The sequence below is a fragment of the Glycine soja genome, chromosome 13 (genome assembly GCF_004193775.1).
Source record: "Glycine soja cultivar W05 chromosome 13, ASM419377v2, whole genome shotgun sequence".
NCBI lineage: Eukaryota > Viridiplantae > Streptophyta > Magnoliopsida > Fabales > Fabaceae > Glycine > Glycine soja.
In genome coordinates this window covers 19,448,627-19,520,715 of record NC_041014.1, presented here as the reverse complement: position 1 = coordinate 19,520,715, position 72,089 = coordinate 19,448,627, and the positions used below count along the sequence as shown (strand labels likewise).

At 31.8% G+C, this 72,089-nt stretch overlaps 4 protein-coding genes and 1 pseudogene across 11 annotated transcripts; 3 read left to right on the top strand and 2 right to left on the bottom strand.

Moving 5' to 3' along the window:
* The first annotated feature begins 2,851 nt into the window (after positions 1 to 2,851).
* LOC114381321 (beta-1,3-galactosyltransferase 7-like) lies at positions 2,852 to 7,085 on the top strand. Of its 2 annotated transcripts, none has more exons than XM_028340541.1 (11): positions 2,852 to 3,013; positions 3,238 to 3,334; positions 3,447 to 3,502; positions 3,602 to 3,828; positions 3,924 to 3,987; positions 5,339 to 5,411; positions 5,486 to 5,606; positions 5,730 to 5,817; positions 5,914 to 6,039; positions 6,366 to 6,475; positions 6,599 to 7,085. In XM_028340541.1, exons 1-11 carry the CDS (start codon positions 2,922 to 2,924, stop codon positions 6,745 to 6,747), a joined length of 1,203 nt encoding a protein of 400 aa, XP_028196342.1. In that variant the 5' UTR covers positions 2,852 to 2,921; the 3' UTR covers positions 6,748 to 7,085. The 2 variants fall into 2 exon arrangements, with proteins under 2 accessions (XP_028196342.1, XP_028196343.1); XM_028340542.1 differs by having other exon boundaries at positions 3,611 to 3,828; positions 6,599 to 6,747.
* A 10,181-nt stretch (positions 7,086 to 17,266) lies between these two features.
* On the top strand, positions 17,267 to 18,655 carry LOC114380905. Its single transcript, XM_028340022.1, has one exon. It carries the CDS (start codon positions 17,722 to 17,724, stop codon positions 18,349 to 18,351), a length of 630 nt encoding a protein of 209 aa, XP_028195823.1. The 5' UTR covers positions 17,267 to 17,721; the 3' UTR covers positions 18,352 to 18,655.
* Positions 18,656 to 31,063: 12,408 nt separating this feature from the next.
* On the bottom strand, positions 31,064 to 36,800 carry LOC114382099 (mediator of RNA polymerase II transcription subunit 1-like). 3 transcript variants are annotated; one of them, XM_028341335.1, is made up of 5 exons: positions 35,469 to 36,800; positions 34,446 to 35,197; positions 34,298 to 34,360; positions 32,059 to 32,832; positions 31,064 to 31,747 (listed from the first exon to the last, which is right to left on the bottom strand). In XM_028341335.1, exons 1-5 carry the CDS (start codon positions 35,575 to 35,577, stop codon positions 31,607 to 31,609), a joined length of 1,839 nt encoding a protein of 612 aa, XP_028197136.1. In that variant the 5' UTR covers positions 35,578 to 36,800; the 3' UTR covers positions 31,064 to 31,606. The 3 variants fall into 3 exon arrangements, with proteins under 3 accessions (XP_028197136.1, XP_028197135.1, XP_028197137.1); XM_028341334.1 differs by having other exon boundaries at positions 34,271 to 34,360; positions 35,469 to 36,799; XM_028341336.1 differs by lacking the exon at positions 34,298 to 34,360.
* Positions 36,801 to 52,193: 15,393 nt separating this feature from the next.
* Positions 52,194 to 53,244, bottom strand: LOC114381673 (annotated as a pseudogene).
* An 887-nt stretch (positions 53,245 to 54,131) lies between these two features.
* LOC114382080 (mitogen-activated protein kinase kinase kinase 1-like) lies at positions 54,132 to 63,603 on the top strand. 5 transcript variants are annotated; one of them, XM_028341313.1, is made up of 9 exons: positions 54,133 to 55,310; positions 56,487 to 56,571; positions 57,006 to 57,068; positions 57,920 to 58,077; positions 59,049 to 59,121; positions 59,236 to 59,295; positions 61,699 to 61,809; positions 62,248 to 62,490; positions 63,302 to 63,603. In XM_028341313.1, exons 1-8 carry the CDS (start codon positions 54,286 to 54,288, stop codon positions 62,455 to 62,457), a joined length of 1,785 nt encoding a protein of 594 aa, XP_028197114.1. In that variant the 5' UTR covers positions 54,133 to 54,285; the 3' UTR covers positions 62,458 to 62,490; positions 63,302 to 63,603. The 5 variants fall into 5 exon arrangements, 4 of the variants coding, with proteins under 4 accessions (XP_028197114.1, XP_028197117.1, XP_028197115.1 ...); XM_028341316.1 differs by having other exon boundaries at positions 63,299 to 63,603; XM_028341314.1 differs by having other exon boundaries at positions 63,081 to 63,603.
* The last annotated feature ends 8,486 nt before the right edge of the window (positions 63,604 to 72,089 follow it).

The window sequence follows — 72,089 nt, the reverse complement described above, 5'->3', positions numbered from 1 at the left end:
CAAATTTCAATAAAAAATAAATTGAAAAAAAACTAATTTCTAATTAAAATTAAAATAATTAAATATGATTAACTAATTTTTTTAGTTAGTTATATTTGACATAAGAGGGATTATATCGCTAAAGTTAGTAACATTGCATAAAATATTATTTTTTTAGTAATTTCCCGCCACTAAAAATTAACTCTTAAGTATCCAATTATAAAAATTACAGAAGATCAATGACCTAATTATAAATTTTGCTTAAAAAATTCACGAAAAATCCAGGGACATACTAATACTAATACTATATTAAATCTTTAATTAAAAATGTTTTCAAAACATTCTGTTCTTTAGTATTTCCAGCCACTATAAATTAACTCTAAGTACCTAAAGCCAATTATAAAAGTTACAGAAGATTGCCTCAATTTTTTCTTTTACAGAAGATAATGATATAATTAGATTTTTTTAGTTAAAAATTTAGGAAAAATCCAGGGGCATACTATTGCTATATTAAATCTTCTTTAATTAAAAATGTTTTGAAAACAAGTGGACTCTTGTAGGGGTGGCAAAGAGTGTCACCCTGTCTCGTTTTGACCCACCCCGTCAATAGCATGCTAAAACGGGTCGAGATAGGCTAATCAGCTTCTTAATGGTGGACTAAAAAAATTAATATAGGTTGGTGGGCCGAGTCGACCCGCTAAAAATGAAAAAAAAATTATTTCATAAAAATCACCAAAATGAATAAATTTAGTTTTTTTAAGGGAAAAATTTAATTTAAAAAAACATAAAATATATCAATTATTTATTTTAAATTTTATTTTAATATAAATTTTCCTATAAGCATTAGAAAAATTGAATTTATAAAATAATATAAAACAATAATAAATATGTATTTTGATTTTTCAACAACATTATAAATTTTTTATAAAAAATATAAAGTCTATTGGTATTTACATTATATATATATATGATGGGTGGATGTAGCGGTTATTGGACATTTCCTTCCCTGATTCGCAGGGTCTATATTTGGTCACATTACAGCCTTCCCCACAAATTAAAGTCTCCGACCAATTCCAAACTTCATTTATGATAGGGAATGACTAAACTAAACTGATTTAAATAATGTCTACTAACAACTAATCAAATTGATATTCCCTCTCTCCATTTCTTAATTAAAAATTGTAAAAAAAAAATCAGTCTTAACACGTTTTTTCTTCCATGAAGTCATGAACAAATCCTTTGTAATTTCTTTGTACCCGGCCTTATAAAAATTGCATAGGAAAACAAAACAAAGATTAGTGCAGCCAAAACACCCTTATAATAAGTTATAAACCTCTTTCATAACATCAATTTTAATGGAGACGCAATATGATTGAAGTTAAAACAAGTGAATGAATATTGGAGCTTTTGTTTCCATAACGAAACTTCTTTTTCTTCAACTGACAAAGTCCCTTCCACGACTACGAGGAGCAGCACACATCATCCACACTGAAGGCGTGATTGGCGAAAAAGAGACGCTATTTCTTACAAGTCCAATTCACAGGTCAACTTTACCTAACAATCTCAACGACTCGTGTTATGACTATTGACTCGTCAATTTCACAAAAATGTATGTTACAACGTGTTTTGGGTTTCGATGGGAGAATTTGGATGTTAAATTCTTTAATTGAATTTTTTTTATTTTTAAAATTTTGTATTTGAATAAAAAAAATTAAAATTGGAAGGGTGAAAAAAATGAATTCAAAGAAAAGAGAAAATATGATTAATGTATTTTTAAAGAGAAAAATATTGATGCGACATAAGGAGTTGTAGGAAGAAAATCGGGAAACAGCGACACTACATACAGCACCACACCCGACCTAGTCAACTGCATACAAACGTTTTGGAAGGTTCTTCTATTAATAAGAAAAGTTTAATTTCTCACCTTTTAGAAAGAAATTAAAATTTCACATCTTTAATTGTTTAAAATTTTAAAAATTTAAATTCATCATAAAAAAATTTAAACAATGAATTTTAAGTTAAAAAAAGTTAAATTCTCTTATAAATTATTTCTTCAGTTAAAATTCTCTATCCAAACGCATCCTTAAGGTATTATTAATGCACTATCTTAATTCTTAAATGCTTCTAATTATACAAACTAACTTATGAAAAATAAATAAAAAAATAGTAGATAAGATAATAATAATAATAATAATAATAATAAAATATAATATAATTTATAGGGTTAACACAATGATACATAATCTCATTCTTTTCACATGTAAAAAATATCTATTTAATAAAATAATTTATATTTAACTTTTTTATATATAAAATTCTCTTGAAGTGATAATCTCACAATACGAATAAAATTAATATATCATTTTATGTGTGAAATAACATTCATAATTAAGAAAAAAAAGTTGTATACTTAGTGTCAATCAATAAAAAATTAACATAATATTACAATTTTGTTAATTTTTATTATTACTATTTTTTAAAACTTTTGTTATAATTGTCTTAAAAGTTATTTGTAACTTGCTGAACGGATAACTACTTCAGCATCTAAGTAGTAAATCCACCCCAAGATGAGATTTATGAGTCATTAACAATGTAAATATTTTTTTTCTACTATTACTATATAAATTAAACTCTAAATAAATTAACTAACTTTTTGTGTGTGTGTGTGAAGAGATGGAACTAACAAGTTAATAATTGTAAAGACCGGTTTACATTAAAAAAAAAAAAAGCCTTTACGGTTTACACTATTATTTATTCAATTTTTTTACAGACACTATTATTTATTCATAAAGTATTAACATTCTGCAACATTCAAATTTCAAATAGTTTACTAATGTTATCCTAGTATAAATATCCACAAAACCACTCTGTTATCATTATTACAACAACATAGAACTGTGTTGTAAGTTGTAATAAATCATAGACAGACACAGAGGACCAATATGAAGATTCGTAGCTCTAAGAAGATCTCAGCAAAATGGGTTCCTGTTTTCTCTGTATTTTCCTTCCTTATTGGAATGCTCATAACAACCAGGTCTCTCTCTATCTCTATCTTTCTACATTTCCTCTCTCTCTTTTTTCTTATATGATTCATCTCAGTTCTGGATTCGTGTTCTGTCTACTTTTTTTAATTTTGTTCTAATGAAACTGAAGTTGGAAACTTGGGTCTGTGTGTTGGCACTTAGTTGTTCCAAGTTCAAATTTTTATGGCTTCTATTATGTTGATTACTGAACAACAACATCGTTGTTACTTCTCAGGATATGGGAACCACCTGAATCTAACGGGGTATTTCTGTCAAATCACCGACATGAGCAAGAACTGCAAGTGGTGTCAGGGGATTGTGCTCCTAAAAAGGTATGTTTTATTCATAGTAAATTTCTCAGTTCCATTTCCACATTTTAAAAAAAAAATTATGTTCTTTGATTTTGAAATCTATGGGGGGTGTTTTGGAATGTGTCACGTGCAGCCTGTGCAGGATAATGATGTAATGAATAAAGTGTACAAAACCCATGGAGCCATTCAGTGAGTGCTAACAGGAACATGTTCCCATTTTGGTTAGATTTGCTTGCATGTTGCAATTGAAGTGTTTGATGAATGATTGTTGTTTACTTTTCTTTGGAGGGGTGTCAGATCTCTAGACAAGCAAGTTTCCATGCTTCAGATGGAGCTGGCAGCAGCAAGGAGTACTCGAGAACACAAGATTTCGGATGGTTCAGCTAACACCTTGGCCTCGGGGGTCTCCACTGAAGGCCCTCCCAGGAAGAAGGTGTTTGTAGTGATTGGCATAAACACTGCTTTCAGTAGCAGGAAGCGGCGTGATTCGGTTAGAGAGACTTGGATGCCTCAAGGTATCTTATGTTTTGAATGGAAACTGTTTTAGTCTAATCTAAATGGGGATACTAATTTCTAACAAGTTGTGGTTTTGGCTCCCTTTCTTGATCAGGTGAACAGCTTCTTCAATTAGAACGCGAGAAAGGAATTGTCATCAGATTCATGATTGGTCACAGGTAATTTCTTGTAAGATTTTGATTATGTTAGTAATGTGAAATTATCATCAAAATAAAGTATGGTGTGTAAGTGTGAATCAGGAGAGAGTTACAAATTGACTTAAGTGGCTAGTGAATTTATGGCTTTAACCATAATTCCATACAATGTGAAGCCACTTGAAGTTTCGTTTGTTCTGTGAAACACAAGTATTTACTATTTGTTGTTAATATGATAACACAAAAGGATTGTTCCTGTTTGATATAACAAATTTATCTCTATTACGCTCTTTTCTAACTAGTAGATCCTAAAATGAGCCACAAAATTTGCCACATAGAACTTCATTTTTAATCCTTGCCTTGAAGAAGTTGTTGATGACAAAACTACCAATGCAACAGGATCCCTCTGTAATCTTTTACTTTTTCTACTTAAGTCAATCATGATCTCATGTTGAGATGAGATGGTGTACTTGTATCACATAATTTGAAATGATCAAGCTCATCAAAGATTCTTGACAGCATACCTGTTTGAAGATATCCCTTCCTTTGAAGTTTGATTGCTTATGCTCACCTTAAATATTAAGATCAATAATGTTAGGGATCATGATTTACAAATCTTGTATTAATTGGAAATCATTGGCAGAACTATGCTAGAATTGTTTCTCTGTTACACTATAATTTTCATGAAAGTTTTCCTAGGGGTTGACCTTGTTGACCATGGAGTATATGGAATATTGTTTGTGTTTATAATTCTGAGTGTGTAATGGTCCTATTCCGTGTATTATTACACTGATGCATGTTCAAAGTAACCAGAATCTAGGTTTCCATTTTTGCTCATCATCTTAGTAACTTGCATTTGAATCACATGCTCGATCAATTTTATTCTTAGAATGCAATATCAAGAGTTTGGTCTTGGGAATCTTAGATTTATTTACATCTTCACTATACAACACAAGTTGTGTCATGGTTGGGCTTATGCGATTTCAATTGTTAATAAATTCATGGAGAAACAAATTTCTTCTAGTTTAATCTTGACAGTTCTAAAAGAAGAAGCGTAGTAATTAGAAATTCAATTTCTTTAGCTTTGATAATAAACCCCCTTTGTGGTGTAGTTGTCTGTGCTGGCAGCAGAAGGGACTATTGTTACCTTTGCCAAGAAAAATCTTAAATGTATACAGAAGAGTAAATTCTGAAGTTACCATAGGGATGTTTTGATTCTTTTCTCCAAATCAACATTCTTAAGATCCCAACACAAAACGGTTTTATCATTATTACTCTAATTGAAAATAGATATATATATATATATATATTTAAATGGGATGCTGTTACTCTCTTATTGGAACTGACATGAATGATGTTGCTGTGGTTGTCTCAGTGCTACTTCTAACAGCATTCTAGATCGAGCTATTGATTCAGAAGAAGCCCAGCACAAAGACTTCCTTCGCCTGGTAATGTATATCATTTATACAAGATAAATCTGAATAATCTAGTAGGATTATGACATTGTTTATTCATTTTGTAGGAACATGTTGAAGGGTATCATGAATTGTCTGCAAAGACAAAAATATTCTTTTCCACAGCAGTTGCAAAATGGGATGCGGATTTCTATGTCAAAGTGGATGATGATGTCCATGTCAATTTAGGTATGTGCTGTCTCCATATTTCTTGACATTTTTCTTGTGTTTCCATGCCATTGTTTCCTTCACTACTTTCTTCCCCCATTCCCCTCACAAGTAAGGTTTCTTATAACAATTGCTGCCATATAGGTGTACTTGCAACAACCCTTGCTCGTCACCGTTCAAAACCAAGGATCTACATTGGATGTATGAAATCTGGACCTGTTCTTTCTCGAAGGTAATTCCATGGGACTTGTATTTTAGAATGAGGCCATTCCCTATCAGTTCTCTTCATTGTGACTTTGTAGTTATCTGATCTTGTTTCTTATTGTAGGGATGTCAAGTATCATGAACCTGAGTTTTGGAAATTTGGAGAAGAGGGGAACAAATACTTCCGACATGCAACTGGGCAGATATATGCAATCTCTAAGGATCTGGCCACCTACATTTCCATCAACCAGTATGGATACGCTTTTCCAATTAGTACTTAGCTTCCTATGGTTGAGAGTATCAGAGGGGCTAATGTTGACCCCATACAACTGTAGTGCATGATCAAGAATTGATTTAAGTTAAACAACTTTAATCATTCATGTATAGTTGTATGATCAAGATTAATTCTTCTTGCACACTCACTACATTCACCTTCATATTGGAAGAAACATTTTTTTGAAGTTAAATTAAGTCCATCCTAGACTTTATAGTGCTGCCAATAAAGAAAGTAAAATAAATTTTACGTTTAGTTATGGATGAGTCCTAGTTTCATGTGAATCCTAATTGTGACTGCAGGCCAATATTGCACAAATATGCCAATGAAGATGTGTCACTTGGTGCATGGTTCATAGGTCTGGAAGTTGAGCATATAGATGACCGCAGTATGTGCTGTGGGACTCCTCCAGGTATGGCATCTGAAAATTCTGAGAAATACAGAATCTATATTTATTTCAAGTACTACTACAAGTTCATCATGTATTTTGATGTCTTTCCATGAAACATTATACCTAACCAAAATGTTTGTGTAGATTGTGAGTGGAAGGCACAAGCAGGTAACATATGTGTTGCATCCTTTGACTGGAGCTGCAGTGGAATCTGCAAGTCAGTAGAGAAGATCAAATATGTGCACTCAAAGTGTGGTGAAGGGGATGGAGCTGTTTGGAGTGCCTTAGTTTAGGTTTGGTTGGTTCAACAGAATGCCAACTAATTCACACGTGTTGGCATGCATACCTCCCTGTCTTTGTTTTTGGGTGTGGGAGGATATGATGATATATTTTTGGTTCAACTATAGTCTATACTTGGTATTATGTAACATAGGCCTCTTTTGTTACATGTATATTTGTATACTTTTGTTCCTTAGACCCTTTTGCACAATGCCTTTGGAGGTAGTTGTGCTAGTGCAGGGTCATTTTTCAGTGTAGCATGCTGAAGAGCAATGAAGTGATAGTGTTGTTGATTCGTTCAGTGATAATATGAATAATAAATTACATAAATCTCTCCAAAGGTTTAAAGAAATTACATAGTCTCTTCTCCTTTTCTAAAACCTACACAAACCTCCTCTAAGGATTAAGGAAATTACACATGGTTTTCTTCAATTTTTAAAATCTATACATATTCTTTATATGTCATCCAAGCATTTAACTATAATAAATCATGTGTGTTGCACGTGACATTTCAAAAAATGTCTATGTTTTCTGCTTTCAAGTATGAGATAATTTTGATAAAAAAAAAATAGGTTGTAAAAAATTCAATCAAGTTGTCATAAAATTCAATCAAATTGTTATATCAATAAACTTATAAACCAAATGAACACCATAACGAGCTTTGGAACCATTGAACAATCTCATTCCAACAGACTCATAAGCCAAATGAAAAATTATAGGTTTCATAAACCAAATGAAATTACTCCAATCAAGCAATTAATGATCTAACGCACAAAATCACCTAAACAAACTTCATATATGTAATGATAACATTAAATCTAAATATATTTTTAAAAAGGAGGGGAGGTGTGTATAATTTTCTTAAATCTTAAGGAATTTTTGTGTAGGTTAAAAAAAAAGAAAAAAAATGTATATAATTTCTTTAAACTTCAGAAGTGATTTGTGTAATTACTCTAATGTGAATTATGAAATCACTTTCTTTTTTTTCAAAAATAAGTAATATTTAGATTAAATTTAATTGCTTAAGTTATTTAAAAATAATTAAATAAGTTTATGTATTTAAAAGTAATTGATTCTTTAAATTATGAATCAATTTGTAATTGGGTTTCTTAAGCAATGCTCCGTGGCTGTAAAAAAAAAAAAGAAGCAAGGCTCCATAGATGGAATATTTTCTTAACCATTGTAGGTAATAAATCATATGCATACTTAGGATTTGAATTCGATATCAACCTCTGGTCAAGAGTTGGAAGCCTCAAACTATCCCACACCAATTAATTCAAGCACTCGGTGGTTAGCATTTATATAATTTATACATACAAAGACTTTTTTTAAAAATAAAAATAAAATTCTTCAGTAGTTTCTATTTACATTTTACACTATTATTTTAGTCCTATTTAAATAAGATGAGAATGCCATTGTTTCTTCTGAAATTTTAATTTTAAAAGAGTATTTAATACATTCTTAAATTTAATTTAGAAAGGATATTTAAACAGTTATGAAATTTTAATTTCGAAACATATTAAATACTCTCTTAATTAAGTTTTTGAAATTCAAAAATAAATTTCTAGAAACAATTTGAATATTACTTGGGGGGAGGAGCGGGTGCGTGGGTCCATTTAGGGCTGCACTAGGTAAGTTGGGCTTTGAGGATGTCTGTTTTTTTGTTCCTAGCCAGATCCAACCCAATTTTAAATCAAAATGAAGTCATGCATTCAAGAAAGGAAAGAGTAATGGGTGTTGCTAGGTGCACCCAGCATTTAAGGTGAAATGACAAAAATATCTTTGATCCGTAAGTCATTTAAATTGATCCATAAAAGTCTTATGGATCAAGTTGATCCGTAAGACTTGTATGGATCAAGTTGATCCGTATTGTTCCGTAAAAGATTTACGGATCAAGTTGATCCGAATCAACCTTATGGATCAAGTTGATCCATACGATTTACAGACCACCCTCACACACACCCATCACAAATGCGAAAAAAATATAGAGATAATTTTGGTATTTTAATAAAATGTTGGGTGCACCAACAATAATGCTGGGTGTACCTAGCAACACCCAAGAGTAATATAATGTTGGATTTAATTATTAGATAGTACTTTAAGAAATTAATTTCTCCCGATTAAAAAAATGACAAACTTCTAAGAAATAAATTAATCAATCAATCTCAATTATTAATGAAGAAATTAACTATTTACATCTCATATTCATTTATATAACAAATTATGAATATGCAAAAAAAAAAATAGTTAACTTTTTTCGTGAACCACTGAAATTATTTTGCTTATTGTTACTCACTTCAAACAAGTCAAATACAATATCTTTGGATGAAAAGAAACGATGCATATCCCGTTCAAACTGTTAACTTTCTCCGAGTTGTTTCTTTTTCATGTTGTAACTCAATGGAACGTGTGGTTGATATGGATTTGTTAAATCTTACCCACCACATCAAGAAAATAGCTCTTGCTTCTTTGGCATGGGTTGTTACTGGATGGCACCACCGTCTTGTCTCCTATATATCATAGTTTTATTCCCTTAATAATGCAAGTTATGGAGCATCACTATTCAGTAGTCATCACCCACCCAACCACATATATTAACTATAATATTTATGTTCGAACGATAAGATTTTGGTATAATATTTATTTGATTAAAATAAGTTTTTGTCCCTTATTTACATTTTAGGTTACAGTTTGGTCATTTAAGAAACTAAAATTTAACTTTTTTTATGCATAGGAATTAAATATGGTAATAGGAATTTATAGTATACATGCATCTTGCTCAACCAAATAAGTTATATTCTTTGAATATAAAAACAAAATTTAAACTTGAAAAATCAAACTAGAACCTAAAATATAAATAATGACCAAAGTTTTATTTTTTCACTATCAATGAGGAAGCAGTGACTGGGCATAATTAACAACCTGCACGTAAGCTTCATGTTATGCTTACAACCTGCCACAGAGATAGTATATCTTAAGCATTGGATCAATCAATTGAATTGGGTAACTTGAATAGCTTATAAAGTACGTGTGGCCTAGTAAATCATACATGGACCTCGTTCATAGAAAAGCATGTCCTCTGGTTTGACGACAATCTTTGGAAATGGCTATGCTTACTAGGACTTTCACTTTCACTAGTCTCATCCCATCCCTGTTTTAGTTTGCTAATGTGCTTTATCAATAAATGTTAATCATCTGTTTTGCCACTTTCCATTTCCCTCGATGATGCTTCATTTTCTCTTGGAAATGACTGTCATTCTTTTTTTTTTTCCTTGTCTATCTCTTTTCTTTATATTGTGTGAGTTTGTTTACTAAATTAATATAATTTACTTTTAAAATGATTAAAATAGTGTAATTTAAAGAAGAAGAAAAATACTAATATGACTTAGTAAATTCAAAAGGTTGTGGTAACAACGTAAGATTACCTAGTGTTCATAGGAGTAAAAATAATTTATTTAATAAAAAAATTATATTTAATTTTTATTGTGTAAAATTTTCTTAATTCAATAACAATATAAAGTGAAATTAAATTCTAACCCAATGAATTAAAGATATCAATAATTTCTTACCAATAAAAAAATATGATATTAGTAGGACTTGGCGAATATTACTTCTAAGTTTGTAGCAGTGTTCAACAACAACAAAAAAAAAAAATTATACCCACATAAAAATACTAATATGACATTAGTAAGTCATATTTATGAAGTACTATAAATTTATGACATAAGAAAGTGTGTGAAACATGACATGACCTTGTTTTAAAAACTTTATGAGCACGGGCCCCACAAATGTGTCAATTTGATTGAGTTGCCAAATGATTTTACATACCTTGAAATTAATTCTCATTATGTGAGTGAAATCCGGCTCCACTCCATAATATATCATCAACCGAGTGAGAATTTTTGTTTAGATGACATGGTATTTTTAAATAATTACAATTACAATTCTTACTTTTTCATAAACTAATTAGGATATCCCCGGCCATATGTTATAGAAAGTGTCCAAATTCATTGCTCATAAGTCATATCGATAGCTTGTTCTTTTCAACAACAAAAACAACAACTTGTTAAATTAGAAAATTTAGTAAAATTCTTTAATCAAAATTTAAAAAAATAGTTTATTTTTTCTTAAATAAGTAAACGAATAGTAACTAAAAGCATTTACTAGTATATATTTCCCCTATCAAAGATTAATACTCCCTCCCGTCTCTTTTATAATAATAAAAAAAATGTCATCTCACTTATTAAAGAATTAATTTATTTCATTAAATTATGTTAATTCCAAAACAAAAATAAAACTTTTATCCTAAATTATCCTTCATTAAAATTTGATATCAAACATACAAAAAGTCTTTATCCTTATTAAATATAAAATTTTGAAGATAATCTAATGAAATAAGACAAAATTAATCAACTTTTTTGAGATCAAAATTAAGACTTTCTTTTTTGCTTATAAAAGAGACTGGAGGGAGCATATATATGTTACAAGGTATATTTTAATTACTTTATTAACAACTAATGTCCTTTGATTTCTATTTGTTAAAAAAATTAGAAAAAAATAACTACAAAATATTAAAAATGATTTTAAAAAGGATAAATATGATAAAAAATAGTAAAATAGAGATAAAATAAAAAATTATACTGAAAAAGCTAAAATTATTTTTTAAAAAGAATATCAAGTGAGAATCTGCTCTAACATTTTTTTATTATATATGGATTTAATATGCTAATCATATAATTTTTTTTTCATATATTAAAAAATAACTTAAATATGTTTTTTCATGGTAAAATTTCATTATAATTCAATAATTTTTTATTTTTTTATTTTCAATAATTTTATTAGTTTTTATTTTCATAAATTTTTATATTATGTATCCATATTCTATACGTGTCACATGAATAATTATTGTATGACATGTGATACGATAAATTTAAGTATATGTTATATCAATAAGGAGTGTAGATCATCTTTATTAGTGAAAATTCTAGTAGGAGAAAGAAATAGATTAACTGACAAGAAAAAAATATCATACTTATCATCCTCTTTGTGTGTATCCATTGAAATTTTAAGAAAAATACACACATCAATAAGTGATGATAGAAATTATTTAAAAAAATAAAATGAAATTCAAGAAATTTAAAACCTATAAAAAATTAGAAGACTAAGATCAAATTTAATCATGTTTACAAATATTAAAAATATTTCACATTATAAATTTTTACAAGTTAAATTTTGTTAAATTGCTACTCTCAATAGAATGAATTTATCTACAAGTCATCTACACTAATATATGTTTCATAAGAATACTTTATATGCAAATCAAAGATCTCAATCAAAATTAAGAGGACTAATTCACTTTGTTAACAAGGTGTGTGAGTGTAGTAAATCTTTTGATATTGTGTTCAATTCATACAAATCAAATGTAAAAATTAAGAGCCTTTTCAAATTAGAATCAATTTAGTTCATTTGAATACTTTTGTTATATTACATCGGACTTATATACTTTTTCTACAAAAATGGAAATATTGTAACTTTTGGTACTATTTTTAAAAATCAATTGTAGGTGGTGAAAATTCAAACTTAAGTTGTAATATAATGTTTTCTGCCCCCCAAACCATGCTCAATGGCCAAGAGAGGTGAGGTGACACAGTCTAAAATGAATCTGAAATAAAAGAAAAATACACTTCATATAAGCCAATTACAAGATACCAAATTTGTCCGATCACGTGCCTCCCACATGAAGACAAAGATGGCGTGTCGGCTGCAAACATATCGTTCCTGTTTCTCTATTTCCTAATCCGTCTATTTTCTTTACATTTCATACGTGATTTGCATGTGATTGGTTCCCCGTTTTGGTTTTACCAAATCATTTTTTCTTTTTTAGGAAAAGTATATTTTCCAAAGTTTCTAAGATAGTGTATCTCATGGTGAAAAATTAAATATACATCAAACCCACATGGCTTTGTGCAGATTTAAAAATTTAAACAAATAAGTTTCATTGGTGACAAATATTTAGGAAAAAAAATGGTACCCCAATCTAAGATAGGAAAAACTTAACTTACGGTACATACAAAGTATCTATATTTATCTAGCTCCAAGAACACAAGTGATGGTGTGAACCTATTATATGTCGGGGTTAAGACTATGTCTTGCTTCACTTAGGATTCCAACAAAAATCTTTAATTAATAAAAAGTAAAAATATGTTTTTGTCTTTATATTTTTCGTCAAATATGGTCAACATTCTTCTGTATACTTTTATATCGATGAATTTAATCATCAAACTTTAAAAGTATGTAAATTATGTTATTTTTTTATATAAATTTATCATGTTTTTTAAAGTTAAAAAGAATCAAATTTACATGTTTTTTAAAGTTTGAGACTAATCAATGAAAATATAAGGAATTTAACTACGTTTGACTAAAAGTATAAAATCTAAAAACGTTTTTTTTCTTGAAAATTTATTCAAATTATGTTGTTTTTTCTTTGCATGTACTTGAAATTTTTTGAAAAATATTATTGTTCATACATGAAGCACTGCTGGGTTTTGGTAATGTTCAGGAGGTCATAAGTTTTATCTTCGTTGTAGCCTCTACAAAAAGCCAAAAAAAGAAACAGAACTGAGCTTATTCAAGTAACAGTATACCATAAGTTTAATTAAAATTATTTCGATACAAATTTATAAATAATATTAAATACATTGAAATTGAAATTAACCTAACTTTTAATATCAACCCTTAAAAAAACTAACTTTCAAATATTGAAGTTTATATCCATTTTATTAAAAATCAGCAAATACTTATATATATAAATATGAAAATGAAAATGATAAAAATAGGTTAAGTAACAAATACTTATCCATTTTATAACATAATGGTACCAGAGGTACTCAATAACAAATATGAAAATGATACAATGAATCAAAAAGGTAATATGAAAATGAATATTCAGAAATTATTGAACACTAATAGGTTAAGTAATGTAAAACAATGAAATGTTGCTGCAACTCGTGCATAGGAGATATACCTCGTCCCATTTCCTTTTGACAATGCAAGAACAATATTTGAGATTCGATTACTTTTTTTATTTTAAAAAGTGATAAAAATACGAAGAAACCTTAATATTACCAAATAAAACATCGATGAAATACTGGGTTTACCAATAAAAATCCACTTAAAAATTATTATATTTTTTTTTGTCACAAGTCAAAGATCATTCATGTCTTTCAACAACCTAAGTGATTAGTTTTATTTACTGTACATGATTATTGTTGGCCTAAAAAATTGTTATACATAAAAAGAAACTATATCAATCCGATGTGTTTACAAAATTATTGTATAAACACAAATTAAAAAAAAAATGTGTATACAATAATGACAATAAAAATTGAACTTAAAATCCTACATATCTACTTAGCTCTCCACTGCTAGGCTAGCCCTAGTAGATGCTACAAACAGTTTTAACTTACCATTATCAAGAATTCTCATATGTTTTATGGAGGACTTAACTTTATAATAATAAACCAGTTATGGAGTAACTCACGTCATGTAATTGCAATATAGCTGGCTTTATATAATGGAACTTCAAAGTCTAATTTCAATTTCTTTTTCTTTTTGAGTGACACAAATTGGTAGGTTAAGGTGTTCTTATTCAGAACAAAGAGAGAATTGAGGTTTTTAGAAGGCTTTGCCGACATAATCTCTCTCTGATTACCCACTACACGACCCTGCGCTCTCGACAGCAGAACTAAAACACCGATGGACTCTGCGTTCATCAAATTCATTTTTCATATTCTAATTCTTAATCTCTCAAAATTAAATTTTTAATCCCTTAGTTCAGATTATATAAAAATAAAGGATTAAAGATAGACAAACCAATGACTAATCTTAAATAATAAAAATAAATAAGAGACTAAAATGGATAAAAAAAATTAAGAGACTAAAAATACTGATAAAACTTTAACAAAAGAGTAAATTTATTAAAAACTTTTAAAGAATTAAAAATTGAAATTTGAAAAAGTTAAACAACTAAAAAATTAATTAATCCTTATTTTTTTATATATTTTGGTCCACCTTTAAATTCAATATGCTTAATTAAACATGATGGGTCCTTCTCACAAAGCACAGAGAGTCAGATTATCACACTTTAACTGTGCAACTACAAGTCAAATATATGCATACAAGCATTTCTATAATTTTTACAACGATATTCATGGTTTAGGTAGTATTTGAATAATTTTTTTCATAAATACTATTAGAAAAAAATTGTTTTTTTTCTATAAGTTAAAATTAGTTTATATAAAAATTAAAATCAGTTTTTTAAGAAGTTAAAATCATTTATCTTCTTCAAACATGAACCTATATTAATTAATTATAATTCACAAAAATGTTTATTTTATTTCTAATTTCTTCTCCTATAAATATTTGTGAAAAAAAATGTATTAAAAAAATCTTAATGTTAGACATATATTATATCAAAGTTTTTTAAAAAATAGTCTAATTCATATATTTTTTTTGTCTAAAGACAATTATTTAAGCCGCAACATCAATTTTTTTTAATCAATGTGACTGTAAGTATACCCCATTGACGTAAAAAAAATTATACCCCATCAATCATATTTATCCGCATTTAGTTACAATGTTAAAAACCACGATAAACTGCCACCCCAATTCAAAATGTTTATGGTAGGAAAAAGAGGCAAAACAAAAGTTGCTTTTCAATCCAAAGATTAAAGTTATATTTGGACTAAAATTTGTAAAGTATTTTTGCAAATTGCAATGTACCGAATGAAAAAGGAAAAAAAATGTTACTTTTAGAATAAAAGTATTTTGAGACTCTCAATTGTAATCTAAATATGCAATAAGTAATCTCTTAAAAAACATGTTATTACTGAAATTCCAACTCGTGAATAATGTCTGGTAGACAAATTTGAGTGCGCATCAACTCAACCTGCGTGTCGATTTCCAATAATTTTAGTGAGATAGAGTTACAATCGTGCGTGTAGGCGTGACATAGAGAAAATGTTTGTATTCGTCAATTTTCTCTCAATTAATTTAAGCCCTCAAATGATATAAAATTATTTCATCTTAATCAATAAAGATCTTATCCAATTTTAAATCTTAAATAAATAATTACATTAAATATTTAAAAAAATAACTTTAATTACCTATAATGATATTATCCAGTTTAAATAACATTATCTCTAATACAAGACACTTGCGGTCTAAATCAAACAATTCAGGATGATGTTAAGGAGATCAGTAAACGTGTATAACCATGTTTAATAAAAATGGTATTAGCATACAATTTTGATTTAATATTTTTCACAAACATTTAAACCTCTTATTTCATCTAACGGTTTTCCCTTATGTGAACTTCGTTCTATTTGGGACATGACTTGTAGAAGTTTTAAATGGACTATTTTGTGTTTAACATAATTAATATACGAAGGAATCATTTTTCCTTGATTAAATATATGCTAAATAAAGAAGAGTTGGACATATGGACAAACACAGTAACCATCATTAATCATAGTTTAGGAAACATCACTTGATGCAATGTGCAAAGACCTGCCCTAAAATATTGGCTTCTTGGGTGAACGTGGCTCTACCTCATAATATATGTTCGCCACTATTGAGATTAATTGTTTGAGGAATGCTAGCGACAATTGTTTTGACCATTTAACTCACAAAATCTAATTTCAAAAATTTTATTGCAAACACCGATAATCATAATTAATTATTAGTCTTGAGTTTAGTTCAATAGAAAAACTTCACCAGTTATGGACCCAAAAAAAATGCACGAGTAACACGACTAATTTTTATTTTTTTTGAAATGTTCCACGAGAGTAGAGATTCAGGGAATGAAGTATAGGAAGCATGCACATTTCTATGGAATGGCGTGTTAATGTGTCTGATATTTTTAAGACATGATATGTTTTAGATATGTGTCAAATACTACTTTATTATGTTGTAATTAAAAAATATTTTTGACTTGGACTCTTCTCTACACGACTTGAACGCAAGTCAAGAAAGTAAAGGAATGCCTACTCTTAACGAAGCACTTCTCAAACATTCTTTCCATAAAAAAGTTTAAAAAATTAAGAAAAAACAAATTTAACTAGTTATTTTAATGTGTTTGTGCACTTTTTTTAGACTTATTTTCATAAGACTTAACTAGTTATTTTAATGTGTGTGTGATCTTCCTGTGTCCTTTTGAACATTAATCATGTCTTTTGTATTTGTGCCTGTACCGTATCCGGTGTATGTAGGAGTCGGTATTTCATAGATAATACTTAATTTGAATTTCATTGCACAAATTTTCAATGATGATAGTAAAATTATTTAAGATTACTCACTCTTCAAAATAATATATGTTAAAGTGGAAAATAGGCAAAATTAAGTAATTAACTAAAGTGGACCCTTTGGGGGACAAGGGGTTGTTCAACCTATGATTTAACCACTAGTAGCGTGTATACTTTAGCATGATCAAATTGGTTAGGATTTTGATCTCTCCAGAGAATCACATACCCAGACACACACACAAGGATGCAAGTCAAACTCATTAGTCCTTTTCCTCTCCTAAATTTGTATTAAAGAGCTTAATCACATAAACAAATCCTGATCTGCCTTAAACCCCAGATAAAATCAAAACAATGGTCCATAATTGTCCTGGTTCTCTTCGTTTGTTGTGTTTACCTGTCTTCGATGAGGCTCCTTCTCTGCAATGATTTCTTCTATTCCACTTTGTCATCTTGCTAATTGTTATTTATTTCTTTACTCTAGAGGACCAAGTAAAAAGGGTCACAAAATTACACACATGATCATCTTCTTGTATATTTGGCAAGCTCAAAGTCACAAGTTAAACCACACATGATCATCTTCTTGTATATTTGGCAAGCACAAAATTACACACACTTAGCAAATCCATTCACATCTTAGCAAAATTCATTCACGTCTTTGGTGTACCCCATATCATCATCTTGAGAAACATGAGCAGTGAAAATCATCACCATCCCCATCATTACTTTTACCATCAGAACCTGCATATCCATCACAGAAGCACATTCCTGCCAATGCTATGTTCAAGGCCATCAATCAAAGATGTGAGTCTTCCACAGTGGAGAGACCCACCAGGATCCTTCTCCAATGACCCTTTGTCCCCAAGAATTGGTTGCATGGGTCAGGTGAAGAGGCACAACAAAATAGTTGGACTACTCACCACCAAAAGTAACACCGCCAACAACATCTCCATTTCCCCTAGTGTTAAGTATTCCAAGCTCAAAAAACTCTTCTCGGGGAAAAACTTAGGCACAAGCACCATCAATGCTGCTACTGCTCCTACTGCCTCCAGCTGTGGAAGTAGGCCGCGAGGGACGGTGAATAGCACAAATGTGCCAAGGAACCACAAGCACAGGAGTAGTAGAAATGAGAATGTTGTTCCCATAAGCATTGAAAATATGGATCCTCCTCTACCTGTGATCAAGAGAGTGCAGAAGCCAGAGGAAGAAAGACAAGTGGATAATCTTTGGAAAAGAAGATCAGGTGGGGCTGCATTGAAGAGTTTGCAGCTTCAACAGATTCACCATTCAAGACATCATCCTCAGCTTACAAGTGTTTGAGGGGTGATCAGATAAGAAGAAGCAAAACTCTTCTTTTTTTTCTCTGTCACTTGAAAATTTTATATCAGATATGATCTAAATGGCATGTTTTTAGTTTTCGTGCTGTTTGATTTCCTGTAGCATCTCAAAAGGAGATGGTGCAGAATATTCTAGTTATATTGTATACAATATATCAGAGAATAGTTTATAGATCCATGCTTGTATGTGTTCCAAAATTAACCAAAAGAACCTACAATTGAGGTTTCTTTGTAAAAGTGGCAGGATTTGTGCTAAGAAATTGGCAAAATTGGTTTTGGTTTCTTCACATTCAAATTGTGATCTAGAAAATACCATGAGTGGCAAAACATATCAGCAACATGATGCAGACAATTGATCACATTACGAGCATCAGTGTCTCACAAAGGAAAGCCCTAGTTCATTAATGAAATTAATGATTTATTATGATGGATAAAGTGGTAAGAGCAATATTTAATGTAGAAAGGTCAACCATGGAAACGTCATTTGGCAACAAAATGCTACTGAATTGAATTTTAGTCTTCAGGAACAAAAACCAACTATGTCAAGCAAGGAATTAATTTCTCAATGTTCACTTCCAAAAGCAACTCATCACAATATTGTTTCTTAAGAATTTGGGCTTAGGATCTAACTCAATCCCACAAAACATCTGTATAGTGAGGACTGTCCAAGCCTTATCAACATCCGTCATATCTCTAGTCAATGTAAATTCTCAAGATTGTTCAAAGAAACATGAAATTCATCAATGAAAATTGTGGACTTGTATTTTCAATTCAGGTTCTGAAGCTGATGCAGGGGCAAGGCAGAACATAATGATGGCACTTAAATACAATTTTTATCAGTGAACAAACCAGTAGCTCCTGTTGCTAGGTAATAGGTAAGCTATAAAATGCAGAAAATGTTAATTAATTACCATCAAATTATGCGGAAGTGCGTGTTGAATCAGTCCAAGGCTATGGCCAATATGGAGTTCAACTTCAACAGGTGGCATACCAACCTCAATCCGTGACATACAACCACCAATCTCATGAGTAACCTTTCTATATATTGGTTTTACAAAGCATATGGCATTTATTATTTATTAGCAATAAAGAAAGAAGTACATGTTGGGAATTTGTAATAAACCTTATAAAATATCAAATGAGCACCAAAACACATTACGTCAGATTATCAAAAGATTTTAAAGAATACCTGAATTCATAAAGAGCTTGATCAACACGCAGCGAAATCTGACAATAGTCACGAACAATTGGTTTAATGACCTTCTTCAACCAAATCACCTTCTTCCTTTGGGACCTTCGTGTTCTCTTCAGATGGGAGAGGAAAAATTGTTTATTGATTTGGTGTATTGGGGACCATGACCATGCCCAATGTTTTAAACCTATTAGGGTTCCCATTATCCCTTAATGGGCCAAACTGGTTTCCGCTCATTAAGCCCATATCAATTTTATGTTGTCAGTCTAATGGTCACTTAAATAGATCATGAACTCATTTAAATGTAAATAACTAATATAAATGTTATAATATAATATGTAGCCCATATTAATTAATTAGGAATTATAAAATTCCTAACAGTACACACACAAATTTGTCATTCAATTTAAGCAATTACATGCAAAAGAAGCTTTGATACTGAAAAGAAGATTTGAGTGATATTGAAAATGCAGTATAACAACGAAAAATATAAAATGTGGAAGATGGCATGTTACAGAATTTGTATGCTTAGTGAATCTGATGTTGTGTACAATTTCTTCAGAATATATATGCCATATCACAACATATACATCAGCTTTATAAAAATAGGTGATACCATATTTTCCCTTCAATAGTTGCAACTTACAACACGGAATGCCTTAATTCCATTTCTCCAAGAGTGTTAACAAACCGGATTGCAAATTGTAATAATCAAGTAAATGCAAGAAAACTCTATTCCCATTGTATAGTTTACTCTCACAACAAATGTACAATTATCAATGCTAGCAAAGAATTCCTTCCATCACACAACAGAAAGCAACTTTCTGCCACAACAGAGACCAGAGCCATTTCTCCAGAAACATCTTGCATTCTACATGAATGTCCATATAAGACAACTCGAGCAAAAGGGCACCAGATATCGCAAATATCAACTCAATGTGAGCAAATAAAACCAATTTGTGATTCAACAACCTACCAATTATGTTCCACTTTTCATGTACATCCAGTTTAGACTGCTTGTCATTTGACAGGCACTCAGGAGGAACAAATGCACATCCTTTAGGTAAAATGTAATTTTTCATAGATGCTTCATCCAATGTCATAACAAACTCTTTTCCTATTGTCTCTGCAAGATGAAATTGCAAATAAATCAAGGGCACTTGGCAACACAATCCATGATTCACCTCCACACACACTAGCTGTAAATTTCAACGAATACACATTGAGTTTCTTGAAGACAATCATCCAATTTAGAGTCAGTGTCAATCTTTGGATTGCTTCACTACTTACAGCTGATTCTCAACTACCATCAGCTAGGATGAAAAAGCTATGAACTAGTAAAGACATAACAAAATACTAAACAAACAAGAACTTACACTAAATTTCATAAGCAATTCCATCCACATGATCAAACAATGCACATGAGTGTCAAGACATTATTAGTTTTTCTCTTCTCTTAATCATTCTCACATCAGCTTTTCGAGTTTGGATTCATGGCAGAACAAGTTAAAGATTCTAGTCAAGATCCCTCTCACCCACTATTTCTACACCATTCGAATGGACCAGGACTCATCCTCACCTCCCAGCCTACAAGAACTACACCACATGGAGCCGCGCAATGATGGTAGCTCTTTTGATGAAGAACAAGGTGGCCTTCATAGATGGTTCCCTCCCGATGCCAACCACAACAGATCCTACATATGCTGCATGGACTCGTGGTAACAATGTTGTCATTTCTTGGCTTTATAATTCTGTTTCTAAAGATATCATTACTAACATCCTGTTTGCAAATACAACTAAGGAAATTTGGGACGATTTGAAAATAAGATTTTCTAGAAAGAATGGCCCAAGAATTTTCCAATTGAGAAGGCAACTAATGTCATTACAACAAGGAAATGATGATGTTAGTACCTATTACACCAAATTAAAATCTGTTTGGGAAGAACTCTCAGGCTATAAACCAACCTTCCAATGCAAATATGGAGGGTTACAAACTCTGCAAGATTACAATGAATCTGAATATGTCATGTCTTTTTTAATGGGTTTAAACGATAGTTTTGCTCAAATCTGGGGTCAAATTCTCCTCTTTGATTCTCTTCCCCCCATTGGTAATGTCTTTTCTCTTGTTATTCAAGAAGAAGCACAAAGAGAAATTGTTGTCAATCACACACCTTCTCTAAACTCTAACAATATGGCCTTTGCTATCAATTCTACAACCAAGAACACTATTAATGGTAAGAGTAGAAATTCCAAGAAAGAGAGACCTCAATGTGCTCATTGCAACATGTTGGGTCATACAAAAGACAAGTGTTACAAACTTGTTGGCTATCCTCCAAATTACTTCAAGAACAAGCCTCAACATACTGTAAATCAGGTAACTGATTATGCTGAGTCCTCAAATCAAGGTGCCAACAATAATCTATCTACTGCTCAATGTCAAAAGTTGATTAGCTTCTTGACAAATCAATTGAAAACTGAGAACAATGTTGATACTCTTGCCACAAATGTTTTAGGTATATGCATGAATACTAATTTTGATTTCAATGAATCTTATCATTATTGGATTATTGACTCGGGAGCAACCTCGCATATATGTTGTTCAAAAGAACAATTTAATTCTTTTAAATGTTTACATGATTCTCATGTATTATTACCTAATTCCACCAAGGTAAAAGTTGAAGGGATAGGAAGCATAAAACTAAATGATGACATGTTCCGCACAATGTGTTGTTTATTCTAATATTTAGATTTAACTTGTTGTCCCTTCTGTCTTTGATAAATGACAATTCTTTCCAGTTTACTATGCAACCTAACAGTTTTGTTCTTCAGGACCTCAAGACATTGAGGAGGATTGGCACCGCTAGACAACATCAAGGACTACTTCTTTTCGATTTCCCTAAGTATTCTTTTCATAATACTAGTATACAATCATGTAATGTTGTTAAATATGAAACTTGGCACCATAGATTGGGTCACATACCTATACATGTGTACAAATTGATTTGCAATAAAGTTCCTTTATCCTTTATTGATTCCAAATTTCATTATAAAGTGTGCCTCATTGCTAAACAAAACAGATTAGCTTTCACTAACCAAAACAATTTTAGTGCTGAGTTGTTTGATTTAATACACACTAACATCTGGGGACCCTTTAGGGAAGTTACCTTTAATGGATTCAAATATTTTTTAACATTAGTAGATGATAAAAGTAGGTTAACCTGGATATACCTTCTCAAAAATAATTTTGATTGTCTCTTTACTATACCATAAATTTTCTCATATGTGGAAAACCAATTTAAAACCACTATCAAAAGGTTCAGATCTAACAATGCAAAAGAGCTTGCCTTTTCAAATTTATTTTTAAAGAAAGGTGTCTTGCACCAATTTTCCTGTGTAGAACGTCCACAGCAAAATAGTATTGTAGAAAGGAAACACCTTCATATTTTAAATATTGCTCGTGCCTTCATGTTTCAATCCAATGTACCATTAAAATTTTGGGATGAATGTGTCAAAACTGCAGTTTTCTTGATGAACAGGACCCCTAGTCCTATTCTGAAAGTCAAGTCACCATTTGAGATTTTATATGCAAAACTTCCTAACTATGCTGACTTCAGGACATTTGGAACATTATGCTATGCCTCCACTCTGATATCCAGCAAACACAAATTTTCACCTAGAGTTGTTGCAGCTGTGTTCCTTGGCTACTCTCAAGGATATAAAGGTTACAAACTTTTCAATCTATCCACTAAACAAATCTTTATATCCAGAGATGTGAAATTCTTTGAGAATATATTCCCTTTCAAAAATCAGCAATCCAACAACAGTGACAGAGAGTTGTTTGACCCCTATGTTGTAACATCCCATTTTTTTCGTAAATAAATTTAAAAAGCTTTTTAGTAAAAATAAATAAATAAAAAATATAGAGTAAATAATAGGCTGAGTACCCTAGGTATAAATAGCTATGTTAAGTCAGGTGCCTCCTCTTCGCCTCATTTTCGTTTTTCTCTTTTCTCCCCTCAAAACCCTTTCTTTTTTCCCGCAGACCACCAAACCTGTCTCAGAAAAATAACGATCTCAGATTCATTTACCGTTGGATCATCGTGAAATTTAAGCACCAGATTTAAAAACCAATTCCGAGCATTCTCACCGTTGGGAATTTTTGATATCATGTTTGAGCTGAGAGAAATTCCTTTCGCATTGTAACTTTTTCCTTTCCCGCAGAAACCCAAAACGGTCTCATTAAAACTATGATCCCGGTTTCGTTAACCGTTGGATTTTCATGAAAGTTTGATATGTGGTTCTTGATTCAGTTCCGCACACCTTTACCATTTGGATTTGCAATGAGATTTGTGAGATAATATTCACGGAGAGAGAAAAAGGAATTGTATGAAAACAGTACAAGTGGAGGCTTCAATCCCTTCTCTATCTCTGTGACGTTTGAGAACTCTATCAGAGCAGTCAGAGGAAAAAAACTGGAGGAATCTCATGGAACCGCTAGAGGTGCTGCTATCGCTGTCTCAAGACACGTGAGTCCGCTTAGAGGTAAGGGATGAGTTATTCACAATTGGGGATTAATGAGAACATGTGTTGGGATCTTTAGAGTATCAATTGGAATGAGTTTTGGGGTGTTTCTGTCATTTTTTATTATATCCTTATAATTATAATTGTGAATTATATATGTTTGACAAATCAATTGTTGTGAAATTGATATGCTATTGTGTTGAGTGTGAACTTTATAAATCGAGCATTTTTCTAATTAGTATGAATTGATGAAATAAAGTAAGGAGAAATTTAGAGTGAGATATTGATTTTGTATTTTCTCTTTTTTCATGCTTTTTAGTTTTTTTTATATAGTTTACAATTAATATCATAATTGAAATTGACCAAAGTGTTCATATAATTATTTAGAATTTGTGCATTGAAAGCTTACTTTGAAATTTGTGATCCAATATGATGTATGCTAGTTTATATATATAGAATTAGTTATATATTTATTTATATTAATATTTTATATAAATAATATTGTAGAGTTGTTATAGTATGATTCCAAAAATTATTAAGTGTTGGAGTTTGAGAATATTATGATTAGATTTGATGAACATGTGTATGTTGTACCTTGTGAATATCATTAAGAATGTTATGAGATGTTAAATTGTGGGTGTGATATTTGGTTGTGAATAAGTGGATGTGTTTAACACTTGATGTTACAATAATGGTATTGTGAGTTGTGAATTATACAATAACCCGACCAGTGTTTATGCGTAGTGTTAAAGAAAAAGTGTAGGTTTCTAGTTAGGAACCAGTGTTAAATTGTAGCGTAATGTGTTAAACGTGTTTGAAACATAAGTGTGAGGTAAGGTATTGTGTAATTCATGAGCAGTGTTTATAAATGGAATATGTGATGAATTGTGAAATAACATGTTGCTTTGAGATTATAATATTGTTATTGAGATTGAGTAGAAGGTAAAGTTGAACATGTGTTAATTTGTGAGATACGTGTAAACATGTGATGGTAGATAGTGACACTATGAGATGTGAAATTGTGAATGAGTTTTGGTTGTGGATAAGTGTGTAGTTAACACTTGATGTGACATTACTTGTGTTGTAAGCTATGAATCGTACAATAACCCGACCAGTGTTATCTTGAGAAAAGTGTTGATGCACAGTGTTAAAGTGAAAGTGTAGGTTCTTAATTATGAACCAGTGTTAAAAAGAAAGTGTAGGTTTCCTCTTTTAGAAGAAATATTCATGAACATTCCACAAGGCTACAAACACAGTGGACCTAATGCACCATTGGTTTGCAAGCTGAATAGATCTATATATGGACTGAAGCAGGCTTCAAGAACTTGGTTCAATGCTTTTAGCAATACCTTACTCAGAAATGGATTCAAACAATCTAAGTATGATTACTTATTGTTTACTAAAGGAGAAGGAGATAATTTCATAGCAATTTTAGTTTATGTTGATGACATTATCCTAGCTAGCCCAAGTCAAGAAATCATCTTCAAAGCTAAGACAATTCTAAAAAAGCACTTCAAACTGAAAGACCTGGGAGATCTAAAAATTTTCCTAGGCTTGGAGCTATCTAGATCAAAAGAAGGCATTTTCATGTGTCATGGACATTACACATTATCTATCCTAGAAGATTGTGGAATGCTTTCCTGCAAACCATCTTTGATTCCTATGGAAGAAAATAAAAAATTGACAGCTAACTCAAGAACTAAGCTTGTTGATCCAGGATCTTACACACGACTCGTTGGCAGGCTTTTGTACATAACTATATCTAGACCAGATATATGTTACTGTGTGCACAAATTAAGTCAGTTTGTCTCCAACCCCTATACAAACCACATGCATGTTGCAAACATGTTACTTCGGTACCTTAAGCACACTAGTGGTCAAGGTATTCTTTTTAGAGCCAACTCAGACACAAAATTACATGCATATGTGGATGCAAATTGGGGATCATGTACTGAAAGTAGAAGATCAACCATTGACTTTTGTATCTTCTTAGGAAATTCCTTGGTTTCCTGGAAAGCCAAAAGACAAAAGATAGTAAGCAGGTCCTCGGCAGAAGCAGAATACAGGTCCTTGGCTTCTGTCTCTAGTAAAATTACATGGATTCAAAATTTTCTTATTGATTTCAATATCAGAACTCCTTTTGCTTATGTCTATTGTGATAACCAAGCAACAATTCATATTGCTTCAAACCCCATTTTTCATGAGAGGACCAAACACTTAGAGATTGATCTACATTTTGTCAGGGAAAAGGTTTCTCAAGGGATTCTGAAGTTCATACATGTCAGAAAGTACCACCAACTTGCAGATATTTTCACCAAAGCCTTGCCCCGAAATACTTTTCTTAGCATCATTCCTAAGATGGACATTGACAACATCTTCCTTCCATCTTGACAGTGGGGTATTGGACCAAGACTTCTAACAAAACATTTATCATTCTTTTATTTTTAAATACTTTCCATATATATGTAAGTTTGTTAGGTTGTTATTTTGTTAGGTAGTTATTTTGTTTCCTTTTCTGTTTATTTCCTTCTTTTAGTTTGTCTTTCTCCTTTTATACATACATAGTTGATAATTATTAGTCAGACACTTATAATCTTCTTGTTGTTGATCAATACAAATTCTAAGGCTTTTCCAGTATCTTTTCTTCCTTTCTTCATGTACTTTCTTTTCAAGTTATCACAAGATTAATAACTTCAATAGTATGCCCTATTATCAATGAGAAAAATGTCACTATAGTCTATTATCAAGCCCATGTCCTTCGAGAAGAAAAACATAATTAAATTACATTCTTAAACATCAGTGTAGCAATAAGAAAAGTGGGATAAAATATGGGGAAGGATGTGAGAAAATGATGGAAGGGAAGCCTTAACTTGTCTAATGTTTATCACTAGTCCAATCCAATTGAACCAGTCAATTCAACCAGTCCAATTGAGAACTAGTCGGGTGATCAATTTAAAAACTCCAAAAAAATTGAGACATCTTGATATCAACAGTCCAAAGTTGGTGTAGAAAATTGATCTTTTCAATTTTTTATTTTTCAAATTTCTTTAATTTAATGTTAAATATTTTTAACATAAATAAAAATACATATTTAAATATTTCACATAAATATTAATTATTTTCCAACTATTACTAATTTTTATCTTATAAAACATATAATTTAATCATTTATATTAACTTATAATTTTTTATCCTAATTTTAGATAATTTTATATTATTTGATTGCTTAAAATATTATATGATATTAAAAATTATAAAACCGATTCAACTAGAGTTAGATCATTAAACTTGAAATCAGTGTCTTTATCGTTCCTATCACATATCCGATTTTAAAAACATTGGTATAAGCATATGTAGAGTTCTTAAAGAAGTTTTATAGTTGAAATACCAATAGATCTTGTGTTATAAAACAATTTTCCATTCATGACATTATGTTGAATCTAACTTACAAATATTTTATACTTAATACAATTTGCAAAAAAAAAAAGTATTGTTTAAATAAATTAAAAAATTAAAAATATATTTCTATTGAATAATTAAATATTGAAAAAATTAATATCAATTTGAATTATATTAATTATAACATTATAAATCCTGTCATGTACACAATTTGGTCATTTAACTTTTATTTATATCTTTAGAACAAAATTTTAAAATAATTTATCATTTAAGATGTATCACGTTATTTGACACAAAATATTATTATTTTAAAATTAATATCCAATTTAAATTTTTAATTATTTTTCTAATAAAAAATTAATTTAAACTAATTTAAATTTAGTTATAATACTTAATTTAAATTATTATATAGTCATTATTGCAGTCAATTTAATATATTAATTAATTATACAATTAAGATGTATCTTATTTTTAAAATTTATTTAGACGATACCTAAATATTTTGCAAATAATATTAATATAAAAATGTTTATAAGTTAGCATTAGAATAAGTTGTTACTAATGCAAAATTATCTTAAAAAAGAACACAAGATTTGTTGGTATTTGCACAAACTCTGCATACAATAGTTGTCATTTTAATACTAAATACACTAGGTTGAATATGGGTTTTATTGCTTAGGCTATTAGTTCAATTCTAAGAATTAACTTGTTGCATTTTCTAAACGTTTGATGTCAAGTTAGTATAATAATTAAAAATTGAAACTTGCATTAGCACTGCCATTGTGGGATTTGAAACTTTTCACTATATGCAGCACCGACAATCTAGAAGGAAAGGATCTATGGCTTTCAAGTTGGATATGGCTAAAGCGTTCGATAGAATTTAGTGGAGGTTCCTTGAATGTATCTTGGTCAAGACGAGATTCCCGATTCATTGGTGTGATCTCATCCTAAAGTGTGTCACCAGAGTTTCATTTGTAGTCCTCATCAATGGAGCCCCTTCCAAGTTGTTTAAAGCGGTTTGAGGTGTTAGGTAATCAAAGTTTCTTCAAATAAAATTATTCATATTCACAAAAGATTACGAGAACATAACAAATATTACATAGTAGGAAAAAATAATAACGAATATAACAATTTAGCGTGGTTCAACACCTCATATTTATATTTATCAAACTTTCTCAAAAGTATTTCACTATAAAAAAATGATTACAAGATTATAATCCACCATAAATTGTGTATTATTCTACGAACTCGAGTACTTCACCCAATGATTACAAGAAATGATAAAAATTCTGACACAAAGACACTTTTCTCTCAATAAAGTAACTTTGTTTTCCAATATTTCTTCTTAGACACTCTCTTTGTGTATATCTTCTCCACGAATTCTCTTATCTATTTATAGTGAAAATTACCATCAACTATAATAAATAAGTTCTCTTAAAAATTGAAACAAAATAACTTTTAATGCATCCATTCAAATAGACTTTATATAGTAAAATGAAATCTTTTACTTTACATTTAAACTTTAATGATAAAAATTCAATTTTCACTATACATTAAATATACATTATAAATTATCTTTTGACTTGAAATTCTATATAAGGTAAGGAGATCCCTTTACTCCGTTATTCTTTGCGCCAAAGTCTTTTATGCCCATATTTCTAGAATCGTCAACAACAACTTACTGCATGGTGTAAAGGTTTTCCCTTAAGCTCCCTTTATCTCCCATCTTTTTTTCCTTAATGATAGTATTATATTTGCTAGAGCATCTGTTCAGGAAGCTCTACAAATTATGAACATCATTGAAGCATATGAAGAAGCCTCATATAAAAAGATTAATGGGAATTAAGGCAGTCAAGAACTGTGCCTACATCCAGAATCAATGAGCTAGAGATGTTGATGGGAATTAAGGCAGTCAAGAAACATTACAGATACTTGGGGCTTCCACGCCTAATTGGGATATCAAAGAGTCAAATTTTCCAATTTGTGCGAAACAGGGTGTGGAAAAAAGTTAAAGGGTGGAAGGAGAAGGTGCTCTCAAAATCTGGATGAGAGACTTTTATCAAGGCAGTGGTCTAATCTATTCTGACTTATTTCATGAGCTACTTCAAGCTCCCTATCTCCCTTTGCAAGCAAATTGAAAGCATGATTGCCAAGTTCTTTTGGGGTGGAGAACCAGACATGAGGAAGTTACATTGGCTGAAATGGGAATTATTGATCGAATCAAAGTTGAATGGTGGTCTCGGTTTCATACGTATGCAGGAGTTTAATGAGTCACGCCTTGCAAAGCATGATAACCAAAATATGAAATGAGACTCAAAAAGCGCAGAATCTAATACCCCCTCCAGCCCAACAAGGAATCCTCAAAATCCCTCTCAGTTATAACCCATCCCCGGACTGCCAATGTAGCAGAAGCTTGCGCGTTGAGGTGGGCTATTGAAACAGTGATGCAGTTGTCCTTTTCTTAGATAGTGAACCAATGGTGTGATAGGAGTAACACCAATAGGAGTTTTTGCTGGAATGGTAAATGACTTTGTACAACCTTCTTCACAATTACAGTTTAGCAAGCTTACTTTTACACACAAATCCGCCAATAGGGTGGCGCATGAATTAGCTAGATTAGCATTTTTTGTAAAGCAAGTTTATTGGGCTGAGGAGGTACCTCCCCAGATAGAACACTTTGCAATGGATTATGTAAGACATTTGGTCCTTTTGTCTTGACGGAAATCATCCCTCTCTTAAAAAAAAAATATAAACTTTTAATTCCCACATTGATACATCCTCAGCATCCTCTTTATTGTTTTTCGTCTTCAGGACTAGCTCTCATCAAATAAATGATGTTCAAATTGTAGCTATTACGCACGTCATTTGGCATATTTGGTTTGCCTGTAACAAACATCTCTTTGATAATCATTTTGTGGGGCTGCAAGCTGTGTGTCTCCATCACAACAGATGTCAAGCTCTCGGGTGACTCCTCCACAGGCTCAAAGTTCTCAACGACTGATGATCTCGCAACCTTACAGGCTTTTAGTGTGACATGCCACGCGAGGAAAAATCATAAGATCATTCAAGTCAATCGGTACCCACCACTTTATGGATGGGTTACATGTAATACAGACAACTCTGCCAAAGGGTGTCCCGGTCGTGCTGGTTGTGGGGGGGTTTATAGAGATCGTAGAGCTAAATTTCTAGGCTGTTTAGCTTTTCATCTGGGCACCAATTGGCCTATGTTGTGGGTTGCATGAGATTTCAAGCTTGTTTTGGAGGCTTTTAAAAATGATAGCATAATTCCTTGGACATTAGGAGCAGATGGCACAACTACATTCACATCTCTCAGCCTACGAACTTTCTCTTAGGGCACATCTTTGGAGAGGGGAACCCTTGTGCAAACACTCTAGCCTCTGACGTTCGTTCTTTCAGTGGTTTCTTTTGGTGGGACTCTTATCCTACTTTGATACAAAGATCTTTTGTAAAGGATAAACAGACTTTTCCTAGTTTTAGATTTGCATAGATCCACCCTCTTTTGTTTCCATGGGTTTGGTTCTGCCAACGCCTTTAAATGCAAAAGAAAAATTGGATACAAAACAATTAAAAGAGTGAAGTTCTATTATTTTTTGTATATCGATAACATTTGATTGATGTGATTTTTAACAGTGCTGCGGGAACCGCAACCAGACTGTGAACCAGCTCATCCCCAAAAAAATACAGACTTCTAAAAATAATCATATCAACATGCTCTAAAATTAAAAATAAACTTTAAATTTCCCTTTTTTTTGTAAAATTGACCAAAAACAGCATAAACTTTATCAAGTAGAATCAAACCCTCATGAAAGAAAAGAAACGGATCAAAATACCCCAAAAGATGCAATGGCCCAGCACCTTAAAATAGCCCCTACCCTACCAACCCTATAACCAAAAAACAAAAAAGGAAAAAAAAATTCCCTGTAAACCAGGCAGGATTGAGGCACCTGTAACTTATTGCAATATTTGCAAAATGCAGGGTTCCAATCAAACCCACCCCTCTTCTTTCACTCTCAAATCATTGGCCTTCAGAACAAAAGGAATGGAACTAGTCATCTGCCATCAAAATTTGAAGCTTGGATCTAACTATGATTAAAGAAACAGTACATCAAGCTTCAGATCCGGGATCAGAAGAGCTCAACTCAGCAGAAGATTCACGCAAGTTAGATGCATAAGATTCAAACAACTTGGACAGCTTTGGCTGCATTCCCTGGCTTAGCTTGAATGCAGTTGGGTCCAATTTCTTGCACTGGAAAACAAAAACCAAGAAAAAGTAAGTAGACAAACCCCATATGATCACAGCAAGTTGCATTAAAATGTAATTTGGTTCGGCAAGAAAAATCGCAGTTTAGCAAAAGAGTTCAGTCAAGCATGCAATTTCGACAAATCACAACATGAAATTTGAACCCATTTCGTTAAAAAACACAAGGCATTTTAACTACACAAGGGTCAAAATTTACACAATACATCACATCAATGCATGAATAAACTATGTGAAGTTTAAATTGTAATTATCATAATCACTACAAGACAAGATATATCAAGATAAGAGATTATCACCTCTTGATAGAAAGCATTGATTTCCTCCTCTGTAAGGCCTTCATCCTCATCTGAGTTCTCCTCCCAGCCAAGAGAACGAAGGAAAGCAGCTTCTTCCTCCTCGGGATATATTGTAACACTGGGATTTGATTCTTTCTCCTCATTATCAGAAATTCTGTGAATCACTTCATGAGCATGGGTACCATTGCTGGTGAGTTCAGTACCATTTCCAAGAGGCTGGGGACTTGCAGAAGGGTTAACTATTTCCCTATTTACTTCACCAGATTTCTCCATCGCAGGAGATGAAACCATCGGGCCAGAATCTGGAAGAACTGCAGAGCAGTTCATCAATGTTTTCTTCTTAATGAGATTGAAGAAATCATTCCGGCTCTGCACTTGAGAGATGGAATGTTTCTTCTCCAAATTGGAACCTAATTTCAAATCCATAGAAGATGGCTTCCGCTCCGTAGGGGATTTTAGGTTATTTGGGTTCCTCAATGGTGCAGAGGCAGCTCCTGAAGCAACAGCATGTTGATTTCCTGGTTTGCTGTTAGAATAATTTGTTGGATTTGATACATCCTTAGAGGTAGGGGAAGCACCATTTTCCCACACTACTGATTTGAGATCAGTAAACTTCCCAGATGTCTTTGGAGTATCAACTTTGGCATTAACACTGCGAACAGATTGGCTTGCAATGTGCAATGCAGACGGTTGCTGTGGCACAGTCTTGGTAACTACATTCATATCAGCATTTCTGATAGCTGTTTTGGGCTTCGATTTCTCAGAATTATGAACCTGAAAAGAAAATTACAATAAATCATCATCAAAGACTTTAACAGAAAAGAAAATAACACATAAATTTATCTTTTTATTGAACACAACAAAGTAATACACACATGATGCTATAGACAATACAAACTTCCCAAAGTTTTGGAAGTATGCCTAGAATCCACTTTTGATATCATTGACAGATTGAAAACAAAAAATGCATCCTATACATAATCCTTACTCCTCCACAGATTTCCATATTTACATGAAAACAAATGGAGTATTGTACAATCAAAATCACTTTTAATGAAACATTAAGACCAAACCTGACAGTTCACAGAATCAATTATCCTCTAAATAAATCACAAATTCATGTATAATAGAGACATCCATAAAAACCAGAGTAAGCATGGAAAAACAATTTAAGATTGCAGGAATTCAAAGGTAGCAAAAGAAGTGAACAAATGTTGGATTATATTAAAAGGGACATTGAAATACTTATAAGCTAACAAAGCATGCAAACGTCTGTTGTCAGCTTATCATGACATAAATTGACCGTACAAGGTTATAGTTATACATAAAAATATGTCTCCTGCATTTCTTTGCTAAGCTTTTACAATAATTTTATTTTAAAAAATGATGACTGTTATGCCCACCATAAGAAATTGAAAGGAATTTTCCTAAGCAATTGAATATCAAATCATGTTAGATTGTTTTTCCAAGTAACCACATCATCCCAGCACATGAATAAGCCACATAAGAGATGCTGAAGAGATAGATAATCCAGACTACACGAACAGGGAAATACTTGGATACAAATTGGTGAACCACTAGACCCAGACTTGTACACTAGATCAAAGTAAACATGTTTATAGAATAGACAGTTGATGACATTTTCAGATTTAGGTCCCAGCATGTAGTATTTGTAAAATGAAATATTTGTCATGTCCCTCCAGTGTGCAAGTTGCATACAAATATGACTAATAAGAAACCACTTGAAGATATAAATGATATGCTTCATGACTCAAAGAACAAAAGAAAAAATAAAGGTAACATACTCATGTCATCTACCAATTTCATCAATATTTACTTCTTAATCCCGAGTTCAACTAAGTTCAAACAGTTTTTAACCATCAAAAGCATTCCAGGCCATTCAAAACACTTTTCAAATTGTCAACCTCAACTAAGTTGTTTACCTCTAAATAGCACTCCAATGCAAACAAAATAAAATAAAGGGCCAAAGTACAAGTCTAACTCAACATGTTAGAGTACAAGCTAGTTATACATTTATACTAATTAAGTTACCACCAACATAAAATTTAACATACAAAATATTAACTAAAAGATGATCTACATATGGATATAGATTAACTATAAGAAATAAAATTCAGCTATGCAATCTAAAACAGAATAAAGTTTGCAAAAAACAAATTATAAACAGTATTTCAGCAGGTAATTCTCTAACCGAAGCTTTAGGCATTGAGGGTGTTACTGGAATCAACTGTCTTGACTGCTTGATAGCCAGTTCCTCAAGCCTTTGGGTTTTGACTAGCACCTACAGTTGATTGGGGCATTATCATTATTAATTGAAAGAATAATAATATAAAGAAGCTAGTGACAGAGGCAACTAGCTCAACTACCTGGGGAGCAGAGCGAGCTCGGGATGGAGTCTGTGCCAATGCCTCAGCCATATTAAGACCAGCTGTTGTACTTGGTGCTACAGACCCAGATGTTGTATTAACAGTTTGTTGAACTGATAAAGATCCCGTACTGCTACTCCCAATTATAGCGGGTACCTCGGCCAGTGCAGATGTCCATCCCTCCCCTCCAATCAAAGCTGAACTACCAACAGGTAGACTCTGACTGGCAGCGGCACCCAAACCAGGAGATGAAACCCTCACCACTTCAGCTATTCCCTGCTTCTCTTCAGTACTAAGTGACGGAAAATCCTTGTCAAACACAGCTTTCTGAATGCTGCTACTAACATTACTCCCAGAAAGTATTCCATTGCTATTGTTCTGATGGCTGCCACCAGATTTAGTATCAACAGCAACTCTACGAGGTATAACTTCACTCTGTTTCCTAGAAACCATTGAATGAGAACGCCGCAATGTATCCCTCTCCATCCTTCCAGGAAAGAGGTTGGCCAATGGGTCAGAACCATCACAGTCCCAGTGATCTCCAAAACTGGATCTATCTTTCTCTCTGTCACGGTCCTTGTCACGATGACTTCTGTTGAAACTACTGTAGGCATGCTTGGCAGAACCATTTATAGAACTCCTCCGGGAATTTGATGAGGATGTCCGTTCAAGAAACACAGAACGAGCACTATCAAAATCACTACCATTCTTAGAAGATCTATTCCTTGAGTGATGAGCTACGGAAAGAGAATCTACACAACAATGTCAAGACAGTTATTATTTTCCTCCCTTTTGAATGGATAAAACACTTAATAGCTAAGGTTTTAAATTGCATAAGTTGCACAGAAATTCAGCCGAAATTGCGGTCAGGGAGAATCAAAAAAACAATGACGTTACGGATTGCAAACCGTTTTTCAAAACCTTGTTGTGCGTGTGCATCTTAAATGAGATGCGATGTTCTAAATTAAATCAAACAAAAGCATTAAAACATGCAAATAATACAAAAAAGAACATTGAAATTACCAGTATGACCAGATGAGGAGGCAAACTGTTGGGCTGAACTGCCAGCCCCGGCAACACTTCCAGCACTTCTCAACCATTCTGGAACTAATGCAGGTTCACTTCTTTCCATAACTAACACTGAACATCATCAGAAACACCAAGAAAAATCACGTCCACCTCTTCACCAACTCCACCCACAAGTAGTAGCACTATCACACTTGTTACTTGTTAGTATCGTGTACAAATCTCCCTTCTCTACCTTGCTCCACTTATCACTCTTCTACAACCCAAACCTAATCAATTAAAACCCGCCAAGCACAAAACCACTCCGATCAGAACGGAATAGCAGTACTTACACGGCGAAATTCAATTACTCCACAACTCACTATCCTCCAACGGTTATTAAAAAATATCCAACCTTCCCAACCAAACAACCTGCTATTCAATCTACAAAGCCCATAACAAATTCAACAACTGCTCCAACACAAACCCTATTTTCCCCTAACAAGAAACCTGTGTCTTGAAACACAAGACAATGTTGGGAAGGGAAAGCTTCTCTAAGCTACGCCTCCATCGTTAAACCAAAACACCGATTTCCACAATAAACCCCTCACAGATTTTCCATCTCTCCAAGAAAAATTGAACAAACCAAGAATCGGGAAAATCAAAGCACAACTATGGCAACAATGGTAGAAGAACTCAACACATTGCAAACCCATCCATGTCACCAAAATTGAAAAAAAAAAATAATAATAACAAATAAAGCCCTAAAAAGGGCAACGATGTATTCAGGGTAGAACCAGGAGAGAATAGGTAATGGAAAACCACAAAACCCGAGAGAAAATAAACCACACGTGATTAAATTGAGGGGTGTGAAAGAAAGAAAAAAAAAAAAAAAAGCTCCTCCGGAACCTAGGGTTACAGAGGAGAAACGTCGACGTTTGATTGCGAGAGCGAAAAGAGGAACACGGAAAAAAAGGAACGAACTAACCCTAGAGGCGAGGCAGTGATTGATGATGATGATAAGAACCGAAACGTCGACGTTTGAATAATAACCGCCAAGGCCTTATCGCCGAATGCGAAAAGGGAGAGAAGAAGAAAGAAAGAAAGAAAAGAGGAGTGTTGGTTAGTGTTTGGTTCGGAGTTGGAGAGCGAAAGGGAATGAGGAGAAGAAAGAGCGAGAGAGAGTGTGTTGTGATGTGTTGTGTGTGTGAAATAGGAAATAGGGTTTTGTTTTTGTGTTTTGTGTAGTGAAATTGAGACGAGGCGAGAGAGACGAGGTATAATTTTTCTGTTAGTTTTTGGATACTCAGAAGCAAACGTGAGTTATGACGAACACTCTCTCTTTCAGTTTTTTTTTTTTTTTTCAAGAGACTTTGGGTGTCTTTTTAATCCAATAGATAAGAAATTAATCACACTTATTGTATCTGATTTAATAAAATTTTACATCACTTCATCGTTCCTTTAGTTTTTTAGTTATTTCTTTTAAATAGTAATAAAATCAAATTAATATTTTTGTGTGTGTGCCCATTTTCTCTCCATGTGTTTTGTTTTGGTTACTTACGTTTCATTTCTCGGCCTCTCGAATGTATGTGTGTAGTGTAGCCCATACTGTTACGACTTTATTATTCAAATTAAAAAAAAAATTGTGCAATTCAAGCCTGGATCTTCTTGGAACCGTAGAGTTTTTTATTTTTGTCATTTTTTGGTTACTTTTTTTATATTTTATATTTGTGATATTTTTTTCCACTATTGATTCTTAACCATAACCACTGGCGTGCGTGGCATCAAAGTCTGGCGGTTCACCTCCGCATTACTATATTTTACATGGATGGGAAAAAGATTTCCGCAACGAGATTGTCGAGATTGTGATATGTTGTTTTATCAAATTGATTGTGACAGTATAGTTTTATTTGTTCAAATTTCAAGTAAATTTATTCAAACGAAATAATTTTAGTGGGTTGTGTAGATAAACTAAACTGATATTAAAATGATTTAACTCAGTTGGTTAATTATAATGTTTAAATATTATAAATTTTATGGTATTATTTTTAATTTTTAACGATAAAAAAAAATAAACTAAACGGATTATTCAACACTGGTTGGGAAATTTGTTACTTTGTTAGGTCAAGCTGGAGAGTTTCGATAACACACTAAGATTCAGGTTGGTGAATAGAGTTCTTCGTTATGAGCAGAAATGTGACTTGACCGGGTAAATATGCAAACATAAAATGAAATGAAAAATACCTTTTGCCCCACTTTTTCTTCTAAGAGTAAAACACAAAATATTGTATACGTCAGCTATGATTGCTCGATGTTTTTGTATGGTTATAAATTTTTTTAAGGATAAATAATTATTTTTATCTCTAAATGTATAAATCATTGATAAATTTATCCTCGAAAGATAAAAATTTAATTTTTAGTTCCCGAATGTATAAAAAATGCGGTAAATTCATTCATCCGTTAACTTTCATCATGTGTTACCGTTAATGAGAAAGCCTACGTAGTACAGATGAACGAAATTGTCATAAAATTGATTGTTAATATAATTGTTGAATAGATTGAACGATAATATTAATAAGTTACCATTATTATACCTAAATGTCAATAATTTTCTGTTGAACAAAAATATCATTAATTTTTTTATCAAGATGTCGGTAGGTTTCCACAAGACCAAAATGTCAAGTCATCGTTATTAGACCAAAATGTCAGTCATTTTTCATTTTAGCAAAATAGGAACGAAAATATCACAAAATTGATTGTCGACATGACGGCTGAATAGATTGAACGAAAATGTCAATAAATTATCATTATTGAATAAATTTGTAATGATTGATACATTATTAGGTGCTTATTTTGGTACATTATTAGAATGTGTATTTTGGATAATTTCTATTGTGATAGACAAATTATGGTTGCTAACCAATATTATGGTTATTATTATGTTTGTCTTAAATTATGTTTGTTTTCCTATTTTTTAAAGTGATTATTATAATGTTATACTTGCAACAATGATAAAAGGGAGGACAAATTTACCCTAAAATTATATTTTATTAACAAAATTTGGGGTCAAACAAATTAGTTCAATAAAAGCATATTGATATTTTAGTCCAATAAAAAATTACTGACATTTATATCCAATCAAAATTACTGACATTTTGATACAAAAAATATTATTGACATTTTGATCTAACAATGATAACTTCGGAACATTTGGTAATTTTGATACAAAAAAAATTACTGACATTCTAGTCTAAAAAAAATTTACTAACATTTAGGTCTAATAATGGCAATTTATTAACATTTTTGTCCAATCTATTCAACACTCATGTTGGCAATCAGTTTTGTGATATTTTCGTTCTTATATGCCTCATAAGCTCTTTCATTAACACTAACAGATGAAAGTTAACAAATAAATGAATTTATAACACTTTTTACACTTTCAATAACTAAAAATTGAATTTTCATCTTTTAGAAATGAATTTGTCAACAATTTACACATTTAGATATTAAAATGACTATTTACCCATTTTTTAATCATATCATTTTTATAATTATTTGTTGAATTATGTTTTCTTAAAAGTATGTGACCTAATTTGATTATTTGCATGTTTTATTTCATCAATTCAATGTAAATACAAAAATATGTCATACTTTTTAAGATAATAAGTTATTAAAAATAAAATTTAAATATTAAATATATCATTTTATGTTATTTGACATTTATAAGTTAACTTATGAGTTAGTATTATCAAACATTTTTATTAAATCAACTGCCTTATAAGTTTTTAGGTAACTTATAGCTTACTAGTTTTTAGACTCATGCAATACACAAGTTATTTTTAAAAATATTTATATAAAGCTTTTTTATGTATTAATATATGAGAAATAATTATGACTAAAAAAATTTCATAGAAAAAATAAGGTCATGTTGCCATTTAGAAAGATGGCCATCATATTTGAAGAATTAAACCAAATTATTAATATATATATATATATATATATATATATATATATATATATATAACTTAAATTTGTGTAGGTAAAGAAAAATATTCAATATTTTATACAAATAAGAAGATAATAAACAATGATTTGCCAAAAAAATTGGTTTAAAAACTAATATAATTCACACTTTTTTATGTTAGACAAAATAAAATATTCAATAAATTTACCTTAAATTCATTGCAACAATAAATTTACCTTAAATTCATTGCAACAATAAATTTAAAAACACTAAAGTAATAAGAAAACATAATTTTTCCTCAAATAAAAAATGACATAACATTCACTCTGAAAATTAGATGTTACTGTGATTTCAGGAAAAAAAAAATGTTCATTCTCATGAGTTAATTTTAAATTTTCTTACTTGATTTCATAAAAAAAAATGTTCATGTAGATATTAATATATTTTTTTAAATATAGTTTTTATATTAATAAATTTACTTACGGATATTAGTATATAAAAAGAACTCAAATTTATGTAGGTAAAGAAAAGGAATATAAAATAAATCAAATTTTACATAAATGGGAAAATAATAAATAAAAAAAGGAATACAAAGTAATTTCCCTAAAAATTGATTTAGAAACCAATTCTCACAGTTTTTATATTCGATAAATAAAATATTCGATAACAAAAAAAAAATTAAAGAATCACTTTTCCTAAGTAATTCAATTGAGTAAATTTAAGGTAAATTATTCATCCTATAAATTATTTTTTTAGTAATCATTTTACGTGTAGATTTTAACCTATAAAAATAAGAAAAGAATAATAATTTATCTACAATTTCTTAAGATTTTAAATATCATATGAAGGCATTAAAACAAATTGAGCTATAGCAGCAGTCACTCTGTGAATTTGTAATAACAAAAAGGAATAACATAAGTTACAAAGATGAATATGAATACAGACAATTCTCTTATTTCAAAGAATTAAAACTAAATAAAATTCATTCACATTTTGCTATCACCTCCACCTTTGTCAGGGTCTATATTTATAGGATCCAATTTAGTTGTGACATCCATGATATTTCTAATCAAAGTCTGTAAACTAGCAACATTGAGAAAAAGTGAAATCCATAGCCCAGGAAGCTCTAACAAAAAATAACATATTGCAAGTAATCAAATGGAACCGTTGTTTTAACTTGTGGCTTAACAACATAACAAACTTCCACAATTTCAAACTTCGCATCATTTTCTTCACTATGAATATGGGGAAACTCATTATGAATAAACAATAGCAATGTAAAAGGCAATCCATGGGTTGAAATGAACAACCTTAAAACTCTCTCATCCTTTGTTTTTTTTTTCTCGACAAAAGAATCATATATTATAAATATTGGAGTATCAGAGGTATCCAAGAGGAATACAATAATAAGATATAGTTAGCTCCTAATGTGTTTGGTTAGCTATATTTATACTCACAATGAAGATCGAGAATAAATACCAACTAACCAAAACAATAAAAAACTTAGCATCCCTTGATAGCATAACATCTATGTCCAATCCTTCCCAAGTATTCCAAAATAATTACAAATCACATATGTTTTAACCATCAATTAAATGTAGTAGCAAGTAAATTAACATTTCGTTGGCAATAATGAAGTTACGTATACTCCCAGTGATACCATCCATTGAGTGAAGGAATAATTAAAGTTTTTGTTTTTCCAACTAATTAAGTCAAGACCATGTTGTGAAGACTATTCTCTGCATTAAGCTTTGAGCTTCAAATACTCCCCTTTGAATATGAAATGTGAACATGTTTAGTCTTCTTATTCAAAATTAGCCCTCATATAATAGTTGAAAAATGCTTGTGTATCAGAAAAACATCATTTTTCTTTTCACGCAAAATAGTATAAAAAGTGATACAAAAGAGCAAAATCACCCGTCCATATCTTAGCATGAGTTTAATGACGAAAAAGGGAGTAGAAAAAACTTCAACAACTAGCTTCAACGGTGGTCTTTGGGCTTCCTTTAAGTGTGAAAATTATTATTTGACAAGGGAGGTGATTTAGAGGAGTTATCGAGTTAGATTATGTTTCATAAAATATTTTATTTAATTATTAAATAAATAGTTTATTTGAATTATTTGAATGAATAAGTTTTTTTTAATAATATTTAGTGTTTTTTGAAATATTACTTAAAGTAATATTTTTTTAAACGTTAAATTTCAATTTTTTATATTTTATTCTCTTTTTATCATTAATATATTTATTATAAAAATTTATTATTCTTTTAAAATGAATCATGGTTTTATTAATCTATTACTATTTAATACTTTTTAACTACTTTAAAAACTAATTTTATCATATATTTATAATTTAATAGATTAATTTTTTAATTTATAACTAATAGTTTTTAACTTCTCATTAGTTTTTTAGTCAATTTTGTATGAAACTGAGTCTGGTTGAGTGATTAAAATGATATTGAATGATTGTACTTGTTAGTAGAATTAAGAATGATCTAATATAACACTTTCCTAATAACTTCCTATTATATTAATAATTAATAATCTATTTAAATTATTTGTTAATGATAACTTATTTAAATTATAGTTCTAAATACTTTTTTAGTCTTTATAATTTAATGTTTTTTGTTTTTTGTCCTTTTAAAATTAATTTTTTATTTTTAATCCTTATAAATTTGGTTGTTTTGTTTTTCAATGATTAAAAAATAATTTAAGCTTAAATTACAAAGAATAATTTACAAGAATTAAAATAAACATTTACACGGATGAAAAAAAAACTAAATTATAAAGATTAAAAAATATTTAAAGCTTAAATTCTAAAACTGTTGTAAGCAACTAGGCTTCGGGATTCTGTTCTCTGCTGGTCCAGCCCACAATGTGCAGACCAGCCCAGGTAATAAGGTTTTTGTCCAAATTACATCTATTAATTACAACTTAGCTATTAATTAATAATATTTTTGCCACAATAATTAAATTATATAATTTTTGTGTATAATCTTACGTGGAAAAAAATTCTTAAGAAATATTTATTATTTTAAAAATTTTAAAATAAGTCTTCACACTTTCTATATTTTATAAAAAAAACAAAAAAAATGCTGTTTATGTCCAAAAATCATCAAAAATAATTTTCTACTTTAATAATTATGAAATTTATTTTTAATCAAGGAAATTTTTATTTAATCTAAAAATGAATTTTAAATAGTTTTTTAAAGACCTTTTGATATTAAAATGACACTTATTTAATTACGCAGTTAAACAATAACATTTCCATCTTTTTACGTGGAACTTTCTGAACTTCTTGTAAAGTTTCCAAACTTATATTTTAATGTTTAAAATATTAATATAAGCTATTTTTAATCATTATTTTGTAGTCTTTAATATATTTGTTTATCTGTTTTGTGGTTGATAGTTAAGGACATATTTGTCATTTTTCTATTGTTTGGTTTTAATTATGTAAAATCAATTGGAAATCTACTTGGAATATCAACTCGTGCAGTCAAAATTTTGTAATATCAATCTCTTTTTTATGGTTAATATAAACTCGTTACATTATACGAAAAAACATTAAGAAAATAAAAATTCTATATTTACACATACAATTAAATATTAAAATAAATGAGGATGTTACAAAATGTCTCACATATAAATAAAATGTTGATCTCGTTAGTTTGAGTGGTCATGGACTCGATTCTTTTAAATAAGTTTTTGGGTTTGAATTTTGTGAATGGAAAAAACGTAATTAAGAGGAAAGATCTCATTAAAAGTAACTGGTTAAGGTTCTTAGACAGATATTAGTAAAAACTAGTAATACTCTACACCAATATCATGATATAAAAAAAATGTCTTGATAAAATGTAAATCAAAGTTAAAACATTGGCATTTAGGCTTTAGGGCTTACACTAAAAAGTATGCCTTGGTGATTGCTATTTCCACTCTCCTTTATTGTTAATGCACTTCCTTCTTGATTTTCATTTCCAAAAATATCCTACAAAATACAATCTCATTAAGTTTTCTTCTTCCATATTTCGAAACCCTACATCCTTTCTCTGACTTCAATATCTCCTTTCCTTTTATTCTAGGCTAAACTACACTTTTAGTCCCCCCTAATTTTCCTAATCCATGAATTTAATCCCCCTAAAAAAATTTAAGGCATTTAATCCCCTTAGTATTAAAATTTCTCAATTTTGGTTAAACTATTAAATTTGATACGTTGGCTGTTAAGTGAGATAATATTGACTAAATAAGTGATTTAATTAAGACTAATTGTGATTATTAAAGTTAATTAAAAGATTAAAAGCTAATTAATTTTTTTAGAAAAACATTACAACATTAAGCAAGTTTTTTCTTTCCTTTCACTCCTTTGACCAAGGACAACATTGGAAGCCATGGTCGAACACTTCTGAAGCTTTGTCCCATGTCTCCATCATCTTTGACCCCTTGGACCCGTTCTCCCTCTTCGACCCAACAGAGAACCTATTTTGAACTCTAGCTCACTCTTCTCTTCTTTTGTTTATTGATGAACCCGGACCCATCTTGTTTTTTATGCTTAGTTTATGGAAAGCAGTGGAGCCTCGGGTAGCTCTGCTTCTAGTCCCTGAAGAAGGCTTTGTTTTTGTGAATGTAACGTAGAAGCTTTGTTGGTGATGGCATGGACTCAGGATAACCCGAGGAGAAGGTTTTTTTGTTGTGGACTATACAAGGTATGTAATAGTGCATTGTGTTTTTTGGTTGTTCTCTAGATTTTGTTGTAATGGGTTTGCTAAGGAAGAGGATGTAATTGGTTCATTTTCTATTGTTTTGTAGGTATTAGGTAAAAGAGGGTGTAAATTTTTTTATTGGTATGATCCTGAAATGAATCCTTATGAAAATAGAGTTATTCTTGGATTGCTTAAGAAGAAGGATGAGCTAAAGCGTAAGGAAATTGAGCTAATGACAAAGATGGTGACAAAAATGAATGAGATGGAAGCAACCATGAAGTTGGAGAAAACAAGTTTGAATGAGTTGAATAAGAGGAAAAATAGAGAGAAATTGTTAGTCATTGGACTAATTCTGTCTTGGATGAATATAATTTTGCTTTTTGTTGTAATAGCTTGCAAGAGATATTGATGTTGTAAGTGTTAAGGCTATTTAAACATGAATGTAAGATGACAAGCCTGTAAAAGAGATTTAAATTATCAATGAAATTGGTCCCTTATTTTGGTATGATCAAGTGTATATCCTTTTGATTAATTGTATCCTTTTTAATACTTCCCTGATTTGCTTAATTGATAGAAATACTGGTATTTATCATTGATACCAAGATCAACAAAGTATTGTCTAATAGATACCAACAATAGTACTAACTAACTGGTCTCGATTTCTTAGTGTTGGTTTTGATTTCTTGATCCAAATACATAAGAACCATAGTAATGAATATTGGTCACCACTAGACCAATTAGGAGTCCATCCCACAATATCCTTTTTGTTCTTCTCCACTATAAGTTGAACCTTAGGACAAATAGTGCCCTTGTATCTCATCATTTGTTCACTTAACTTCATAATCCTCCTTGTCAAGTAGAACTTTATCCCTTCCAATAAGATGATTATTGGTTTGTCCCTGTACTCTAAGATACATTTGTTGAAAGCTTCACACATATTGTTAACTTACAGATCATATCATATTGTGTGTTATTCTTATATGCTGACTTAGTCCAGGCAGTTTCTTCAAGATCATGTAGTTCCTTCTAAGCACCTTCGTTGACCTCCTTAATCTTCTGCATGATTCTCTAGAAATAAGGAACAGTTGTGGCTCTTGCAACTTGTCACATCAAATCTTTCAACTAACCACTTGGATGCCTTTTCCTGAAATTGTTGTATAGATACCTTACACATACTCGATGGTCTACAATTCCCCCTAAGTCATGAATTACATTGACCAAACCCTTTATATAATCAAAAAATAGTTAATTATATGTAATTAATGAAATAAATCAAGAAACAATTAGGTAACACAATTAAGTTTCTTTAAGGTAAACAAACATTTTTGCTGATTAGATATGAAAGCCCAATTTTTTGAATCAATTACATTCAAGTCATCCAATAAGAAATGAATGAACCCAGACCATGAATCAATAGTTTCAGCCTCCACTATTCCATATGCCACAAGAATAATTTGATTGTCTGCATCCTTCCCAATAGTTGTCAAAAGATGACCACCAAAATCTCCTTTTAAAAAGCATTCATCTAATCCAATTAAAGGTCTACAAGTAGTGACAAATGCAGCTTTGCAAGCCTCAAGACAAACATATATTCTCTTAAACACAAGTCTCTTATTTGTCAAGTTAGACTTGATTACTGTAGTGTTTGTTTTTCCTTAACAACTCATTACCATAATTTATTAACTGCATATACCGATTTTTTGATGCACCTTGTATCTTTTTAATTGTCCCGCACTTAGCTTTATAGGCTTGGTCTAGACTCAGTTGTTACCCCATGTGTCTAGTGCATAAGCAATGAGAGCTCTTGTCTTTGTGTCTGGTGTATGTTTTAAAAGTCCCATGAACTTATTACTCAGTCATTCAATTTTAGCCTGTCTATTTTTGTCAGTCCTGTGATAGGTGTGTTCATTCTTGAAGGTTACAACTTGCCAAGAAATCTTATGGTTTGACTTACTAGCCTTTAGCCTAAATGGACACCCTGGGTCACATCTTACAACAACTTTTTTCTTGTCATTTTTCTTAATCTTAAATTTTTTTATTTTGCACCATTGCAAAGGATTTCACTACATCAGCAATCTTTTTCTTGGTATTAAATATCAGCCTAGGCTCAAAAGAAATCTTAGCATCATCATTAGGTTGTCTAAAATTTGGGAATTTGACCTTAAAAATCCTTTCATCCTCAAGTGGTGTTTCCAACTCATCGGTTTCACCATCCTCATCTTCAAAATCACCTATTGTTGCTTGTTCTTCATCAACATAATAAGGTGCATCAATATCCTATGTTTTCCTATATTCATCTTCATCAGTTGATGGAGGATGAGGAGGATTTGGAGCAAAGGTTTATGGATCTAATATACAAGTCCAATCTCAATCTTCTTCATAGTCACTATCATCCAATGATCTGTATTCATTGTCACTTTTTATCACTACAATCATCAGTCCCCTTATCACTACCATCATTAGTCTCCTTATCATTACCATCATCAGTACCCTGACCAACCTATACATCATCTTTCATAACCATACTGTCAACATCATTAATACTAACAACTTTAACATCATATACCATGAATTTTTCCCCCTCCCTTTTGGTCACCCTTCATCAAATAGTGGAACATCAATAAAATGTTCCACATATATTTCAACTGCTTTTAACCCTTTACAATCTTTAGTTAGATGAAGCACATCATATTTACTGTTCAATGGTTTCAACCCACGGCTCAAAGCAAGTCAAGGATGTTTGTACCAAAGACATTAGAAATGTTTGAACCCGAACCTCTCTACCTCATTTGTAAACTCAATATAGGATAACTCATCCAAATCAAAATCTCAATCAATTTCATGTAATCTACCCTTTACATACACAGTACAGGGCTCATAAATGAACATTCCAGAGTAGTGCATAGTCACCCTTATAGTAACCAATTCAGTTGGCTTTGAATTAATAATTCAAGATATAACTAATGAATATGTACAGTACACAACAAAAATGCCAATAAATAGTGAAACATATAAAGCAATAAATATACATCAACCAAAATCAACCCAAAATTTGATTATTTCAAATTTTCCCTGAATCTACCCATTATAGGGACCATTTCTTGCAATTATTTAAACTTCTATGGCTAACTTGTAATATACCATACATGGCACGTGTAAAAAATGAAATATAAACACAAACACCATTACAACATAATAGTATACCCCACATGCATATTCAACTAGCACCCAACAAGTACCCATGTTTTACGCTATAAAATATCCTAATCGAGAACCAAAAGCAATTTAAAAACATAAACCCTAGACCACATTCTCCAACTTTTCATACGACCCAAATATTCTCTTAATACTATCAGGAATCTTACCTGAAACAATAAACTGGACCCTCATGTTTTCTCCCCTTCAACCCTGCGTGAGATGCACATCCCCAACAACCCCAATCGCCAACCATCATGTGTGAAACACAAAAATTTCACGCATTGTGTTTGCAAAGAACAACAAGAACAACATCAATCGTGTTTAGGGTTTAACAGAGAATCAGAGAAGAGTGATTTTAGAGTTTGATGGAGAGTGTTGTTTGTCTTCGATGAAATTGGATAATTTTAGGGTTCAATTTGGTTTTTTTCTCATATTTTTAAATTGCCTAATTAAGTTATTAACATTACTTAATACACAACTAACAAGTAACTATAGTGCCATGTCATTAGGTCAACGTTAGAAATAACAGTCAACGCATCAAATTTAATTGTTGAACTAAAATTGAGAAATTTTTATACTAGGGAGATTAAATGCCTTAAAAATGGGGGGGGGGGATTAAATTCACGGATTAGGAAAACTAGGGGGACCAATAATGCAATTTAGTCATTATTCTACCTCCCATCATCAAAGTCACAACATTTCCATGGATGAAGGCAAGGGTGCGAGGATTCTCCTTCTCTATGATTGGAAGATGTCTCAATGCATTGCATTCTCTGATGTTCATAAGGACCTCACTATTCATTGTCAGATGTGATCACTTGTTTCTTGGGGCCAATTTATGTGGGATAATACAAGGTCACATTGTTGTTTTATATGTCGGCCTTGAGGTGTAGATTTACGTTCAGATATTAGTGCAACGTGTGGGTAATTATTGGTATCATAAGATGCTGATAAAAGTAGCTTTATTGCTTGACTATGTTTTTCAATTAAGCTTGAGTACAAGAAATAACACCATTTTTTGCATTGTTGTTGGAGCTTTTCCAAAAAAAAAAAATTGACATGGGTATGTGGGTTTAATGGATTTTCTTTATTTGGAACAAAGTTGGACTAGATACTTGATTTGAGGAAGAAGGATTTTATTATAACCTATAAAACAATTTCTAGAATGCAACTAAAAAGAATTTTGAGATGCTAACTTGGAGCAATTTCTAAATCACAAAACTTATAGGTGTGTGTAAAGGGGAATGTATTTTTGGAAAGAAAAAAATTCAAAAGCATAGTGTACAAGTAACAAGGGAGAGTAGAAATAGAAAAAGTCTTATTCCTTTAGGTAATGATCATCATATCTTGAATGTAGGCCCAATCCTAATGGATGTTTTAAGGGGAGACGAGACTTAGCCTGTGATTAAGTGGGCCAATTTTTTTTATAAATAATGTGTAGAAAAAAAAAAATTTCTTTGACCATTACTTAATTTTGTTAACTTTTTTAAAATCTTTTTCAATTACTAATTTCAACTTATTCAAGCATTGAAGTTAACAAAAATTTAATTTCCTCCAAAAGTTAAAAGTCTATTCGTATGCAATATTTTGTATTTATATGTTGCTTTTAGTAGAAAATATTTTATACTTTTTTGGAAAGGATATATATATATATATATATATATATATATATATATATATATATATATATATATATATACATACATATGAGAGTTCTTAGTTTGCACAAGTTGTATAGACAATACAAAACACTTGAATCACTATACACATCGTGACAGTAAACATAACATTGGACTATTACACCAATATGCAAAAAAACACTCATAGATTAACCCCAATTTTATACATCGACAATGTCAAAGACATGGACTTAATCTGAAACATAAGGCTTGACAAGTCAGCATTGCCATTGCGAAAGATGATCACTTGTTGCGCATTAGCTAGATACACCAACATGTTACATGCCACACCATATATCTCAATCTATTAGTCTCCCCCCCTCAAAACAAAGACCCAACTGAGAGTACAATTTTTAATGTCATTAGGAATAACAAAATCAAAACCCAGCCACTTAATCACATGTGTCCATATATTATTAATAAGAGGGCATCTAAAGAAAATATGTTGAACATCCTCAACCCCAATAAGATCGCAAAACACAAGATTGTTGGAAGTTTATACCTACCACACCTCTTTTACCCAATTGGAAGTAAGTTGGGAGTCTATCTAACATCAACCTCCATGAAAAAATCAACACCTTTGAGGGTACAATCACATACCATAAACTTTTGAAAATCTCTTTAAAATAAAGGTATCCTGAACCACCAAATTGTGATTAAAGATTAGTTTATACACATAAACAACTGAGAAGGAGAACGAATCATCCCCCGTCCATATCCATGAGTCTTCCACGCTCATTTCCAGTGATATACCCTGTAATATAGAAATCAACTCCTCCAATAAGACCTCCTCCCAAACAAAAATCCTTCTACGCCATGACCAAATCCAAGTTTCCTCACTTCCGTTGTTATTTATTTTTGCAGAAATCAACATGCCTTTATCTTTTGCAATTTGATATAGATGTGAAAAGCTTTCACTAAGTCTAAAATTTCCCAGCCATTTATCAGACCAAAATAAAGTATTTTCTCCATTCCTTACCTTCCTACAAATGTTTGCTGACAATCATCCTTGGGGACACAAAGCATGAGAGTTAAAAGAAGTCATGTCTCTCCACCACAACGAGGAATTAGAAGGCAACCTGCTTCTGTCCATAGAGTTTTGTATGGAGGAAGAAAAATATTTTATATATAATAAGATACTATTATATATTTTTAATGAAATTACATGTCTATTTTTTTGGAACATATGTTTATATTTTATAATAAACTTAATATATTTGTTTATCTTTTAAATTTGGGTCATTGTTATTTTTGGACTGCTAAATTTAAATTTGGTGTTCCTAATTACTCAATTTCAAAAAATGATGTTTTTTTAGTTCTTCTTTATGATTTTTAGCAGTTTGGATAAACAATTTGTGACAATTTTTTTAGTGTAGGAGAGACTAAAAAAGTTGTATTTAACAGTAACATAATTTGAAGAATCCAAAAACATATTTAACCCTTTATATTACATGTATATAAAGTGTTTCTATATGTTGTTACGCCCTGGACCCGTAAAATGTTAGAGGACTAATCCTGCTTGATTGAGTTGGATTAAATTCCAATCAAGATTATTTAAGCGTAAAACCTATTTAGAATAGTTTTCATCCTTCAAAGTATAAAATAACTATTTTTATCCCTAACATTCATTTTAAGGTAAATAAATAGTAGTAACATTTATTTAATGTAGCTAAATAATATTTATTTTAGGGATCTAATAATTAAAAAATAATTTAGAAATGTGGCATGATGACATGGTATCGTAGATACAAGTGAACGTCACTTTAGATGATTATTTGACTTTTTGTTAAACGGATAAACAATTAATGTGTCATATAACAATAAAGACCAAATTAATAATTTAGATTATTGTGGAAACTATTTTTTTCTTCATAAAAAACCAAAACGTTAATTTTACGTAAACCAAAAATATATTTAATCCATTAAACTACATAAGAGTTATTATCTTTAAACATAATTAAATAAAAAGTATAATGTGTGAAGTTTATTATGAATTTTGTAAGAAGATTAAGTATTATAATTATAATAAAAATTCTCAAATACTTACATCTAATATAAGAATATATATCCTGCGTGGACCTACTACTTCATTGTGGTGGAGATGAGAGTGTGTTAAGGTAGGGATCATAGGGGATGATTTTCGAGTCATACTAGGAAAGTGTTAGGAAGGGGAGACAAAATCAAATTCTGGGAAGATGCTTGAATTAGGGGTGAACCATTGAATTGTTGATTCAATAGGTTATATGGAATCTCAAGTCAGAAAAATGATTTGTGTCATTCAATTAATTTAATGACTCTGATTTTAACATGTGTCATTTAAAGATAACTTTAAGATTTTGTTCTTCTGGGGTTTATAGGGTATCACAAAACTGCTTCTTTGTTTTTTTTTTTAAATTTTTTTCTGGGATTTTTGGTTTTTTCAGGTTCTGCTTTAGAACAACTTAAATGAAATATTTTTTTGAAATAAAATAAAATAACACGTTGTTGCTTGTGGTAGATGGAAACTCAAAAGCTTTGAGGGGTTTTCGTTGAATGTGTGTGTGACAATTCTGCGTTTTATTTTCTTTTAATCAATGTTTTTCTTTTTTTTCTCTTTATGTTGATCGTTTCTGAAGAAACCTTCTGTATATGGGCATCGATTACTCTAACTCTAGCTTGAAAATTGGCTCAGATGGATGGTTTATTCAACTATTATTCTTTATTTTTTTTCTTTGAGGTATTTTCAACTTTATTACCTCTCATTTCCTTTTCCACCCTATTGTTGATTGATCAAAATTCAGTACCATCTTCTCCCAAGGATTCAAATATGAAGTTAGCTTCTTCTTCTTCTTCTTTTTTTTTTTTAAAGAAGAAATGTATGAATCTTTTAAGTGAAAATATCCATATCAAATGTAAAAGTAGTACTGTTATATGGTTAACTCAAGGTTTCTACTAACATGCAATATTTTGTTATGAAGCTATTTCGGTTCACAAAAATAAAAATGCATCAACAATAAAATGCACACCGATTGTTTCACATTGTTCTAAACAATAAATTCCGGAGGAAATAAGGTGGCAGGGAACCAATACACATATAAGAAATCCACAAAATGTCAATTCGTTGCTTACAAGGTTAAAATATCTTCAACAAAAGATGTATAACAAAAAATACTAGTTCAGAAGGCATTGAAATCCTAATATCTTAACCCAACATCTAATAGGTAGATTAAACTTGAGGTTTTGTATCTTCTTCACCCTCTTCTATCTTAGGAGCCAAGTAGAAGCACACATAACCCATCTTAACAATCTTGTACTCAACTACAACTGATAGCTCATTTGATAAACTAATGATAACTATGTTGGACAATGGCTCATTCATCTCAATGATAGAAGCTTCTTCAGGCTGCAACATTAACCAAAAATTACAACCATGTAAAAAAGTCCGCCACTATGCAATTCAATAATTGACTATTAAGCTAAAAAATCATAGGTGGAACAAAAACAATGAGATGGAAAACAATATCTCACCTTGTCCATAGAAGTATTCTGCTTGCAAACTATATTGGTAGTTCCAATGTCTCCTTTGGTGGAAAACTTTACACCCTCCTTAGTAATCAAAATGACAACTTCAACATACACAACAAAACACCCAACAACAAAACAATCAAACATTAACAAACCACTGAAATAGAGAAGCAAAGCCAATTACTAGTGTCATCAATACTATTGAGATCCTTGCAAATCCTAGCAAACTCAGAGGATGGCATCTTAACAATGACATAACATGATACACCTCTAGAATCCCAAGGTACTCATTGTCGATGTCCATCAGCTTCATCTCAAAATCAGAAATCTTATCTTGTGCTATAAAACACAACCCCAAAACATAAGTCAAACTAAAATTGCATCATTTTTCACATTAAAAAGTTCAAGACTTCAGAATCTAGAGCCATACAATACACAAATACTTCCTCGATAAAAGCAACCCCCACAATCCTGAAATTTGGGAATCTTGAACCAAATACCTGCAGCATAAACCTAAAAACATCAATGCATTCGTTAAAAAAAAACCATTCTTTATGCAAAACCCTCACATTTCAAAGACAAAACCTATTTCTTTTAGAGAAAAATAGAAACAATAGTCGAAACCCCAACAACAACGACATAGGCTTCTTTTCTTTGACCTCGTCGTTTCGAAACCCCAAATCGTCATTCTTGCACAACGATTGAAGGAAACCTTCACCGAAGTTGATGTCATTGTAAAATATAATTGTCATCTTCTTCCTTGCTTAAGAAACCCTTGTTGTCACTCTCACCATACTCTTCCTCACCTTTGTCCATTTTTTAGTCTATTTCGACAAATAAACCAATCTGATGTTCCTCAAGGAAGGAGGGGGCCTGCTGATGTAGGTGCTAAACTTGTAGATGAATCCTACTCTTCTATTTTTTTAGTATAATTATAATTTAATTAAAATATGATGTCACATCAGCAAACACATAATCAACTTATATGTAAATTTATTTTGACGTGATAGCACACATAGCTTGGGACGTATCTTATTAATGATCATGTAGGTAGATAACGAATTTTGACTAACATTAGACCTGAGACAATTTTTTTCAAATATTAGAAACCTAATTCAAAGAAATTTTTTATTAGAAATTAAACACAAAAAATAATTATTTATTAGAAATAAAAAATATATTTAAGCTAAAATATAACATAAAATTGATGGTAGATATTTTTTGGATGAACTTTTGGATATAACTCACGTAAACTTTTTCTTAATAAAAAATATTACTCTACAAATATGTTTTGAATAAATTAGAGAATTGGTTAAAAATTATAAGAAAAAATATTTATATTGAAACTTAAAAGAAAACATAAAAATAATATAATTTTAAACATTTTGATAAATTTTTAAAAGTTTTTTAATGAATGTCTCAAAGATCGAGACCGATAATCATTTGCCTTAAATAAAAGTGGAATCTGACACTTGTTCCGACAGCATCCAAGGCGGCCGGACCAAGTGAGAAAAACAACGTGAAACACAGTAGAGACTAGAGAGTCGAAACCTAGTCCAGTTGGACAATCCGAGTCAAGCATTGGTGGTCCACGTGGCACCGCGTTTTCTTTCCACTTTTTACCATCTCACTTTCTTTCTACTTTCTTCCCTTTTCTCATTACTTACTTCTCTTCTTCAACCTCCCCTTTCCCTAAACTCGTTCTTCACTATAACATCACCAATTCGCTAAACTAAATATAAAAAACTTCGTATTTCAAATCCGACGCCGTTTTTAGATGGATTTTGCCAGCCATGATGAACCACCTACCTCGAATATTCGGCCATAGAAAGAAGCAAGCCTCCGACAACATGGACCCGACGACAAAGAACAAGAAGAAGAGTAAGAAGAAGCAGCAGCCCAAACTCGAGCGCCGCAACGCCTCCAATCACTTCGAATACGACGCCGGATCGTCGTGCTCCTGGCGCGGCGGCGACGAGAAGGACGCTTCCGTCTCGACGTCGTCGTCGTCGTCGTCGTCGTTGCATTGCACACGCTCGATGGACCTCTACGACCGCACGAGCTTCCGAATTGAGGGCGTGGAGGGCGAGTTCGACCGGATTTGCCGCAGCCTCGGCCTCTCCGGCCCCGAGGACTTCTCCATTCCGGCCGCCGCTTGGGAGGCCATGAAGCTCCGCTGCTCCTCGGACCTGCTTCCTCGCCGCCCCAAGCACGGCGGCGATGAATTCGACGAAGAGGCGAAGGAGAAAGAGGAAATTGAAGTTGTCGAGAGCGAGGATCGAGCTAGGGTTTTGGATGAATGTGTTGTTTCTGCTGAGAGCAGTGGTTGCTGTGGTGGAATCAAGGGTTTTCGGCCTCCGATGCTGAAGCCGCCGCCGGGAGTTAGGGTTTCGGTGGTGGACGACGCCACGTGTTCCACGTGGGATTTGATGCGGGATTTTGCGCCGAATGGGGAAGGAGAAGGGAAGGATAGTTACGTGGAGTTAAATTCTTCTGATGATGAAGATGATCATGAGCGAGTAGAGAAGGAAGAAGAGGAAGATGAAGAAGATGAAGAAGAAGAAGAAGGGGAAGTTGGTGGAGTGAGGGAGAAGAGTGTAGAAGAGGAAAATGCGGCGAGGATTGCGGAAATTGTGGATGATTTTTCAGGGTTTTCTACTCCGAACGAAGATGATTCTTCAAGCACTACCACGGGTCCTAGGTCTAACAGTATATCTCCCAATGGGAGAATCAAGCGTGTTATTACCGCGGGTAATTGGCAGAAGGGTGACCTGTTGGGGCGGGGTTCGTTTGGTTCTGTTTATGAAGGGATTTCTGAGTAAGTTGCTTTTTTCGTCCCCCTTCACTATATTCACTTGTCCTTGATCCTCTTTATTATTAGAAAGTGTAAATAAATGAGCTTTATTGTTCATTTAATGTTGTTTGGTGTTATTGTTTTTAATGTTTTCCTTTAAGGGCTTTTAGAATTTAGAATTATTGGTTGTGTCTGTGGTGTTATTGTTTTCCTTTCAAGGGCTTTAGGATAGGGATTCTGATGCTGCGGTAACAAGTAACATTACAATCATTCCTTTCTCTCTCTTTCTCTTAACTTACTAAAATAAGAGATCTTGGTAGGATACGATGATATGGAATGATTAGTTTTAAGATTTGAAGATTGGGAAGGCTAGTTTAAGAATCTTGCTGGGTGAGATTGGAATTGGATATGGGAATATGTCAGAAAAGTCTCGGCACTTTTATGAGTGTCCAGGAATCTGTCTAATGAAAGAGGGTAGAGAAATATTCTTTTAAACATAAACAGTAGCTACTTGTTATGGTGAGTGAAATAGGAAATGGAATGATCCTGTTGAATTCAATAGGCCAATGTTTGTTGAAGTAATAACGTTGAAGCTTTCAGTTTGTCTACTGAAGCATGGCTGAGGTTGTTGGGAAAATGTTTTGCTCGATAAATGTTAAGGTCAATTCTTTCCTTTCTTAACAGTGCTTTTGATACCTTTTGTACTTTTGGTCAATAATTAACTGCAAAAGAGTATGATTAGTGTGCATCCCTTTGTTGCATGTGTTGGCTCACGCATTGCACTCTGGTCTGTTATTTTTACGCAATATAAAAATCATAGTTTTGGAGGGCATGATCTTACTATCGGCATTCACTTTTTTCTTCACCAAATATTCTGGATTCTTTTATCTTTCATGGTTCTTTATGGTTTAGGTTTCCCTCTAATATGGGCCCTTTTTGTAAACAGTTACAAGTCTTCGAGTGCTTAAAATATATTTGTTCTGTTGGTCATCCTGATATGGAAATGCACGTGAGAATTATGCAAGTAGTAATCTGTTGTTCCCCCTTAATTAAATTATCATCTACTATCTTCTATATATAATGCTTCATCTTTTGGATTTGTTTCTCTACAAAGCCCCCCAGAGAAAAGCTCTGAATAAATTGAAGTTTATATTTGACCCTGTTATGGCCGTTTTTTATATCTTCTGATTTCCACTGTAGAGATGGATTCTTTTTTGCTGTCAAAGAAGTGTCACTACTTGATCAAGGGAATCATGGAAGGCAAAGTGTATATCAACTGGAACAGGTGAGATGGGATTACTCTTTCTATTGCTTTGTAATTTCGTCATACTTTAGGGGATGTTTGGTTTGAGAAAAAATGTTTCTTATTTTAATTTTTTGCTTTCACTTTTAATTACAAAAATAACATCTTGTTTCCATTTTATTTCTTATTTTCAAAAGTTTGCACAGGAAAGTGGAAACAACTTTTTATTATTATCTGTACACATTTTGAAAACAGGAAACAAAGTTAAAACATAAAACATTTTCTCAAACCAAACAGCCCCAAAACTCTTCCTTTGATGAAAAGAAAAACGTTCTTTTACCCAAGTATTATGCTATCTTTTGCAGTATCTTGCAATTTTTTTGAAAGTTGATTAACCGTATCAGTCTATTTACTTTATCCTTAACATTTTTCCCTCTATATTTCTTTCTCTCACTGTGTTTCTTCCTCCCTCTCAGGAAATTGCACTTTTGAGTCAATTTGAACATGAAAATATAGTTCAATACATTGGCACCGAAATGGTACTTTTCTTGTCTTCTTCTTTACCCTTCGTGTTCAGTTTGATATTTTATCGTCATGTATCATTGTTGAATCTATGTTGAGAGTTTCTATCACATATTGTATTAAATGTAATTGGTCTTCACACATCTGAAACATTTACTGGATGCTTTCAGTATAGTGGACAAATCGTAGCTTGAGCCAGCATATGCTTGACAGTGCCTACCCCTCTGAATGAAAAATGAGAGTATTTGTGTGACATGTTAGATTTAAATGATGTCTTTGTAGGCCATAAAACATCTGATATTTTATATCAAGGAGGATCCACAAAACTTTAATAACTAAGAATGTAAAAATAAGACCACCTGGAAGTTAGGAAGTAAAGTAAATCATTTTTGTAATATTGTGGGCTTTTTCAATGATAAATGAAGATCATTCTAAACTTTTTATATTGGGTGAGTGAGGTTTATTATCTATATTTTTTCATCCAACTGAGTAGAGCATATAATTCAAAGTGAGATCATTTTTCCTGCATTTGGTTCAACTGAGTGCAATACGAAAGGGTCAAATAACTGAACATTATGTGTAGTTTGGGGTAGGACCTAGTTTTCAATTTATTTATTTATTTTATAAAAAATTAGGAACCAGCATTAGATTCTATGTTGCAAGTCAAAACTTTGGATACTGTGGGATCCCATCAATTATTCTCGTTAGTTATGCTGCAATATTTTGGCTTTGTTCATATTTTGTCAGCTTTAAACAAGTTAGCTCCCATCAATCTATTTGTTTTGTAAGACTTGTAATTTCATATAATAACGGGTGCCTTGTGAGAACTGTATTTTATAATTTACATTCTGCATGTTGTTTATTGCAGGATGCATCAAATCTGTATATCTTTATTGAGCTTGTAACCAAAGGTTCCCTTCGAAACCTTTACCAGAGATATAATCTTCGAGATTCTCAAGTATCTGCCTATACAAGACAGATTTTGCATGGCTTAAAGTATCTTCATGAGCGAAATATTGTTCACAGGTGACCAATTTATTTATTTAATCTAGCTTTCCTCTGTGAGATAGACCACTTCTGGTTTTTTGATAATCTCAGACAACAATGATGTTTATGGTTCTTGTTTACCTTGCATACAAGAAACTTCCATTTGCTGTCTTATAATTGCTATTTAAGTATCCTTTGAAAGTGACTTTTGTTGTATTTGTGTTTCCTTTTCTTGTTATTAGACTTTGTTGTTTTGGGCATACATTTCTTCATTTTCATTTAGTGGAATGCATTTTACATAATTTTGGGGACAGGATCCTCTCATCTGGAGTTTTTTCATGATGACCTTGCCTTGTGAAATTGTGTCATGTCTCTCTTGATTGACATTAAATAGGTGAAGCCTTCTCAAAATTTGAACATGAGGAGATTGATTCCCTGTGAGGACTTTGAATGGGTCCATATATTGGCCACTAGAACAATAGACTAGAGAGGAGTGGAAAGAAGACAAGTATACAAGGGAGCAACAGATTTCTCATCCTATTATTGTCCTTGCTATCCTTGTCTTGCCTCTAACAAACACTGTTTAATGCCAGTGTGTATCCTGATATTTCTTTTAATGTGTTTTCATTTATCCATCACTTCAGAATTGTTGGATGTAAATTTTCTCTAGAAGGAAAATATTTTTCTTTGGTATTGGACCAGGTTAAGCTTGAGAGGCTGAATGATTCACTAAATCCAAAAGGAAAGATGAGAATTACCCCAAGAAAAATAAAGTACAAAAGTTCTAAATGTAGAGTATAAGGAACATTTGTCTTTGGAACTTGAACTGCATAAACCATACATGTCACATGAGGATTAAGTGTTGGATATTTTACTGGCTAGTGTTTTTTTTAGGGTTGTGCAGTATGCTCATATTTTGTGTAACATATTCTTTTATGTATTTTTGTTTCATTTATGCAATGTCATGAAACAAGCTTTGTATCTACCTAATTATTTCCTCTCAATTATAGGGATATTAAATGTGCAAATATATTGGTGGATGCAAACGGATCTGTTAAGCTTGCAGATTTTGGATTGGCAAAGGTAACCTCTTTTATTTTGACTTTCTTTTGTTTCAGTCAAATTTTTATTACTGAACAATCTTCAATTCTTGATCTTTCCATTTTCTAATATTTCAAAATTCCTATTGTTTTTCAGGCAACCAAATTGAATGATGTTAAGTCATGCAAGGGAACAGCATTCTGGATGGCCCCAGAGGTTTGCCTTCAATCTCCTCCTGTAAAGAAAGTTATTGAAAAATGGGTTAACATATGTATTAATGGAGTCAACATAGCTGTTTGTAATTAACAGTTAATAATTAAGTTTGTTGTTGGATCCATGGTTCTAGATTGAGTTCATGCTTTTCTTCAGCCATGGACCTGATAGGCTGACACCTATTAAATGAAATCAATTTGTCATACATCTATGGAAAGCAGTCTGGATATAAAATCCTACTGGTGACTGGTCTAAATGTTTGCTTGCTCATTTCTGAAGTTATTGGGTGTCCTGCCTAGAACGAAGGTTATTATTGGTTCATATGGAAATCCTACCATACAAAATGAAACATTGGTTTATGTTGTAATTTTTTAATAAGGTTATTTGAAAAGCTGAAACATTGAACATTTGAGTGTTGGATGGATATCAAGATGCAATATAATATAGGGTCCAACCTGGAGATCAGAGAAATGGACCTAAATTTTGGAGAGTCTACACTTGGGAAATAAAAATAATGAATTTGGAAGGGAACACATGACTTTTTATTGTTATTTTTTCTGTTTTTCTGCATGATTGTTATTAGAGTAAATTACATTGACACCCCCTGAGGTTTCATGAGATTGCACCAACTCCTCCTGCTTTTTTAACTTTTACAGCAACCTCCCTTATAGGGTGACACGATGTGATGTTTTTCAAATAATTAAGGGGGTTAGTATAATGTACAAGGGGTGTCAATGTAATATTTTTCAAACCATTAAGGGAGGTTAGTGTAGGGGTAGAAAAATAGGATGGGTTTATGCGATCTCACGAAACCTCAGGGGGTATTAATGTAATTTATGCTTGTTATTGTGGAAAAGGATTGTAGTTATAGAGGGGAGGTGTCGAAGGAGAGAGCAACTCTTGGTATTCTCATTGTTTTTTTCTTTTGGCTTAGGCTTCAGGCAAAGAGTTTCTTCTCTATGGAACACTGTGAGGTGAAGCTATAGTCTTTCTATAATTCTCTAGTATTTCTCTTTGTTCACTAATACTACCTCCCTTCCTATTTATAAGACCCAATTACCTAATTCACCAAGATTAAGAAAAGTAGTAAATTTAATTGATAGCAATAAATTTGTCCTAAATTTATATACTTTTCCTAAAATACCATTGTAATTAATGCTTCTCTCTTCAAAATGCATGTTAATATAATCTCTCTTATTTAATTAGGGGCATTTTTAGTCTAAAAATAATTAATGCATGAGACAATATGGATTGAGTCTTATATAAACAAACAAACAAGTTTAAAAGGTTGGGTCTTATAAATAGGAACTGAGGTAGAACAAGTTAAACATTTCTGTTCCTTGGTTTCCATTATTGCTCTGACTTGCCAATGTCTGCAACTTCTGCCCCATGGACTAATTGTACATTCAACTACAATGTCCGCAACTTCAGGCTCTCAAGGACAGGGCTGCCTTTATTGGGGATGACAATGATAAGGCCCAACTTGTGGATTGGGGAAGTGGGCCTAAGGATTGGAGAGTCTACTCTAGGAGAAATATGATAGTGAATTAAGTTGGAAGGGAGTACGTGACTTCTTATTCTGTTATGTTTTCCTTTTTTCTTCATGATTATTACAAAAAGGGTGGCAGTTATAAAGAGCTATGGAAGAAGGATACGCCTCTTGGCATTCTCATTGTTTTTATCTTTTGGCTTAGGTTTGGGCAGAGAGTACCTTCTCTGCAGCGTTTTGTCTGTTAGGCGAGGTTATAGTCTTATAGTAATTCTCTCTTATTTCTCTCTTTTCAGTAATACAAGTGACATGTTTCTGTTCCTTGGTTTCCATTATAATATACAATGTTCTATGCATAATAGCAAAGAAGAAATTTATAATCATCAAGTTTCTGGGTTTGGTTGAGTGGCTTGATTGTTGGGCCATCTTCTGGGTCAGCCTAAATTGTTGGTACTGAAACTGAAACACCTTTCTTCTTTTTCATTTTCCCATTTATTCATCATTAATCTTGATCAATGTAATTTACATGAGCAAATTGTTCAAATATATATAAAGAACATAATCAAATCCCTTTAAGTTTTGGGATTGAAATCAGTGACAGCCTATACTATTTAAAGAAACTATAGATATGAAAGAATAAAATGAAAGAATAACAAGTAATTACAATTAACAGAACTAGCAGTAGTTAGTTATGCTTATTTTCAAGAATTCATTGCTGCTTCATGAATGGAAAGAAAAATCTCTTTTCCTTTGAAACTAGAAACCTTGTACCTACGGGACTTCAGCAGCCTCTATAGTGCCCAATAAATAGAAAGATCTGGAACTTGCAATATAAAAAAGCCATTTTTTGGGATGAATCTTCTGATTTCTTAATGGCATAGCTAGTGGTTATTAAGCTGAATCGCTCTAACCTGCAGGTTGTAAAAGGGAAAAGCAGAGGTTATGGGCTTCCAGCTGATATATGGAGTCTGGGATGTACTGTGTTGGAGATGTTAACGGGCGAATTTCCATACTCTCACTTAGAATGTGTATGTATTGTATTGTATTATTACTACTTTCATTCATTACCATTTTCAGCCATCATAAGGGTGTTCATATAACCCAACTTTGTTTGTGTTCCCTCTTTTGTCTCAAGTGTTCATCAGTTTTCACAATTTTAGTTCCAATCTCTCTCCAAATGAGATAACCTTTTTTATGAGAATGTAAAATAATGAATGGTCAAGATTAAAATACAGTAATTTGATTTTTTTAAAAGTCATGATTTTTTTAAAGTAATGATATAACTAGAAACTTTTAATCTTGGCCATCCATGTATGGTTGCATGGCTTAAATTAGTTTGTCTCACTCTTTTATAAAAATTACTTTCTCATTAAATTACTTGTATATCTATATATATATGCATGCGTGTCATTGCATTTCTGCTGGTTTTGACTTTTGAATTTTGATGAATCTCTCTGGAACAACAGATGCAGGCTTTGCTTAGAATCGGAAGAGGTGAGCCACCTCCTGTGCCTGATTCTCTTTCAAGAGATGCACAGGATTTTATCATGCAGTGTCTAAAAGTTAATCCAGATGAACGTCCCGGTGCTGCTCAACTCTTAAACCATACCTTTGTCCAAAGGCCACTACATTCCCAGTCCTCTGGTTCCACATCTCCTTATATTAGAAGGGGTTAAACTTGTCACCTCCAACTATGAAACATAATGAAGGTACATATTGTTACATAATCTTCTGCCATGTTTAATTCATGATATCTGAAATCATGTTGAAAATATGGTCATGACTGTCCATCCTTTCAATAAGTTTCATTCATAACTAATGATGTATTTGGGATGGGGCCAATTTAAAATACTTGAAATGGGTAGTTTCAGTCAAATTGGATGCACATATCATACATAGCCATCAGTTAAGTTGGGGTTGGGGTTCAAATATAGTGTCATTCTTATTTAGGGGTGAATGCTCATGCTAATAATTAATTTCTGAAATAAGAGGAGGGGGAAGAGCAGCAAAACCTTTCTCGCCGGTCTCTGGTGGAACTTTTTATTTTATTAGAAGAGGCCAAACCCTTACATTTAGTTCTACGTTTGAACAAAGTCCCATCAAAATCTGTCCAAATAAATTGGTTACATTGTTCAGGGGTGATTTTATCTGGTGGAACTTTGAAATGGCAAATTACATTTGTGCAAATCATTGCAGCATGGGTTGATTTTATCTTCACTGGCTTATTTGATTCTTTTCTTTTGATGACATGTCTGACATTCATTGGATATAAAAATATCTCCAATGTTCAATCTTCAAGTTGCTAGAGTTGGTCTCGGGTGCATTGTCATAACAATAGTTCATTGTATTGTGCCTTCAGAATTGCTTGCTTGTAACTTAATTTTTTATGCACTGCTTTGAACCTAGCAATGGATATGGTACTCCAGAGAGATAACTCACCCTTTGGCTTGAATGTCATATTTGAGAATTATGGTCCACGTGTTATCTAATTAATGTGATAATTTGTCTCTGTTGTAGCAGTGTAAAATATCAACGTCAAGCTGTAACAGGTTGTCCTCCGAGTCTTCTTCCCCTTTTGTTTAATTAGCATATGAAAGAATTCTTAGGCTAAACCTTTGGGAGCAGTAGTAACAAGAGGATTAGATATCATGTTATTTGTACATATCACCTTTATTAGTATTAGTATGCAATTGTTTGTGTACATCTTTATTTTGTTCCCAGTTTCATCTGTTTTCTTTTATCATTTCACGCTTTTCGTTCTGTTGCGTATTTAAATTTTAAACAAGCGATGTAATAAATGGGGTGTTCTATGTTTTCTATCATTGGTGGCATATACTGAGTAGCGGTTAGTGTGGAATATTACAAGGACAGGTTTGTTCTTTGGAACAATTTATCTGTAACCGAATGTTTGTGTTTAAAGATTTTATACTCAATAAATGACTTATAAATCTGAAGTGTGAAAAACCTGCCTAATGCCTTGGTTAAAAGGGACAGATTTGCTGTGTAGTTGCAGCTTGAATGGGATGAATTAAGATGCCTTAATTTGAAGCTTTTTTGACCAACTTTTGAATTCATTACTGAGAAATGCTTGTATATACTTTTTTAACACTTTTAGATATACGTTTTTATTGTTGATTGAAATTTATTGAAAATTATAAAATTATCAAGTTTCAGTTATATTAACAAGTTTCACTTGTTATGAAAAAAAAGAAAAAGTTTCACTTGTGATTTTATAGGGAACAAAAGTTTATTTAAGGTTTTCTTTTTTCTTTCAAATCTGGTGGGGACGGGCTAAGATTTCATCCTGCCATTTATAAGCAGCACCCTGGTCAGTTTTTCGTGGATTAGTGATTGGGTGGGCCAAAAAAATGGGTCAAGTCAGCCTATATTGTCCCTCCTACTAAAAATAATTAAAAAAAAAATAAATAAACGGCTTAAGTAAAATTGTTGTATTATAGCTTATTTTATTTTTTTATTTATTATTTAGTACATTACATAATATTAAAATATATCTTTAATTTTTTTTATCAAATTAATTAATATTTAATTTTTAAGAATGAGGGAACACACTCTCTATCAAACTCCTTTAAACACATTGTTTCTAAATGATTGTGTTCAAAAGAATGTGTTTTCTTAATATTTCTCTTTAATTTTTTTATTCAAATATTAGTTATTGATAAAAAAAATAATAATTAAGGATTGTGACAAAATCTTGATTACAGATAAAAATGGAAAGAACAAAATGATAAAACACACATCTCAAATGTTAGTGAATGCAACACATTGATTGATTGATATTAGAAACAATGAGTGATAACAGTTTAAAAAAATATTCAGCAAAAAGAAAAACAGTTTCAAAAAAGGTCTACAATTGCAGCCGTAACACCATGGTTTTTTAGGCCCTTGCAAATTGCATTGTGACTACAATTGTGGCCTATCAACTACAATTGCATGCAACTTCCCACCATATCAACAATTGTGATGAAACTGCAAGCGCAACTATAATTTAAAACTTTACTACAACAAAACCTTGTCCAATAACATTGTAGGATTTAAAGTTGAACTTTGTACCAATTGAATGACAAACATGGTAATCTCATCTGTGATGAGAAACATAACATTGAAAAAATAAAAGAGAATTCAGAAATGCTCTTTGACAAACCATTGTGTACAGGGAAATTTGAGAAAAGAAAAGGAAATACAAACACTGAAGGAAACCCGTTTTCAAATCTACCAATAATTTAAATGAAAAAATGATAAAAAGAAGAAGAAAAAGCTATTTAAAGTCTTAATATTTACAAACAGGCAAATGACTGTTATCAAGTCACCTTCATTTGCAATGATATTTGCAGCTGGTGCGACGGTTTCCTAATCTACTTCAAAATTCAATTTACCACAAAGTTCAGAAAGCAAAATATGGATAAAATGATGACAATAAGTCATATCCTCAAGATTCAGGAAAGACATGGTTGATAAAACAGGTAATGAAAGTACTTTTAAAGCATCTCAATTTTGACATACATAGTGCAAAAGTTTGCTTGTGGGGATGGCTAAATGGAATAAGTTCGAAGTAAAACATGCAGTTATACAAAACATAATTGAAGCTAAAAAACTTGTGAGGACTATTAGCAGAATCCACATGATTGCTTTAACGGTATGGTTCATGCCTTCCGCAGCATCATTCGTGGCTTCAGCTGAAACCATGGAGCATAGACTGCACACATATACATGTTTAGCAAATTCATTTATCGAATGGGTTATCATCCTTAGAATACTCTATCATTTATAAAAAGAAAATCAGCTGTAACCAAATCATATACCAATACTTAATTTTAATTAAAAATTACAATCTGGGTAAACAAACAAAATCACTAAGCATGAACCAACCTTCTACTAAAAGGTCAATTAACCAACTGAAACTTTGAAATTACCGTCCCAAATGGGGCCTAACCTACTGAAGTCAAACCTCAATGAACATCGTGGTTGAGTTCTTTGCATATCAACATTGTACACCATCTCCAACAATACACAGAAAAAAATGTCTAAAAAGTGGTCACTACCTAGCTATCCCTTTACAAAATAGAACTACTAATCCTTAGCATCATTCATCTTCACCAGCAGTGAGGATGGTGGCGAAGAACGTGCATACATACTCGTAGTAGCGTCAACCATTGTCTCACCTTCCATTATCTCCAAGTCATACCAAATTATTTGTCCAGTCATACAGAGGATGGATGTTATGAAGATGGCTGTTCAAAGGCGAAGGCCTACGATAGAGAACAAGTAATATGAGTTAGATATTGATCAAGAAATTAATGACAACATTTTTCTAATTTCTTTTTTATCTACTGAATCTCAAAACTCTGCCTAAATGCTTTTTTTTTTTGGTCTCAAATCACATTCAATACATCACCTAAACAAGCCCAAACATGGCAGTGTGGCACACACCAGACCCGTTGGACCTTGGGGTCATAAAGACCAGAGTTCGGTTTTGCAAGTTCCGTCTCAAGATCGAAGGCAACCTTAATATTTCATCTATTAAAATCTTGTTTATACATGAAAGAATCTGAAAGACATGTATTTTGCATGATGTGGTGCATGCCACACATGGCTGTCACTGTTTTCGTTTTACAAATTGAATTTAAATGATCAAATTTTAGAGTTTTCATTGCCTATATATATGAGCCTATCCGTGGTTCCTAGGTTTGGGAGATCATGGTCATTACAATTGTTAGATTCCATGCATTGGATTCAATCATGAACATTTGGAGACAAAGTGGAAGATGTTCCAATTGTGCCAAATAATTGCATTTTGAAAGTGATGCTTTGTTCTATCCGGTGGCTGACCTACATGTGAGTGAGGGTGTGCACTTACATCCCCTCATTTTTTTAAATTCATCAATATATTTATATTTTATTTTATTTATATTTATACATGTGAGTGAAGGTGTGCCAAATATTTTATTTTATCTATATTTATATAATTAAATTTATTAATTTTATTTTTTTATAATTTGTACCCACCGATTTAGGGTCTTGGATCCGTAGTGATTCTATCCTCTAATGAACGATTTTTGTATAATAATTCATCTTTTTTGGTGTTTATTGGTAGCAATATGGAATGCCATATTGTTGCAAGTACCATGCCCTTGAACCCGATAAATCCAGGGTCAAGTGTTCTAATTCCTTACTATATCGCGTTCATTATTCATGTAAATCATGTTCCCACCACTATAAAATATGTGCATTGATTGAAGTCCTTACTCATCAAGATCTAGAGGGGTGTGTTTGTAACAATTATGTTTGACTGTGACTGTAGGGTACACTGTTAAATGGTCTTTCACATGCTATGCTACTTTCCAGTCTTCACTATGTACTGCATAAAGCTCTATGGCTTCAAGACATTTTAGGAGTTTACTATGATAAAATAGTATAGATGATCATGCATTCATGCTAATCTGTTACCAATCTGTGTTCTGTTCTGAATTTCTGATATGTTTTCTTTTTAGGGAGTAGTGTGTGTGTGTATATTCGATTTTTTAATCACATTAATTATTTCATTTTATGTTTTTTTTCCATCTTTTCTTCTTGTTTTTCTTTCTTTTTTTGACGATTTCTTATTTCTCTTATATTTAAAAAAAATATAATTAATGCACAAACATAATTTCTCCAATACATTGAATCTGCTAAGAACATTAATCTGAGAACAATGGGACAGCTTTGGTTTGTGGCACGAAAAATTACTATTTATGTTATGCGACCACCCTTTATTTAACTAAAGGATTAGTGGAATTGGAAGAGAGATTGAGGAATAAATAGTTCGAAATAACTTCCGTGACAAAAATTTAACAACTAATATTTGTCTCTCTTGTTATATAAAAAAAAACCATGATGATTAACTAGATGACAAATAAATTAAAGTCTCAAAGCATACCCCACCTTTGCCCTCCTAATGCTAAAATCTCAACATAGGTGCTAACCCAGAGCATTTGCCATGGAAAAAGTGACGCATATATATATATATATAGATGGATTTGACTTTTCTGTTATCTTTTCCTATGCTGTCTTTGTGTTGTCCCTTCAAAATCATATAATTTTTATGATTTTTAAAATTAAATATTACCATTAAATATTAACACAGTTATTATGTTTATGTTATGCACTATTATTTTGATGCGGCAGCACAAGGACAACATGAAAAGAGACAACAGATAAACCAAATTCATATATATATACAGGCATATAGGGGAGAAGATTGTTTTAATATGAAAGGTGAGAGAATTAAATAACAGCCCTTAGATCAAAATAGAAGGTTCAGATTTAATTGCTAATTAAAACTACACTTGCATTCAATTTTGGTTCTTTCACATGCAGTGTTTTTTTCACCCTTGGGTTTCCCATTGCTTATTAAAATTACAAGTGTATTTATTTAATATTGACTCTCACTCGTAATGTTTTTATGATTCCCAATTTTTTCATTTTCACTGTATTCTTGCGCAAAGGCTCAAGAAACTTTTGGTTTTGTGTTTATCTTAAAATAATTCTTTTTTTCTATCTTTTGGGTGTTGAGTAGATTCTTTTTGTTCGAATTTCTTATGCTTTTTATTTTTAAAATGGATTCATCCGTATGATACCCACTTACTTGTAATTTCAAATTCCTAGTGTATTTTTGCTAGGGGTGTCAAGAGATTTAATTTGCTCATACCGAAGAGAGAAACGATTTGAAAGGGTCAAATTCTCATTTTCTCCAACTTACTAATTTGACCAAATTGGAAAGAATTAACGAGAGAAATACATATTTAAACGATGATACTTGAAATTTTTTCAGAATGAACCGTGCCTCAACTTCACACTCACACGCATCATAACTTTCAGTCTTTTTCGTGCAATTTTCTCGTGATCTGCACGTACCAATACTCTAGTTCCAGAAGGTGCTAATCCTACCTTTCCCATGAATCAACATTGCATGTATGTAAGATTATCCAAACCTTAATGAGTATATCTAAAAAATATCTATATATTTCAGAATTTTTTTTTCATAATATGCCACATGCAAAATCTATGAGTAGAAGAGTTAAATATCTTCACTATGGCAACCTTCATGGCAGGGTCTTGATCTGTTGTTATAAGAGTTGGCTCATGTCCTTCCATTGCTTCCAAATTTTTTTCAAACAACCATATAAATGAATCAATTTTTTATCTGCTAACCAAAAGTAACACAATGTCTATGGTGGTTTATGCCAATAAATGGTGCAAAAATCATTGAATATTTATTTGTTCCATAAGTAATATCAAAGGAAACCACATCCCCAAACATGGAGTAATTTTTTTCTACAAATGCCATATGCCCACAAAAAACATATTTTAATCGACCTTCTCCATCTACCTCATATGCATAATAGAATGATGGATTTACTTCTTGTATCCTCCTAAAGTTACCAATAAAAACATGTGCATCATAATCTTTAATAGGTTACTAAAGTTATCAACGTCTTTAGTTATAATTGCTAAAAAAACATAATCGAGAAAAGGATCTCACAAAAGATTACATCTTAAATAGGTTACTAAATATTACTATCGCAACTCGGATGTGTATTACATCTTAAATTGCAGGGGAGGGAATGAGTTAAATTTTTGCACCACATAAACCTATAATAAAACTGAGAGGTGCCCGAGCAAACCAAGCTGAAGTTTTTGATAATGGTGATCACAAACTAACTAGGAAGATGACGGGAAGGCGAAGAAGGTAGAAGCTAATGCACGTGTAGTTTTAACTAGTAATTAAATCTGGACCTTCTATTTTGATTTAAGGACTGTTATTTAATCCTATCACCTCTCATAATAAAACACTTATCTCACCTGATATGTCCTATCACTATGAGAAAATATGCTTTGTTATTTATGACTTTCAACATCAGTTAAAAAATCGATGTTGAAAGTACCGATGTTAAAAGTATTATCGTTAACATCGATTCTTAAAAAACCGATGTTAACATAAAATTTACAACATCGGTTATATAAATCACATATGAATTACACCCAAAAAATGTATTAAGGTTGACAATTAACATCGATTTTTTTGTAAAAAATCGATGTTAATGTACGTTAACATCGATTTTCTGCAAAAAAATCGATGTTAACTAATGTGTGCATGTTGACAGTTAACATCGATTTTTTGAAAAAACCGATGTTAACGTACGTTAACATCGTTTTTCTGTAAATGCTATGGATTGATTTTGTTTTTTTTTTTCTGCCCACTGTTATAAATTTAAAATTGTTTGGATGAAATGTATAAAAAAAATATAAATTTGATCCTGAAGGAAAAAGTATACAAAGATTCATGTCAAGCTTGAAACCTTCTATCATATCCTGATTAAGGTTATTGTTTATGATATACCAAGTAATAGATTGTGGATCTGATATTGTGAGAAGGGTATACCCGAAATGTAGCAGAACATTACTTTCAAGTCACTTTGAAATAAAATAGATTTGTTGCATGATAAATAGTAAAAAAAGGAACTCCATCATTTTTCATTAGTAAATCATGCATTGTTAGAACTTATATAAGAAAACCATGAGGATGATAATTTTATAAGCATGCAGTAATTTTTTACAGCTTCAAATCCTAATTGATAAGATTAAGATATATAACATCTACTAAATCATTAAAATTCATTCAGTGAAAAAATTAAAAAAACAAAATTATATTGATAATAGCGCCTCATTAATATTTGTTTTACTTCTTTAAACACTACTCCTTCCTTGCATATGAACAAGCTAGATTCCATGGTTGACTTAAGGCGCACGCACACATATATTCCTACGCATAGACTTTTTGGTATAGATTACATTACAAGTGATCTGTGTTATATCTTAAGGACTCTTTTTCTTCTTTGGAAGCTTTGACTTTCATTTCCAAATCATCCTTTTCTTACTCCAGTTGTGAGATTTTTCTTTGAAGCCAAATCTTCTTGCCCAAACTTTAACATTTGATCGCTTATAAATTATCTAACAATTCATCACTTTAAGGTTAGAGCATGATATAGACACAAATAACTAAAAATGATAGACAATTATTCTCTCATGTTTCAAAGGAAAAAATGGCGTGCCAATTGCGAAGAAGCTAGCCTTTAATTTTCTGATAAACCGTGAGCTATAATGTCCTTGCAATTGCTGTATGGTAATTGTGTATTAAAACAAAATGCACTCATTTTGACTTGTTTCTAAATACTATGAGGAGGAAGTATATGAAAGAATCTCGTTGGATCTCAACATTAATAAAGAGAAAGCAAGAGGTGTGGTTCTAGAGCTTGCAGAAACTAGGTTATCTAACTATCTCATTCAAGCCGTGGCACTATTAACACAGTTAAATCGTCAATATACACAAACTGAATGCAAGTGCTTTACTATTATTCCCCAAAAAAGGCAGAGGGAAACACGAACCTGTTGGGTGTTTCACAATTGGAGATCTAGTGTGTGGTGGATGGAAAACACGAACTTAGCCTGAAACTTCAACAAGAACAACATTGTCATCGCAAGCATGGTCGTGGAAAAGACGCAATTAACACGTACCTTAGGTTGATGCTCAAATTCGCAGTAGTGATGAATGAAGAGGGAGAAGAGAAAGCTTTTGTTTGTCAGTCAACAGAGTGCGCGGGGGAAAGAGGGTTTTTGGCCTTTGGGTTTTATAAAGAAAGCGTACGGTTAACATCGGTATTTTTTAAAAACCGCTGTTAGTTACCCAAACTTATTTACGGAAATGCCACCTTGTGTTTGTTAACATCAGTTATTCCAATAACCGATGTTAATTGTACGATGTTAAATCTATTAATTCTAGTAGTGTGTGTGTGTGTGTGTATATATATATATATATGTATATATATATATATATATATATATAATAAATAGTAGACACTTAATAAGGATTTGTAAAACATGTTTTCGTAGTATTTCCCAAATCTAGGATAGTAAGGGGAGCCTTTGAACTGTGTAAATACATGTATACTTCCTTTTTTTATACTTAAAGTTCAACGAGTTGTATTTCAAAATAAATTTTTCCACGGCTTGAACAATAAAATACTAGGTTGCTATTCAACAATGGACAAGAATGATGTTCTTACTGGGGAAATCTCTTACGTTTAGGTACTAATTAAGTAGTTGTTACTAAACAAAATTGTATATCATTAGTGTCTTATCTGACCAGTAGTATTAGAGTATCTTTGTATTTTTTTTAACAGCCAAAAAAATATCTCGGTCTATATTACTCGGTAAAAAAAACCCCGCCCACACATAACACATGGAGGAGCGT

Coding starts and splice junctions, on each gene's coding strand:
- LOC114382080 (XM_028341313.1), top strand. CDS start 54,286: ATGATGAACCACCTACCTCGAATATTCGGCCATAGAAAGAAGCAAGCC. Junction 55,311..56,486: donor GTTTATGAAGGGATTTCTGA/GTAAGTTGCTTT, acceptor TTTCCACTGTAG/AGATGGATTCTTTTTTGCTG. Junction 59,122..59,235: donor CAGATTTTGGATTGGCAAAG/GTAACCTCTTTT, acceptor ATTGTTTTTCAG/GCAACCAAATTGAATGATGT.
- LOC114381321 (XM_028340541.1), top strand. CDS start 2,922: ATGAAGATTCGTAGCTCTAAGAAGATCTCAGCAAAATGGGTTCCTGTT. Junction 3,335..3,446: donor GGGATTGTGCTCCTAAAAAG/GTATGTTTTATT, acceptor TGTCACGTGCAG/CCTGTGCAGGATAATGATGT. Junction 5,607..5,729: donor TGATGTCCATGTCAATTTAG/GTATGTGCTGTC, acceptor GCTGCCATATAG/GTGTACTTGCAACAACCCTT.
- LOC114382099 (XM_028341334.1), bottom strand. CDS start 35,577: ATGGAAAGAAGTGAACCTGCATTAGTTCCAGAATGGTTGAGAAGTGCT. Junction 35,198..35,468: donor CTCCTCATCTGGTCATACTG/GTAATTTCAATG, acceptor ATTGTTGTGTAG/ATTCTCTTTCCGTAGCTCAT. Junction 31,748..32,058: donor TCAATGCTTTCTATCAAGAG/GTGATAATCTCT, acceptor TTTGTTTTCCAG/TGCAAGAAATTGGACCCAAC.
- LOC114380905 (XM_028340022.1), top strand. CDS start 17,722: ATGAGCAGTGAAAATCATCACCATCCCCATCATTACTTTTACCATCAG.